Source organism: Numenius arquata, chromosome 13, assembly GCF_964106895.1.
Source record: "Numenius arquata chromosome 13, bNumArq3.hap1.1, whole genome shotgun sequence".
NCBI lineage: Eukaryota > Metazoa > Chordata > Aves > Charadriiformes > Scolopacidae > Numenius > Numenius arquata.
The window spans coordinates 11,117,450-11,178,658 of NC_133588.1; the positions used below are offsets into that span (position 1 = coordinate 11,117,450).

General features: G+C 60.7%; 2 protein-coding genes across 5 annotated transcripts in view; one reads left to right on the forward strand and one right to left on the reverse strand.

The window, feature by feature from the left end:
- ACSF3 (acyl-CoA synthetase family member 3) overlaps positions 1-4,602 on the reverse strand; it is a 66,243-nt gene extending 61,641 nt beyond the window's left edge. The window contains exons 1-2 of one of the 2 annotated variants that reach the window (XM_074157955.1): positions 4,558-4,602; positions 502-1,232 (exon numbers count right to left, since the gene is read on the reverse strand). In XM_074157955.1, the coding sequence (XP_074014056.1) occupies positions 502-1,203 (702 nt within the window). In that variant the 5' untranslated portion in view covers positions 1,204-1,232; positions 4,558-4,602. The remainder of the gene's footprint in view (positions 1-501; positions 1,233-4,557) is intronic. The other variant, XM_074157956.1, reaches the window with a different exon arrangement.
- A 33,493-nt stretch (positions 4,603-38,095) lies between these two features.
- On the forward strand, positions 38,096-60,343 carry CBFA2T3 (CBFA2/RUNX1 partner transcriptional co-repressor 3). 3 transcript variants are annotated; one of them, XM_074157827.1, is made up of 13 exons: positions 38,096-38,208; positions 38,357-38,379; positions 51,900-52,046; positions 53,464-53,541; positions 54,608-54,849; positions 55,255-55,344; positions 56,960-57,141; positions 57,271-57,527; positions 57,652-57,737; positions 57,999-58,194; positions 58,358-58,426; positions 58,619-58,809; positions 59,471-60,343. In XM_074157827.1, the coding sequence occupies exons 1-13, from the start codon at positions 38,096-38,098 to the stop codon at positions 59,768-59,770; spliced, it is 1,974 nt and encodes a 657-aa protein (XP_074013928.1). In that variant the 3' UTR covers positions 59,771-60,343. The 3 variants fall into 3 exon arrangements, with proteins under 3 accessions (XP_074013928.1, XP_074013930.1, XP_074013929.1); XM_074157829.1 differs by lacking the exons at positions 38,096-38,208; positions 38,357-38,379; positions 53,464-53,541 and having other exon boundaries at positions 51,926-52,046; XM_074157828.1 differs by lacking the exons at positions 38,096-38,208; positions 38,357-38,379; positions 53,464-53,541 and having other exon boundaries at positions 51,926-52,046; positions 57,999-58,189; positions 58,338-58,426.
- The last annotated feature ends 866 nt before the right edge of the window (positions 60,344-61,209 follow it).

Genomic DNA, 61,209 nt, shown 5'->3' on the forward strand with positions numbered 1-61,209 from the left:
GTGAGGGAGTCAGCAGGCTCGTTCAAACTTTTAATTCCTTTTGGCTCCGAGAGCTAATGGATTTTTTGCCTTGGGGATATATAGCTGAATAATGCACAGACTTCACACAGTACTGTACTGGGCTGGGCTAAGTTATGTTCCAATTAAGGGTAAGGATTCTTTCCTAGTCACAGTGAAGAAAAGCAAACGGCAAAGAAAATCTTTTTACAACAGGTCTCATCCCTTCTGCTTTCCAGGAAAGCAAGAAGAAGAGTCTATCAGCCCCTGGCTGCAGTTGCAGCACAGTAACACCAAAAGGACAAGGTTTAGAGTTTCAATCACTCTTCTGTGGGGTCACCTTAACAGCGTTGAGGACTTTCAAGATACAGCCCCACAGCTCTGTGCAGGAATTTAGTTCTGGTAAGGTATGTTGTGCTTTGGGGTTTGCAACCCCAAGTCACTTCTGAAGGCCAAGACCTCTGTAACTTGGGACAAGCTTTGCAGAGGGAAATCAGCACTCACCACAGCTTGCACGTTCTCATGGGTGCTGAGGACACCTTTCGGTCTTCCTGTTGTCCCACTAGTATAGATTATCATGGCTCCTCTGTCTTTCCATGAGGAACAGGTGGTCAAGGGACCCTCTTCCACTGCTGCATGACTTGCAGATCCATCAGTACGAGACCTAAGAAGCGGCAGAACCGGGACTCCCAGCTTCTCAGCACTAGGGGCTATTTTCCCCACGTATTCCTCTGCTGCGATGACCAGAGCGCTCTGCGAATCCTGAATCACATACTCCAGTTCCTGTACAGGGTGTTTCTTGTAAAGGGGCACTGCTATGCCCCCGCTCATCCAGGAAGCCCACTGGGCTACCACATATGAGGCATCATTGGGACACAAAAATGAGATCCTCTCTTCCTTCAAGTCCCTGCTGGAGCACTCCAAAGCTCTACAGATCTCCTGGGACAAGCGTAGACTCTGGCTGAGAAGGTCCCTGTAAGTGTGCTCACCGTTTTGGTCAATGATGGCGATTTTATCGCCGAAAGCCAAAGCCCTAGTGAAGACAGGGGTAACGTCACTGCTGAAGGCTGCCCGTGCGGTTTGCAGACCCCTGTGGGGACAGCCAGCCCTCTTCTGTCTGTGCCACCCCCATCTGCAACGGTGCAGGTCCCGGACGAGGCATCGAAGGGACCGGCTCGCTTGGGGGAAGAGCAGGGAGACCAGCATCCTGCCAGCACTGCCTGTTTTGAAGTGATCTGCAGAAAGCAATTATAGGAACAGATAAGTACGTGCAGTGATTACCCAAGGGTTTATTCCCACAAAGGAAAAGTGGTAGCCTTCATTTGAATAATACCCACTGTATTATTAATGTTTATGCTTCAGACTGCTGCATCCCCAGTGCACTAGGCCCTGCCCGGATGGAACAGGAGACAGAGACCCTTCCCTGCACAGCCTCCGCGTCCCTAAAAAACCAGTCGAATTTAAATTATGAAATAGTTTTCATCAATCAGTAACATTAGGACACTAAGTAGCGGCTACTTGAGGTGCCGTTCTAACTCAGTGGGACCAGCATTTAAAGTAATTAAAGACAACAGTACCTAGCTCTCAATTTGCAGTTTCCACCACTTTGGTAAACCACTGCCTCGCTCTGTGTTTCGAGTTAGGCAGCACAGAGCCAGACACGAAATCCAAGCCTCCTAAGGCTTAGCCCAGTGAGGGGCTGCTTCCTGCATGAGCTTTCATCCGAGCAATAGCACATCTAAGTACAGGAAAGTGCCCAAACCCTCCCACCTGACGGGTCATCCATCACCAACACTGCTTCAGCTCAAAAGCTTTCTTACGTGACAGACCAAGTGGTTAACAGCCCTCAAACAGCCACAGGCAGCAGGAGTCCTGCCTGTGCTGAGCAGCTGGTTTTCCCGGCAAACAGCAGCAGGGGAGCGCAGTCCTGTACACACTGACCTGTGGGATCGTTCATTCTGGAATTACCAACCTGGCAGCACCCAGAGACGGGCAGAGCATCAGGACAAGCTCAGATGCAGCACCAGGCTCCACCTGGGCAGCCAGAGCTTGATCTGAGCCCAGCTCAACCATCACCCCAGCCCAGCTGCTCCACCACAGTGGTGACATGATGCACAGAGGCATTTCAACAGAGCAAATCTCCAAAAGAGAATGGGGAGGCGTAGTAGCACCATTAAAGGCTTTACAGGAAGATCACAGGCTGGCACAAACGTCACAGATTCTGCCTTTGTGCTTAGACAGCACGATGACATCAACCTATCCGCTCATGGGAGACATTAGCAAAAAAGCTTTTGTGGTAACTGGTAAGAAGTCCCTGAAGTTTACTCTTTATCCCTCTTTTCATCCTTCCTTTGAAAAGGAAAAGTCTGTGTAATAGTACTGGACGCTGCTTGGACCACCTCACAGAAGCATTAGGGAAACAGTTAAGGCACAGTGCAAAATCCCATAAGAATATAATGAGGAGAGGGGACTAGGGGAACACTTTGCAGGGGAGACCACTGGTGCACCAGAGACTAGAAGAAGCAGCAATAAATTGAGAGGACTGAGGAGATGCCTCAGAAGAATCCTGACGCCCACCCTGCACAGAGCCTGGAGCTCTGGCTGGAAGCTCAGCAAGAACAAGCACCTTCTTCATACGGAGATCGTCACCAACACCAACAGCAGAGCAGAGAGGAAAGAACAGGGTTGTGGCAGAAGTAAAAGGGCTTTACTGCATGGTCTAATTGCTGCTATTAAACACCACCACTGAACTATCCCCAGAGAAACACTATGACAAGAGAAGATAACTAAAGGATGACAACTTCTCGCTCTGTAAGTGTACGTGATGTTTCCTTGATGCTGGCAATAATGACTTCTTTTTTTTTTTTTTTTTTTTTTTTTTTTTACAATTTTTTTTATAAATACCTATCAGTGGAGCACCTTAACTCAAATAGCCTTCCAGCTCAGCTTCCCACCATGGGGAGGAGCTGAAACTAAAAGGATGCAGAGAACTGGCAGCTACTCAGGAACAAGCTGAACACAGCTTAACCCAGCTCAGGCTGCTCAGAGACATCCACAGGCAGCACCTGCTGACAGGGGCAAGTGTTTATTTTTGCATAGACATAGCTGTGAGCCCCATGAGTCTCTCCCATCCACCTTCAGAGCATTTCTCCAGCCAGACATTGGCTTCGCGCGTATTTTCTTTTGCATATTGACCTCAATTTCTGCTTCTGCAGAAGAAACTTGTGATTTAGTGCGGAAACATCTGGAAGGGGAGAGGCTTTAAACCCAGAGCGTGGTAACTGTGTGCGCTCAGGACATATACCATCAGGATGGAAATAAACAAAACAGGTCATGATGAAACTCACATGACATCTTTCCATTTCTCTGTAGAGACTAAAATATAAAATAAAGAAGAGAACACCACCCGTAACTTAAACCAAATCACGTCCTCCCCCTAACCTGTGCCCAAGGCCAGCTCACTGGCGAGACATTAATGCCCCAGACGTTAAGAGGAGCATTAATTGGAAGCAACCATTTGCCAGGATCACGCCGTGCTCCAGCCCAGCACGGCTAAGTGCACTTGGCATACTCGCTGTTCCTCGTACGGCTGCGGAGCAGGTGTTAGCTGCTGCTTTGGAACAGCCGCTTCCAAAAATCGCATTATCCCCTTTTCACCACAGCACCAGTCCAGATTTAATGGCGCAATAAACAGCAGCACCTTTAGCCAGGCCTGTGCATTTATGGACTTCAGACAACTAGTGTTGATCGACTGGGTGTGCGCAGACTTACAGGCACTAGGGACAGGAAGAAGTAACACCGGGGGCTGTTTTCCTTACCCGTCTGTTGCTCGGGGATAACCAGTAACACAAACCCTCCCTGGCAGAGGGGAAGCTTGTCGCAGGGGACCTTGGGCTGAAGATGGTGATGGCACAGCAGGCCAGTGTTTGAAAGAGAAGGTGCAATCCCCACCCTCCCACGGCTACAGGAAGAAACAACAGCGGCTGAGGAAGCCCATGTCAGCTCCCAGCACCACGAAACCACCGCAAAGCACAACGGAGCGGGAAGCTACCAGGCTGAACTGCTACAGCCACCTCTCCCGAGAAAGAAGGATTTTATTCCTCTTTCCCCCCTGCCCTCTCCACACACACTCTCTGCCCTCACCCTGCTCACACCAGGTCTCAGAGCAGCAGGAAAACCCCTCACCCTGTGGCTCCCAGGTGACAGATGGCCAGGCCTGGCCCAGCCGAGGCCCAGCGCGGCCACAGCCGACAGCACCAGTGTCCCCTCGTGTCCCGGGGGCCAGGGGCCGGTGCGAACGCCGGCAGAGGCAGGACGGGCCCGGACCCACAGCCCACCCTCGCCGCTCCTGCTCAGCCCGACGGGAAGGGATGATTATTACATGTTAATTAAAGCCACCGATAATCGCGACACCCGCCCTTCCCAACAGCGTCCCGCAGGGGAGGAGAGCCGGGCCCAAGGGCACCGGCCCACGACTCGCCCCGCCTTACGGGACAGGCCGGACCCGCTCCGGGCCCCCGCGCCCCGCTGCCGCCTCCCGCAGCCCCGGCGGGGCCTCACCTGGCGGCGGTGGCGCCGCGCACCGGGGGACCGGTCCGCCCGCGAACGGGCTCCGGCGGAAACGTGGCACCGCGGCCGAACGTTCCGCGGCCGAACGTTCCCCCGCCCCCGCACCCGTTTTATGGGGAATTGGCCCCAAACCGCCTACTTGGGGGCGGGGCTCGTCGCGCCGCGGGGCCGAGGTCGCCCGCTGGCATCGCAGCGTGCCTCTGATGTCACTGCATCCCCCTGCGGCATCACCACGGTGGCCTCTGTTGTCACAGCAGGTGTCCATGATGTCATGGAGCCGGGAGGGTGCTGGGGGCTGCGTGACAATCAGCTGGATTTTGGCAGGGCTGAGGAATGGCCTGGGCCCCTGCTCAGAGCCTGGAACCATGGGGGCTTCTGGGGGGGACAGACATCCCGGGGACACACAGACATCCATGGGACATGCAGACATCCTGGGGACACACAGACATCCCAGGGGGACACAGACATCCCAGGGGAACACAGACATCCATGGGACATGCAGCTATCCCCAGGGACACACAGACATCCGTGGGACACACAGGCATCCCACAGACACACAAACATCCCGGGGACACACAGACATCCCGGGGACACACAGACATCCATGGGACATGCAGCTATCCCCAGGGACACACAGACATCCGTGGGACACACAGGCATCCCACAGACATGCAGACATCCCAGGGACACACAGACATCTGTGGGAAACACAGGCATGCCACAGGGACACACAGACATTCCACGGACACCCAGAACATCCCTGGGACACGCAGACACCCCCAGGGACACACAGACATCCATGGGACATGCAGCTATCCCCAGGGTCACACAGACATCGCAGGGACACGCAGACATCCTGGGGACACACACACATCCATGGGACATGCAGCTATCCCCACAGACATTCAGACATCCCGGGGACACACAGACATCCGTGGGACACACAGGCATCCCACAGACACACAAACATCCCAGGGACACACAAACATCCCAGGGACACACAGACATCCCACAGACACCCAGACATCCCTGGGACATGCAGACACCCCCAGGGACACACAGACATCCATGAGACATGCAGCTATCCCCACGGACATGCAGACATCCCGCGGACACACAGACATTTGTGGGACACACAAGTATCCCACAGACACACAAAGATCACAGGGACACACAGACATCCCATGGACACACAGAGGTGGCCGTGATGGCACATGGCGGCTGAGCTGAAGCTCCCCAGCTGCGGCAACACCGCGTTCCCCTCCATCCCTGTGTCCGTACCCAGCACCCCTGGCCAGTCTGGGGTGAAGCCCCACACGTGTCTCTGGCATGGAACTGGGAAGAGGCCATGGCACGGCACAGCTGGGCAGCACTGACCCCCACCGCGGCTCCGCGGTGCCAGGTGGAAACCCAGCCCGGTTTATTATGTTTAGCCAGTCCCACTGCAGATTTGGTTTCGCTGCTGCAGTGACAGGGGATGTGTGGGATATTGCCCGGGGCGCGGGGGCAGCCGGACCCTCTCCTGGCTTGCTGGCAAGGCCTGGCACGTGGCATGGGGCACCCATGGGTGATGGGCACAAGGGTGGGATGAGGCAGTGCTGGGATGCTGCTGGTTCAGCCATGGCGCGGACAGCGGGGCAACCCCTTGCCGAGAGGCACGTGGCCCTTGTGCCATGCAAGCCGCCATGTGCCAGCCCTTCTCTGGAGCCTTGTTCTCTGGACCCTTCTCCGGAATCTTGTTTTTCCGGCTGAGTGCGGCGGTGCATGAAGCGGGGAGGCCGGGGTGACCCCCACCCACCTCCCTCAGGTGTGTTTCCACCCGGGGCCGGCGGCCGGCAGCCCAGCGAGGCGCAGCGGGGCTGGGAGCGGAAGCGGGGACAGGAGCCTAGCCTTGGGCAGAGTCCACCAGCCCTGCACCGGCCATGCTGCACGGCGCTCCGTTGCACGCCTCCGCGTTGCACCATCACCCGTTGCACGACTCCCTCCCATTGCACGCCTTCCCGATGCACAGCTCCCCGTTTTACGCCTCCTCATTGCACGTCTCCTCACGGCGCAGCTCCCCATCGTATGGTTCCCTCCCCACTGCACGGCTCCTCATGGCAGAGCTCCCCGTTGCACGGCTCCCTCCCCGTTGCACGACTTCCCAATGCACTGCTCCCCATTGCATGGCTCCCTCCCCGTTGCACGCCACCCCATTGCACAGTTCCCTGTTGGGGGGCTCCCTCCCCACTGCAGGGCTGTTGCTCCCCGGCACAGAGCTGTGGCAGGAGGGACCCCTGACACCCAGCAGCCCCCAGGTGCCCATCTCCCCCTCGGTGGGCTCAGCACACCCCATGCCCCCATGCTGTCCTGCAGATGTGCTTGGATCCCACCAACCGCCGCCCCAGCCCTGCCACCACCGCTTTCATTCTCCTTTTTGCACTTGCCATCTGTCACCAGCCTCCCCCAGTCCACGCAGGCTTTAGGGATTAACCCCCAACCCCGGGGGGGGGGGGGAGCAGGGGCGCATGCCTGCAGGGAGGGTCCAGAAGGTGCCCAGGGCTGGTGGGGACAGGGTGTGCAGGGTGGGGACAGGGCTGTGACAGCCATGGATGCATGCACAGGCAGGATGCTCCTCTGCGACTGCGCAGCCTCTCCGGGTTGTGTAGGGACCACCACCTGGGGTGTGTGGGGAGGTGGGGTGTGACAGTGCCATGCTCCCCTCGGCCGTGGCGTGCTGCAGGGCCAGCTGGCCGTGTGTGCAGCAGATGTCCACCCCGAGCCACCCTCTGCCACTCCGACCCCCAGCACCTGGTGCCCACCGGCCATCTGGAGTCTGCCACATCCCCAGGGATGATGCTCAGCCCTGGCCACCAGCAGCACCCGGCCACCCTCATCCATCCTGGGGGCTGCGGGCGCCACACTCTGATCCCTGGAGCTGGCGGGGAGGGACCTGCTCTCCGGCGGTGCCGAGCCAGCCCCAGCCATTGCCTGTGGGTTGTGGTGTACTCAGCAGCAGCAGCGCCAGCTCACCCCATGCTGGTGTCTGGCTGCACAGGGAGGGACACGTGGTGCCCAGCCCCATTCTCCATGGAGGCAGGGACACTGCATCAGGAAAGGGGTCAGTCCAGATGTGCCATCACAGCTGAGAGTGCATGCAGGCACCCCAAAAGCTGAGACTCAGGTGCACCACAGCACTGCTCGCCCAGGGGCCCCCCTGACCTCAGGCTTGCAGGGCTGCTGCAATGGTCCCCAGGGCACTGGGATGTCCCCAGGCTGCCACCACCATTTCTCACCTCCCTCCCAACCGGGTGTGAGCCCCGCAGCCTGTGCCAGCAGGAGGGTTTTCCACTTGCTACCCCCCTGTCTTATGCACTGAGCTGATTAATTATGGATCCAGCAGAAAGCTTTTATTACATTACAGTTTACTTGTGGCAACATCCGTATTTATTAAAAAAAAAAAAAAGAAAGGAAAGTAATTACTACAGCGGTGTAAACACCGCAAACACCGCTGGGTTACAGGGAGCTTGATGCTCAGGGCGAGCACTGTGGCTGCTGGTGGCTCCAGCGTGGAGCCCTGTGGTGCGATGGGGCAGGGACACCAGGGGCTGCTGTTGCGGTGCTGCTTGGGGTGAGGACAGAGCACGGTAAGGGGGGAGCTGGGACACCCCGAGGCCATCAGCACTGTGTCCCCAGCCCCATCCTGCCCCAGCCCAATGGGCAACAGAGCCAGAACCTGTGCTGGGGTCCCTGACTGCCACCAAGGAGGGAGTTGTAAACAAGGTGGGGTGAAACAATTGATCTCCATCCATCTGCCGGCCACCTAATCTCCCACCCGTGGTCCTCATGTCTCATCACCTCCCAGCCCCCCTAATCTGCTCCCTGCTGGCTGGTGGAGGGTCAGAGCCAGGGCTGCCAGTCGTACTCCCCGCCACACACCACATGGCACTGGTGCAACCAGGAGGCTGCTGCGGTGCAGGGAGCTGGGCTGGCGCAGCCATATGGTGGGAGAAACCTGGTTGTGTCCCCATTTTGGGTTTAAACCCCTCTGCTGCTGCAGCAGCGGGAGGGCACAAGATAGGGATAGGTCCTGCTACCATCCCCCCATGCCTGCGTCCGCACGAGCATCTGCTGCTGGAGCCACTGCCCATGGCAGGGTGGCAGGTCTGTCCCCAGGGGCTCGCGGGAGACGCGATTGCCATCGGGACTCCCCGGGGATGGGAACAGCTCGGAGATGCTCGGCATGAAGTGGAGCCGTAAGTGCCTCCCGTGTCACGTGGCGAGGATAAGTGCAAAATGGCCCTATTATGATAATTGTGCGAAATTATGATTGATGGAGATTAGCTGCTTATTTGAGGAAATGGCAGGCGCACGTGTGACACAGGCAGGCCGGGGGACAACCGCCGGGGGACGGGGGCACGGGCAGAGGGGCACACCAGCACGTCTTCTGAGGCTCTTCCTATGGTGTGGACCCTCACCACCACCGCAGGAGCTGCTGCATCCCCAGCTGATGGCTCTCAGGCTGGGACATGCCACCACATGGGGACACTGAGTGCTGCATGGCAGGAGTCCAGGATGGGGCTGGTGTGACTCATGTACAGCCCTATCCTGCCCCATAGAAGGCTCCTGGTGTCTCCTGACAACTCCACTAAACGCATCCCCGATTAGGGGGTAAACCTGTTAAATGCTGATGGCAGGAGTGTCCCTGTGTGCTGGCACCTCGGCTGGCACCTGGTGCTCTGTCCCACCGGGCTGTGCTGTGGGGCTGTGCCAGGGGGCTGGAGAGAGGATAGCGGGGCAGCCCTGACACCCCTGCGGCTCCCAGTAACTATGGCTCTCAGTAAATGACTTATTTTGGGTGAAGCCGAGAAGGGCACTGTCAGTCTGTCCCATACCTCCTTCCCAGCTGTCCCCACCAGTGTCCCTCGGCCTCAGGGACCCTCCTGGGGCATCAGCACTGGGACCACCTGGGCTACAGTGGATGCTCAAGCCATGTTCCCGCTTCTCCCTTCAAAAAGATATTGAGACCAGGAATTTTGGGAAGAAAAGCCTGAGAGGCAGGGTGGCTGCAATGCCGATGGCTTGCCAGGACGGAGCCATGGCACGACTGCACCGCCGGGGCCAGGTTTTCTGCACAGCGTGGGGATGCCGTGTTGCATGAGGCCGAGGCGGCCGTGCAGAGCAGCACACGGCCAGAGGGCACCCCAAAACTACCCACCCATCGCCACAAGTCCCTCCTCCGCTCTCCCCTTCCCAATTTCCCGGACCCCCCTACTCGGCAGACGGATGCTGGGTAAGAGGTGTGTCTGTGGGAGCAGTGCTCGCCATGCAGCATCGCCGAGCCGGGCTGTATCAGCGCTTGCCAACCCCAGGATGGGCTTTCCTGGCTGGGCTGGGGGCATGAGTGGAGACAGATGGGTCTGAGCCTCCCCGCGTGATGCCAACACCATGGCCAGGCTCCCACACCCTTCGCCAAGGGACAAGGACATCACCCAGGTCCCCCACCGACGGGCACGGCGAAGCCAGCTCCTCTGTCTGCCGTTTTCCCCTTTTCCTCCCCCTTATTTGGCTTTTGGCAGCGGAGCCGTAGTGGCGGCTGGGGCGCATGGTGCCGGGGAAGGGCTGCCAAGCGTCGGCAGCCCCCCGCGGCCCCCCGGCCCCCTGTGCCAAGGCTGGTGGCTGGCAGAAGGGCTGCCTGCGCCTGGCGGGGCTCCGTCAGCTGCGGGAGGATCCCTGCACCACACTCGCTGCCAATTTCCCTGCGAGCTGGCACCACAGGCGGCTCCGGAGGCATCGGCGGAGAAGGCTGGGGAGGACGGATTGTGAAAGGGAGAGAGGAGAAAAAAAAAAAAAAATGGACACATGCCATCGCTGGAGCGGCGAGGATGCCGCTGCCAAAACGCCAGCAGGCAGCGCGGGGCCAAAACCCACCGGCGGCAGAGAGGATGGTCTGGCAGCCCGTCCCGGCACGGGGTGCATGGAGGACGGGCAGCGCGGCAGAGGCACGGCGTGGCCGAGGCAGGACGGGTGGCGGATGGTGGAGCCGGAGAGGAGAGAGGTATTTGCCTTCGTTTTAAAGGCTCTCTGTGTGTGCATGTGTCTGCTGCCGGGGCTGCGCACCCTGGCCGGCTCAGCCCCGTGAAGGCTGCCTGCGGCCTCCCTGGCTGTCCCACCGCTCTCCTGCCCGTGGCCTGCCCCATGGTGCTGCCAGCCCTTTGCTGCCCGCAGCCGCTGCCTGGCACGGGCAGGCAAGGGTTTGGGGTGCCCTCTGGGCTCAGCCGGTGGCTGCAAAGGGGGATTTGCTGTCCCCTGGCCAGGCACGCTGGGGCCGGCAAGGGAGGCTGCGGCTTTGTCTGGTTGGGCTTTGTCTGCTGGTGGCGGTGGTGACGGATCCGGGAGCTGCGCGGGGCTGTGAGCAGGAGCAGGGAGAGTGTGAGCCGAAGTCCCGCCGGCAGCAGGGCTGGCACGTGGGAACCATCCCCTGCTCCCAAACCGGGGCTACCACAAAGCCAAGCCTGGGAACAAGGGAGAAGGAGAGGGTGGGGAGAGAGCCCTCTGCACGCTGGGGAGGAGGAGGAAGGAAGGGGAGGAATGAAGGGCACCGGGGAGAGGTGCCGGGAAGCTTGTGGTGCTGCAGCCACGAGCCATGCGATGCAGGGGTCAGGGCCACAGGGTGCTGGCTGCAAGGGCTGGGGGTGCAGGTGGGTGTCGCATGGGGCTGGGGGTGCAGGTGGGTGCTGGGAGCCTTGGGGAAGGGGCTGAGGGGTGCAGGGCAGAGCCTCGATCCGGCAGCACCGATGCTGCCGCGTTCGGGTCTGGGTCGGTGAGCGTGCTGCCTGCCCCGTGGTGCAGGAGCAACATCGGAGCCAGCAGCAGATGCCGGTGTGCCAGGAGCGCCGTGGTTTCACAGCTCCACCAGCACCCACGCGAAGGCAAAGGGTTACGGCTGGGCCCCCAGGCACCAAACTTGGCTGGCACTGGAAGAAGGAGCCGGCACTGGAGAGAAAGAGACGTTGGCAATGCCAAGACCCTGAACCACCCGTACTCCTGCCTGCTGCGCTGCACCCCTGAAGGACCCAGGCTGTGCCCAGCAGCACCTCTGTGCTCAGGGATGTCATCTCTGCACCAACACCACTGGGACAAACCTCCCTCAGGGTCCTCAGACCCCAGCACCCATTGCCTGCAGGGCGATGCCCCTGAGCCAGGGCAGGGGCTCAGCCCTGGGGATGCCGCAGCATCCATCTTTGAGGGCATCAGCGTCTCCCTGGGAGGGATGTGGATCGAGGCAAGAGGAGCCGTCCCATCCCATACCATTCCATCCCATCCCACGCTCAAGCTTCGCTGGCCAGGCTGGTCTGCACCTGACTGCCCCTCAGCCGGCCCCTGCATCACGACTCCAAGCTGGAGGAGCAACTCTCTTGATTCCTGCATTGGATATTGGGATTAAAAGCAGTGTCCTGCTTGTGAAGGACAGACCGTGCTGCAGCTGGGTCCCCAGAACATCCCATGGAGGACCAGAAAATGTCCATCAGGCAATGGGATGGCACCGCCACAGCCCCTCCGCCTTATGTAAACCTCCTGGGGCCACCATTCATGGGAGGATGAGGCCCTGTGCCTGCTCCATGCTGCCTGTCACAGGGTTGGGGGAGGAGGAGGAATGCTCCCCGTGCCACGGGACGCTCCCCCCGTTTCCCCCTCTCCCTCGTTTTCCTCCATATTTCACAGTTCCTGCTTCCTGCACAAGGCAGGGGTCTCCAGGGACTCCAGCCAGATGTTCTCTGCAGCACACCACATTGCTTTCCTAATGAAATATTCATGGAGCCTCTCCGCCTTTTGCCATGAAAGCCTTCTGCAGCTCCCAGCCATGGAAACGCCGTGCAGGCAGCATTCCTGCAAAGCCGCCTGCCCGGGGCTCCCGGCCTCCCGCTTCCCCTCAGCACCTTCGCACTGCTTCTCCTCCCTCTTCTTCCTCCCGCAGGCAGTGCTGGAGCGGGAGCTTCATCCCCTCTCGCCTTGCAGGCAAGGCATCCCCAGAGGCACAGCCACAGGGCCACGTGCTGGGGACACCGCTGTTCCTGTGTGGCTGTCACCCACCCCGAGGCCGGGTCCATCTGTGGCTCAGAGGGGTGGTGGGGTGGGTGCACACCCTAGCATGGGGGTGTTTCACCCACCCCCTGCCAAAACCATGCCAAGGGTGGCAGAACTGGCGGTCCCGTCTGCCGGCGCAGCCCCGGTGCTGCCACCGGCTCCCAGCCAGCCCGCAGCATTAGCGATGCTGTGCACTATAATCCAATTAGCTTGTTTATGCAAACAATCAGGTTTTATGTTTCGGTAAAAAGCTTAAATAACCTTAATCAAAGCGAAAGACCTGATATTATCACCAGTGGGGGCTGTGGTTCATTGGCTGGCAGACAGGACACCCTGCCCAGCTTATGACACCCTGCCCGGCTCCTGCCCATCACCAGCAGCCCTGGGATCTCCTGGGGGGCTCAGCACGGAGGGCCACGTGGGAGATGCTTTGCTCCAGCTCAGCTTTGCTGCCAGAGGGTCTGAGCTGTCCCGCTGGCATTGCTGGTGTAGGTGGTCCCAGTGCCCTTTGGCATCACATCCTGCAAGTCCCAGCCTGGCCCTGCTGCTGGGGACTGGTGTCCCTCTGCCTGCAGCTGCCCACTCAGCGAGCCCACGGGGGGCCCAGCGTGCCTGCCCCTTCCTCCCTGTCAAGCAGAGATCGTTAACTAAAACTCCAGAGGCGTTAATCAGCCAGAGCGATAACCTGAGGAGGGAAAGGCAGGCGCAGGGTGGCTGTGGGGGCCAGTGGGAGGGTGCCAGGGTGCAGGTTTGCAATGCTGGCTGGGGATAACGGGACATATCTCTGCCACAGCCACCTCTGGGACTTCCTGCTCCAGGTGCAGAGTGCCCAGCCCTCTGTTTCTGCCCCCCCAGGACCCCTTGTCACCACCATTCTGTATGTGTCAATAAACGCGGGACCATCCCTCTGCACCGAGGGGGGATGCAGGAGGCACCAGCCAGTAGCTCATCCAACATGCTGCCACCATCCCACCTCGCATCACCAGCCCAGGCTGCGCTGACAGCATCGGAGCATCCCAGTGCTGGGAGAAAATCCATGCAGCTTCAGCTCAGGTTAGGCATGGCAGCATGAGGTGCCACAGGGGACTGTGCTACCATGTCCCTGCGCCCGCCTGGGGACAGGCACGGCAAGACAGGGAGCGGGGTTTGCTCTGGAGGGCTGTACCCGCCGGCGCTGCCTCCCCGCACACCCCGAGTTTCTGGCAGAGTAATAAGCTATGCATGTAGTGTAGAAATAAAACATGTTCTGCAGAACAAATGATGTTAATTTGCTGAGAGGCTCTGAAGCTGAGTATTAGCGAAATGCCTTGAGGGAGAGAGCGGCAGCTGTGCTGGAATTAATGGCAACGTGCCGAATTAGCACCGCTATGCATCATAGTCAGAGGGAAAAATTACCGGAGAGAGGGGGAAAACAACCTCCTCCGCGCGCCAGCCCCGACCCTGGGGCACGCTGTGGAGCAGAGCCGGCCACCACGTGTCCCGGTGCCCATGGGCTGCCCTCATCCCAGCTTTGCCCGGGCACACAACAGGGGAGGCTCCTGCTCTGAGCCAGACTGTCTCCTCAGTGAAGGTGTGTCCTCTGGAGTGCTCACCTTCCCTCTGAGATGCTCGACATCCATCCAGGATGCTCAGCCTCCCTCTGGGATGCTCAACATCCTCCCAGGGTCTTCAGCATCCCTCTGGACCAACCCATGCCATTGCATCCGACCCCGCTCCAAGAGACCATCTTCTCCAGGGCCTGCATCCCTGCTGCTCCCCCATTCCTTCCCCTCCTTTTGGGGTGGGGGGCTATTTATCTCCTTGTCTATTTATTTCTTCTATTTATTCCTGGCAGTTGAGTACCTGAAGTCTGTAGATCCTCCTTGATTACTAACAGTGCATCTGGCTTATGGCTCTGCAGCCTCCTCCGGAGCATCCGTCTTCCTTCCCTGCTGCCTTCCGCCCACCTGCCCACCACGGTGTGCCCCGGCTACTGGGAGCACGCTGCAGATTGTGCATTACCTCTTAATGGATGGTTCCAGTAAAATCCACGCCTCTGATGAACATTTAACACCAACATCCGTCTCTGCTGCCTGGTGGGGGGTTTCAGTTCAGCTGGTCCCGCTGTGGCTGCTGGGTCAGGGCTGCAGAGCTGCCAGGTCTCATGAGAAACCAGGCTTAGCCCTTGCGTGGCTGAACCCAAGCCCAAGCAGCTGGTTAGCCCAGTGGAGATTGGGACTAGTGACATCCCAAGCCAGTTCCCCCATAAGTCCTTCAACATCCCATGTGTCCATCGCCATTTCAGCCGCTCATCCCCAGCAGTTCATTCCCAGCATAAAACATCTCTCTATTTGTCCTGTCAACTTCAGCCTTTTCTCCTGCTTTTGCCTCTGCAGATCCTCAGCCCCATGGGTGCCGTCTTCCCCAGGGGACAAGGCCACATTGGATGGAGCAGCCCTCAGCCCGGCCCCAGATGCCACCGTGCCACCCAGCCCTGCGGCGGGACACTCCTGGGGCTGGGGCTTCATGCCTGGCCGTGCTGTGGGTCACGCAATGTGATGGATGTGGATGTGCCACTGGTCTGGTCCTTGCTGGGATGTGCCAACGACTGCCAGGCACTGAAACATGGTGACGGGGATGGGACTTCCCCTGTGACCCCTCTGTGGCCATTGGATTTCAGCATCCCCGGGAGTGTGTCCAGGTGAAGGAGAAGTTTTGTCCATCTGGAGGTTTATCCATCCAAACACCGGTACACGTGGAGCTTTACCAAACAAGCTCAGGCCCTGCTGGCTGCCTTGGGGGCTGGGATTTGTCCTGGGGAGGAGAAACATGCTCCCAGCCACGCTCCGGACCATGGGAGCATGGGAAGCTGACAGTGGCATCACCCACCAGGACCCACATGGACCCACCGAGGGCTGCGCCGGGAGCTGCTCTGCTCGCCTGGGGCACCGTCAGTCCTAATCCCATGTCCTGGGGATGCTCTGGGGTGGCTGCCCCCTCCCACCCCAAGCCAGGAGCTCTGGGTGCACAGGGCTCGGCTCCGCAGTATGGGGCCATCCCAACCCTCCATCCCCGGGCTGGGAAATCTTGTAATCTGTTTTTTTGTGGAGCGGGAAGGGAGAAGCGGATGGGGGATGCTCTGGGGGGCTGCGGGTGCCTGGATGGAGGCAGGGCGGCGGGGGCTGCCGGTCACTGCCAGGTTACATCTGCCGGGGCACGCAAGAGTGACTCCAGATGCATTAGAAGTGCCGTGCTCCAATTTCAATTTCATCGTCTCACAATCATTTTCAGGCTCCTCTTAGTGCCACATTAACGAAGCCTGCTCGTTTGAATGCATAATTAGCCCAAGCATTCTACCTCGCTAATTTCGAAGCAAGAGCGGGGGGTGGGGGGGGGGGAATTTGCATATTAATTTAGCAGAGGGAGAGAAAAATTGTTTACCACTTGCTTCTTGCTGTTGATCACAGCGGACTTAACTCTTTCCCGGGTGCCATCTGGAGCTGCAGAGCCGGGTGCTCGGCCAGCACGTGGGACAGGATGCAAAGGTTACGTGGCAGCAATTAAATCCTCCCTGCGGCGCCACGGCCATCCAGACCACCCTGGCTGCCTGTGCTACTGGGAGCCAACTGGGAGTACTGGGGCTGCAGCTCCTGGGAGCACAGGGCAGACGAAGGGCAGCTGGGGTGGAGGAGCAAGCTCCAAGATGCACCCCAGCCCTCTTCTCCATGTGGCCCTGGGGTGAAAAGTGTCATCATCACCCCACCCCAGGGTGTCACGGTCCCATCCTGAGTCTGTCCCTGACATTCTTGTAGCCCAGGCAGGCACAGGAATGCCCAACAGCATCACCTCTCCTGGGTCCATGCAAAGTCCACCCTGTCACCCTCTGTGTGTCCCCTGCAAGGGGACAGCTCTGTCCCCACATCCCCCTTTGCTTTTTAGCGTCACCCACCCATAACATGATGTCTGATGTTCACCTCCACCATCCCCAGGGTGCACAGGATGGCTCATGGCATTGGTGTGCATGGAATGCCTGCAGACATGGTGTACCCACAGAGCACCCACGGACCTGTGTGGGCAGCCTCCCTGAGTACCAACAATTCGCTACACCCTCTGCCGCCATCTCCCTTTGTTCGGGAGTCTGTGGGCGTCTTGAGCCGAGGTTGGGAAGTAATTTGTCTGTCTCCTGCAGAGGGCTGTCATCTCGCATCTGCGAACCAGTTCCATTTGCACTGCCAGTAAAAAAATCTCAGGTCTGACAGGTAGTGAAAAAAAAAAAGTCTAAAAAGAAAAGGAGAAAAGCCTTAAAAAACTCCAAACTCAGCTGAGGAACTCCTGGGCAACAGGATGCTGTGTATATCATGGGCTCGTCGCATCTGCGACCACCCTCAAATCCAGCAGCCGCTGGATTTGAGAGTGGTAGCAGATGTGACAAGCCACATTTTGGCCTTTGGACCTTCATCCCCATCTCATCCAGGCTTTGTGCCTCCATCCTCCTCCCATCCGGGCTCACCAGAAGGGCTGAATCACCCCCAGAGAGCCCCTGCCCCAACCACGAACCCCATCTCACTGGCTTGGAGCCATCCCAGCATGTGACAGTGATTTGGGTGACAGCCTCCATCGCTGGCATCCCTGTCTAGCTCCTACGTCCGAGCCAACGTGGTGCGGAGAGTTGCCCGAGGGGTTCATCCGGCACTCGTGCATACTGCCAGGTCACGGAGCCACATGGCTAGGGGACACCCAGCATTCAGGTATGGGGTCTCCAGCATGGCCAGAGCGATGCCGGAGCTGCCGTGGTGCGTGGGGCCGGTTCGCAGAGGGTTAACAGCTGATTACAGCCTTTGTCTCTGCATCAGTGTACATAATGCGCCCCGCATTTGCATACTGCAGTGTGCGCTCAATTAAAATGAACTTTTAATTTCTTCTAAGTAAATTACTTCTTCCCGGTACGTGACGCGCACAAATGTCAGAATAATGGGAGAGCCTTAATGAGCTGGGAATGAGGGGCGGGGAGGGGAGCGCCGGGGTCCCGGTCCCCCCGGGGCCACTCTGCAGCCTGCGGCCTCCCCGTGGGGGGAAAGGATGGATCCTGCCTTCTTCCGACTTCTCCGCTGAGGTCTGGGACATCCCTGCTGCCACCATGTCCCCCGGGCAGGGTAGAGGTCCCCTCCTTCTCCTGCCCATGTCCCTGCAAGGGTCTGAGCTCTCCACGTCCTGCCCACATCCTGACATCCACAGATGTGTGGGGACACAGGGACATTGGAGCATCCCTAAAAGGGGCTGAGGTCTCAGGTCCAGCCCGCATCCTGACATCCATGGATGTGTGGGGACACAGGGACATTGGAGCATCCCTGAAAGGGGCTGAGGTCTCTGGGTCCTGCCTGCATCCTGGCACATGGGCACCCCTCACCATCCCAAAAAGGCTCCACTGGGCATCGCCAGGGACATCCTGGCAGTCCACTCCACCCTCCCCACGGCAGCTTGAGGACGATGCTCAGGGAGGGACGTGGAGCCCCACACCCTGACCCTTCCAGCTGCCTTCTGCCTGGGGCCAGGGCCGGCTGCGTGTCCATGGGGGCCAGATGGCAGGAGAGATTACTGGAATTTGATTTTCAGATAAATCACAAACCTGGATGAGCGAGTGCTGCTCCAGATGCATTATCCGTAATCCCCTGGAAGGGAACCTTTCGGAGGAGACGGTCCCTGTGCCAGCTTGGCAGCAGCTGGGTAATCCCGGCCGGCGGCATGGACCCGCACAGCCCAGGGGGATCAGCTGCTCCCTGGCCGCACCGCGGTGTGTCACCCGCGCTCGCCACGACCCACATTTGGTCCCGCCGAGCCTGGGTGGGAGCAGATGGGGCCAGATGGAGTCACACCAGGAGTACACGGGCACCAGGATGAGCCCGTGCCCGCGGTGCCTGTGCCTGACTGTTGTGCCCGCTCGGCTCAGCGCTGCAGGGGGAGGCCAAGGGGATGCAGGGGGTCACTGCCAGGCTCCCCCCAGCCCACTTCTGCCCACCAGTGGTGCCTGGAGCATCCCCACGCTGCCCAGCACTCCCATGCAGGGGATATGGAGATCCCCTCTTCGCCCACCCCCACTGTGCCCAGCCTGTCAACACCAACGACGTTGCTCCGTTAACTCATAACAATGCATCTCCACTCATTGCACTGATTAATTGCGACATGGGAACAACTCCCAGCTCTGAGGAAGAGGAGGGAAGGGACAGGGTGGCCCTTGGGGTCCTATTGCTTTGGGCTGTGGAGGGAAGCCAGCATCACAGAGCCAGGGAGGGCAGAGGGTGTGCAGGCACTGGGATCCCCAGTGGTGCTCGAGGCCATTTGGAGGGCTGCGGCTTGCCCTCCACTCCAGCTTGGGGCCATGCTTTTGGGGCACATTGAGCTTTTGGGGGTTCTCAGTTGGGCAGCAGCTTTCCTGAGCCCCAGAGCCAGCTCATCCCCACCTTTGGGAGCAGCTTCTTGCAGCTTCCCCTCTCCTTCAGAAGCACAAATTTGGGGACCCCCAAACTTTTGCAAATAAATGCAAACTGTAAGCAGTGGGGATGCAAGGTCCAGCGCAGAGCCCCCCATCTCCCTGTGCCAGATGAGCGCAGCCACAGCCCTGGGGCTGACCCTGATTTCCCGGGTGGCAGTGGTGGGGTCACGCTCACCCTGAGACAGGCCATCCATCACTTGCCAGGAACGGCAAAATAGGCAACGGTGCATCACGGCACAGAGCAGCTGTAACCAGAGGATGCTGCCGATCAATAGACGCATTAACCTGAACCTGTGCACCCCCTCCCCAGGGGCTGGGGGTGGGCGGGGGGAGGCAGCAGATACTAATTCCTCTTCAGCTCCCAAAGGAAGAGGAGATAGGAAAAGCGAAGCTCTGTCTGGCTGCTCCTGCTCTAGCACAGCTCTCGGAATGCCACCAGCATGTGTTTGGGGATGGTCCTCACATGGCTCAACCCTGTCCCCACTAAGGGGAAGGGGTCCCCAAACCAATCGCGCCACCAAGCATATTAGTGAATACATATCTGTGGGAGCCAACAGAGATACCAACCATGGCCATTGCTGGACTCTGCTTTTTACTTTCTCTCCCCAAATCTCCTCTTTTTGCATCTTCGTATTTTCATTTACAGGGATTGGTAGCCCATCTCCCTTGGCTGGTGGCCCATCTCCCCAGGCTAGTGGCCCACTTCTCTGCACCCCTGATGTGAAGGAGCCTGGAGGCAGCAATGCCAAACACTCGCACCTCTAAGGCCAGGCATTACCCATCACCTTGTCCCCCTCGCCAGGCTCGGTGCTCCCCCAGACCCTCACGGCATGGTCCCAGCAGCAGTTGGTGTGTGCTGGTGTGCGAGCAAGGGAGCGTGCACCGGCGGCAGTGCACGGCAGGCGAGCAGGACTGCACTTTCCCCCCAACGCCAAAATTTACATTGAACCACAAATTAATTTCATAATTTTTTCCTCTCTAATTATGCCAACATCTGCTGCAAGGCCCAAGCTGTGCACATGCATTTTAATACATCCCTCCCCCCCCGTCTCTCTCGGCACTGAACTTTTCAGTAATTATCGCCAGGAGAAGGGCTCCTTTCCACGGGAGGGAGAGGCGGAGGCTGGCAGCGGGCAGGAGCAGGCAGAGCGAGGTGCAGGCAGCGTGTGGCAGGCAGGGGCTGTGCCTGTTTTTGGGGGTGTTCTCGGGGCTCTGGCTGGTCCTGGCCTCTGCTGAGCTGTGGTGCAGGGAGCTGCAGGCAGCAGTGGTGGATTCACCTTATTAAAACACTGGTTTTGTTTCTAGGAGAAAAGGGAAGGAGGGATGAGGCTCCTCCAGAGGCAGCTTGGTTGTGCAGAGAGGCAGCAGGGATCCTACAGCTCCTCCCTGGGCTGGAGCCTGGGGTTTTGGCTCTGCCCTGGGGACGCTGCACCGTGCTGGGACCCCAGGGACCGGCTCCTACCTGGGGATGCTCCATGCCAGGGGAAGCCCAGCACATGGCTAGAGGTACCTGGCTCACCTCAGGGCCAGGGAAGGGCCCCTGTCCCAGGACACCCTGGTCTTGTTTTCACTCAGCCATCTCCAGCCGCACTTGCCTTTCCCCATGCTGCACGAAAGGCCCTTTGCTCCTCAGTGTCCTGTCTGCAACAGGAGGGGAGCTCTGGGGATGTGTGAGGTCTGGGGGTCCCTGTGCTCAGACTCCACCGCGCTGTCCTCTGACCTTGTCCCCATCACACGTGGGTCCAGGTGAAACCAGTGGCTGTGGCAGCCCCCTACCGTCCCCCGCTGCATGTCTGCTCCCACTCAGGGAGATGTTTCATAGCCTCGCTGGCAGATGCAAAAGGTCATTTGGCTGCCGAGTAATTAAAACCTGGCAATTTTCAATTTAGAGCAGCAAGCTCCTGGCCTGCTGAGCACTCAAGTCCTCCCACGTGAGCTGCGGGACACAGCCAAGGTACAGAAACGGGGCAGGCACCCAGGAGGGGACATGATGCATGTCCCGCATGCTGGGACCTCACCTTCAGCCCAGGCAGCTCTCTGGAGAGCCCGCAGGGATGCTGAGCTCTCATTACATAGTTCATCAAGTGTTTTAATTAAAAGGCGAGGGGATGAAGGTGCTGCTCAGAGTGCAGGGTGAGCTTCACTGCTGCACTTTGAGGAGGAAAAGCCTCCATCCTGCTCCGGCCACGGATGCACGGCCCAACCCTGGGTTTGGGTGGCAGCTCAGAGCGGTCTCTATGATGGGAAGGGGCCCGATCCTGGCCAGGGCTGAGCACCAAGCATGCTACGGGCCATGGCACTGATGGGATGGTGCGACTGAGTGGGTACAAATCATCTCCCCTCTTCCCCCCTCCCCACAGCCAGCGGCGCTGCCGCCGGTGAAGCTGCCCAGTGGGTGGGAAGACCGTTCCCCATCCCAGGGAGGGTCAGAGCTGAGCACCTCCCAGCCACACGCTCCTGCAATTAATTACAGCTATAAAAATCAAGGCAGACAGCGGTGCCGGCGCCCTGCTCTGACTCAGCCTGCAGCAAGGTAGAGAGCAGGATCAAACCCTGAGGCTGCCAGGGAGGGAGTTGTCCTTTGGGGACGTGTATGAACTCTGGGGGGTGGCAGGTGCCTAATCCTGCTCCAGCACTGAGAACAGGCAGGAAACCAGCTTCCGATGAGGGAGGCTGTGGTAGAGCAGAGCCAGCAGAAACAGGGGGCTGGCCACCGCAGTGGGACCCCTTCCCACAGGATGCTCCATGGCATGAGGCACCCACCCACCCCACGGAGCATCATCCCGGGGGGCAGTGGGGACATCGTGCACCCTTCCCAGCCACCAGGAGGGTGCTGGCCCGGCACGGTGCCGGCTCTCGCGGCAGCCCAGGTGTGACAGCAGGAGTGGGGCCGCGTCAGCCCCGTTAGGCTGCTGCCGCCCGCCCGACTCGCAGCCGGGAACAGATGGCAGGCGACAGAAGCTGCCGATGAATAATACACGTCTAATGAGCGCCGCTCCCAGCCGCCCGCTCGCGCCGCGCTGCCCCGCACACACGCCCGCTTGCTCCATCTGTGCCCGCCACCTCGCACGGGGACCCATGCCAGGGTGCCCCTGCCATGCACCTGGCACCCATGGGTCCTTCCCCATACCAGGGTGCCCCTGACATGTACCTGGCACCCATGGGTCCTGCCCTATACTAGGGTGCCTCCACCACACCCATGGCACCCATGGGTTCCACCACATATCAGGATGCTCCTGCCATGCACCTGGCACCCATGGGTCCTGCCCTATACTAGGGTGCCTCCACCATACCCATGGCACCCATGGGTTCCACCACATACCAGTATGCCCCATTATGTGCATGGTACCCATGGTTCCTGCCCTGTGCTGGACTGTTCCTGTGGGTGCTGGGGCTCTGCTGCAGCAGGGTGGTGTGGGAAAGGGTGCCAGGGACACACCAAGCATTCCAGATAACTTGCCTGAAAATGCTGCAGTGCCACGAAGTAGTGTCTCCATCACGGAGCTGGCAGGGCAGGAGTACGTGGGTGCAATGGCACCCACGCTGTGGGCCCGGGAGCAGAGAAGAGGAGGCAGCATGGGGATCAGCTGCCAGAGTCCCTGCCTGCAGTGCTGTTGAAGGAGCCGTAGCCAATGTGCAGCCAAACAGCGCAGTGAGGGGGCTCAGCACAACCACTGGCAGAGGGGCAGAAGAGTGAGGTTCCCTCCCCGTCTCACTGATGAGCCCCTGGCTAATTAGGGCTCTGGGGAGGGGTGCTCCTCTGCTTTGGGGCTTTGGCTGCTGCCTCTGGGAAACCAGCATCACCTGGGGTGCGGGAGCCCTGAGTTTCTCCTATTGAGGAGCATGCGGGCAAATTTCCATCATCTGGGTGCATGGGTCCCGGCTCTCCAGGGCTGGGATGCTCCACTCGCCAGCTCCATGTGCCTCCATGCCCTGATAGCACCAGCCAATCTCCCAGCTGTTGCCATCATCTTGCAGCCAAGCTCCTGCCTTGTTGCTCCCTGCCGGGGTTCTGGTTCCTACCCGGAGTGGTGCGGGACGGTGGGCGCCCCCAGACAACGCCTTGGGAAGGGGAGGAGGAGGGTGGAAAACAAAACATTGATGGATTGTAAAGCTATTGAAGTGCTGGCGAGTAAACTCCATATTTTAAACGGCATTTAAATGCCTCCAAGCAGATTAATAAGGTCTAGGTAATAGCAGAACCAGTCTATATTTATTCTATCTTAAACACCAGTTTGTCAGGCTGTATTAATATTGATGGTAAGGCTTGGATTGAGGACAGTAAACGCTGGGACTTCACTTTATCTCTCCCAAACAGGCTGCCTCAGCCCCTTTATCAGGGCTGCGGCTGCGGCAGCAGCTGCCTCTTCAAGGGCTCAGCGCATCCCCTCTCCCCCCCCCACTCCCTCTTTTTAATCAGAGGAGGAGAAGTTGCTGGCTTGATCGTTCCATTTTTATCTCTTTTATTTACTCCATTTTCATGTCTTTCAGTGCATATTTTATTTCCATCAAGGCAGGACCATTGATAGCTTAAGCTGTCCCCCCTCAGCTCCCCCCACGCAGCGTGACGGGGAAGGACAAGGGGTAATTACCAGGGAAGTGCCACCCCTACCCATCCCTCCTGCCCTGTGGCGGCATGGGCCCCAGGAGGGGACGAGCTGCGATGTTAGAGGCCGGGGGGGGGCAACCATTGCTGCCCCATGTTCTCTGCCCCCTCGGACCCCAGCCCTGGGGAGGTGGCTCAGCAGACAGCCATCCTACCCAGCTGCCCACCGCCCCCCGTCCCCATGAACATCCCTCACTGCTGTCCCAGTGGTGCTGCAGAGGGTCCCATCCCCGCTGTCACTGATGTCCCAGAGCACCCAGGGTCAAGCCTCCCACCCCATCCTGTCCCATTGGCACAGCCCCAGCCACGCTGCAGGGCAGCACTGGGCACGCCGCCATCCCAAAAAGCGCTTAAATAGGTGCTGAGTTTCCTGGGGCTGTGCCACGGGGGGACAATCTACTCGAGCACCACGGGGCAGAGGGGTCTCAGGCTGGCACCGCACGCGGGATGGCTCGGGCTGCGGTGGAACCTGAGGACAAACCCATTTTCTTTCTGAATATTCCCCAAAGCCCAGATTCCTGCCTGGCGCTTCCCTACCAGCATTTGAAATTCAAAGTATGCTCTGCCTTGATTAGTGCTACAAATCATCCAGCTGGGGAGCAGCCGCGTGGCCACGTGGCTGGAGCGCGGGACCGGCACGGATGGCATCGCCTCCCCGATCCCGGGCTCTGAATATTCACGCCAAACTGTTTGTACAGCCCTTCCCCTCCAAGAGTGGGAAAAATGATGCAAAGAAATTTGCAAATGATTTCAGATGGGGTATAGCACTGGCGCTTGGCTCTGCTGGTAATGTATGCGAAATAATCATAATAAATGCTAATTGCAGGAAGAGGGTTGCAGCCTGCCACAGGTTTTAAAGATAGTCTGTAAAAATCCATGCTGGGAGCAGGAAAAGCTTTGGGTCCTGCCGTGTGCATCCTTGTCCTCTGGCCACAGTGGCCTGTGGCTCCTGGTTGGCCCTGGGCACTGTTCCTGGCCACTGCGGGCACCGTGGCCGGAGCAGCTCCTGCTTCCCCTCACCCTTCTCCACCGGCAAAGCAAACAAGTTGAATTTAACAGCCATTAGTCCTGGAAACATCAAAGGGCCCCTCTGCTGGAAAATGAAAATCCTCATTAACTAATAAAAAGCCCATCGCTCACTCTGCCTTTAATATAATTAACAGCAGCCAAGACTTCAATTAAGGTTTTATACAAACTTCAAAATGCCACTCTCTCTCTCCGTAATTATGGTGATCGCAGCGGTTCCAACCTTCAGCAGGGCTCCTCCAGTCGTGCACACACGTGTGTGTTCAGCCACGCTGCCGGCCGTGCACACGCGTGTGCGCTCAGCCCGTGCTGCCCTGGGGACAGCATCGCGGCCGAGGATGCAGCGCGGCGGGCGCGTACATCCCAAATAGGAAATGTTTGTGCAATTGGTGCTTGGCAGGAGCCGGGTGTTTTGCCGGGTGGCTCTGACTTCAGCAGGGAAATATGCTGCCGGCGGGGAGCAGCGGTGCCGGGCGATGGGAACGGGCCAGTTCTCAGCGCTCTCTCCCTGGCGGCAGCCGGGACGGCAGCGCTTGTCTCGCTCCAGGGATGGGAAAGGCTAGGGGCCGGCAAGGCTCGCGCCACGCTGTCGCGGGATTGTGTCACCCTGTCCCCCAGCCAACATCCTGGGTGCGTGGAGGTGGCCCAGAACCAGGAGACGGTCCCAATATCACCCTGAGGGAGGGTGGCAGAGTTGGCTGAGCGCCCCGAGCCTGCCTCGGTGCCTGAAAGAAGATGCTGCGGGCAGTAAATCCCTGCCATCCTGCCCAGCACTGTGCCACTGGCACTGGCACGGCCATGGGAATGGCATCCCCAAGCACAGCCCCAGCCAGGCGCCGCTCTGCGGGCAGGGGATGGCTCCAGCCCCCATCCAGAACAGCCTGTCCTCACGCCTCTGAGCAGAAACAAGAGAGCCATGTTCATTTTATAAGGAAAAATAGTGACTGTGTGACTTAGTCCTTAAATAAAAATAAACCACAACTTTCACAGGCCTTTTTTTTCTCTTTTTATTGCCCCAAAAAAACATTGACTGTGTTTTCGCCCTGTCTGCCTCCTGGTTTGCAGCTTGGCTTTCCCATGTGCCACCCTTTGCAGCCCCTAGGCTGCGAGACACTGTTCCCCCAGCTCCATATCAGTGCCACCAGCTTTAAGCTGCAGCGCTCAGGATCCTGGGCTGTCTTTAGGGCAAGGACTTGCTCCTGCCCTCTCCCTGTTCCTCCAGGAGGCAGTGGCCACAGCGCAGCTCCAGAGGTGGCCCTGATGGCAGGGGGATGCTGAGAGGGACAGGCAGGAATGCTGCATGACCTGGAGATATGGGGGGATGCTTGAGTACCCCAGGGATGTGCAGGGATGCTGGGTGCCTCGGGGATATGGGGATGCTGGATAACCTGGGGGTGCAGGGATTCTGGGTGCCCCCAGGGGTGCAGGGGGATGCCTGAGCATCCCAGGGATGCAGGGATGCTGGGTTCCCTGGGGATGCAGGGATGCTCAGTGCCCCAGGTATGCAGGAGAACACCTGAGCACCCCAGGAATGTGCAGGGATGCTGGCTACTGTGCTCATGTGCAGGACAGCTCATCTCCCACCCCAGATGGCCATGAGCCCTTGCTCCCACCTGACCCTCACAGGGACAGGGTGCAAGGTCCAGCCCCACTGGGTGCAGCAGGTCAGAGCTGCTACCCTGGGACCTGACACAGACAAGGGAGCATCCGACTGGGCACATCAGGGGAGCAGACACGTCAGGAGACGGATACGCAGATGGCAGCTCTCTTGGAGAGACAGGGACCATAATCCTCCCCATGGGTCCCATTATCATCTCTATCTGGTGAAAAAACTCTCATCCTGGATGTGTCTAATCCTAATCACTCCCTATCGCACAGGACCACTTCAGATGGGCCAGACGGACAGACGAGGTCTCCTCCTGCCCTGCATATCTGCACAGGCAGCCCCCAGCCGGGGGGGGAAGAGGCCACCCCTTTGCTCCTAATCCCTCTGCGAGGCCTTCATTTAAAAGGGGATTTGCTGTTTATTCCCTCCACAGGCTGCGTGATCATTACAGGGGTCAACATCTGATCTGGGAGAGCCTTGTTAAAAAATAATAACAGCACGTTAATTTGGGGGGGGGGGGAAGTGTGAGGGGGGTGAGGGGAGATTGGGGGCGGGGCTGGGTAATGCACTGGCAAGTTTCCAAACCTGAGAGCACTGCTTGGGTTTCTTGCCTGCAACGAAAGTCTCAGGTCTCTGCAGCAGTGGCCAGCCAGAGCTGCTCACTGAGATGTCCCCTTCGACCCTCCCAAATGACCTCAGAGGTGGTGAAATCCATCCTGGGGGAGGGCAGCTGTGAGACTCATCCCCCCCAGGCATTTCCTTGTGGGGGGCTGAGATTTGGGTACTGCACGGCCCCTCTCCCCTCTGCCAGCTTCCCCGCTTGTGTGCTTAATTCAGCCTTCTCCTGCTTCCACATCCATATTTATGGTAGGGAAGGGCATAGGGCAGGAGGGTCATCACTTGGGGGAGTCTCCTGCTGCCTGCCCAGCCGGGGAGGGGGGGGTGCCTGGGGCTGCTGGGGAGGGATTAAATCCAGAAGGGAAAATATCCTGCAGCAGGTGCAGCTTGCGACAGGTCTGAACGGCTGCCAGCCGGCTTGGAAATCCCAAACACATCTGTGCTCATCAGTTGGACACCAGATGGGCCCTGGGTTAGTATTTTGGGCTGGGGTTAGCTTGGGGGGCTGGGGTGAAGGTGAAGGGGGCTGGCTGCCCTGACCCATGCCGCCTGCATTCCCCCATATACTTAGCCTGGTATTTTTAGCGTGTTTTGCCAGCTGGAGGCCAGATCCCTCTTGGGGTGCGGGGGGGGCCAGGGCTACACCAGAGACACCATCAGTCCCTGCCAGGCACTGTGGTTCCCTGAACCCCAGCTCTGCCTCCTACTTCTCACGCCAAATCCCCCAGTCAAACCCCTCCTAACCTCTCCAGGGTCCAGCATGCATCCATCAGGTGAGAGCTGCAAAGCCCTGCACTCACAAAAACCCTGCCTAATTGCTAAATATTACTAACCCCCAATATTCTCAGTTGCAGCCACCCATCTAATTCTCCAGTGGATTAGGACCTTCCCAACCCTGAGAGCACCTCATGTCCATCTCGGTGCCCTCCTGCCCCTGGCATCAGGCTGGCACAGGGATGGCCACATCCTCCTGCACCAGTGGGTCCAAGCGCTGCCGCAGCTGAACCACGCTGGGGCCAGCCCCATGCACCCCATCCCCTGCACCCCATCCCCGTGAGCTCCCTGCCTGCTCCCCGTCACAGCAGATGCTGCTCACCAGCCTCCCGGCTCCTGATTATTTTTAGGAGCATGTCGGAGGCTAAATCTGGCGCCGTGTGGGCTCGAGTCTTCCTGGCAGCGTGGTGGCTGCCACCCCGTGCCATGCTCTTGGGTGCCGCATCTCTGCGTGCGAGCTGGGAGCATCATGGACACACACGGGGCCGTGCTCCCTGGCTGGGGTGTGCTCAGTGTGGGACTGGGGTGTCCCACAGTGTGGGACCAAGCTGCAGGATGGGAAAACCATCCTGGTGCAGGGATGGCTGTGGTGGGAGAGGAGTTTCCCAGCCCCATAACCCCAAGAGCGGGCATAAGGTGGCCCCATTGAACAACCTGCTCCCGAGTGGCAGGAGCAAGTTGCAAGCCCCAACCCCAAGCAGAGGGATTAAGAGCCTGTGGGGATCCCTGATGGCTTCACCCAGTCTAACCTACAAGCAGGGGGATGCCACTTTCCCTTCTTGCAGGGCTGGGATGATTGGGGCATCTCTTCCCTCCCCATCTCTCCCCGAGCCCCATGGCCTGGCCAAGCTGGGAGCCCGTGGCCACTCCAATACAAGAAGGAAAGCGCTAAATGCAGAAACGCAGCTGTGGGGAGAGGAGCCGGGAGGGATTTGCATGCCCAGGAGGATGTGCCTTCTTCCTCCAACCCTGCCCAGCCAGGTCTGAGCCAGGGGCCTGTGAGGGGCCCTTTCACCCTACATCTCTCCCCAGTCCCACTTACCTTGTGCACACACAGACCCATCCCATCCTTTGTCCCCCGCCCCGGAGGTGCTGGCACAGCCCCAGGGATGCTCGGGGATGTTGCACCCGGGGCGCAGAGCCCAGCACCCCAGCTGGGGACGGCTGCGCGTCCCCGTGGCTGGCGACGGCCGTTCTGCTCCTCTCTCCCCCTCCCCTCTCTCTCCCTTTCTGAAAATTGATAATTAACCTTTTGTCCATGGGGCTGTTGTGTTTATTTGGTGCAGGCGGCTGCAGGGCGCTGATATGGAAATCGCAGCCGGCAGGCAGCTCCCCGTCCTCCCCGCAATCTGCAGCCGCGCACAGCCGTTGGGCAGAGATAAGCAGGTGCTTATTCACAGCCCTGCAGCTGCCTGCGAGGGCAGCCCTACCTGATCACTCCAATCTCAGTGAAAAACTACTTGAGGTTAGGCTACCGTGATGGAGAGAGCCGATAGGGACCGCGCCAGACAGCTCCCCCGGCTCCCGGCTTCGCCTCCGCCCGCGCCTCCTGCCTCCCTCTGCCCGCGTCCTCCCCGCTCCCTCCGTCTCCTGCTCTGTCTTCCCTCTTATCTCCCTCTCCACATCCCTTTGATTTCTTCTTTTTTTTTTCTCTCTTTTTTCTTTTTTTTTTTCTTAAAGAATTTGTCTTTGTGCTTCATGTGAACTCTCGGCGGCTCCCATCTCCCCGTCTCGGCCGCCACTCTCCTTCCCATCCCCGGCTCCTGCCTTTGCTCCCACATCCACGTTTCTCTGGGGTGGAGAAGGCAGATTTGGGCATCGGTGTATAACCCCCCAATCCCAGCTGCATGCAGGCAGGCAGCCAGGGCTGTGCTCCCGCCCCCAGCCCAAAAGGCAGTGCCCGCTTTGGGAGGTGAAGGTCTCTTTTTGGTTCCAGCAGCTGCTGGTGGTGTTTTGCTCACGGGTTATTGCTGTGGCTTCCTTTCACCTCGGGTTTCCCCCCCCTGGGGTGGCCGCATTGCTCTCAAATGGAAAGGGGAAGGCCAGCGGGGTGCCGCAGTTAGTGGGGTGCCGCAGGCAGTGGGGTGCCGCAGGCAGTGGGGTGCGTGGGCACGGGCAACACACGAGGCCAAGCAAGCGCTCACTGGGGCATTCCCAGGCGCCGGGGAATCGTGCCGTGCCCAGCGCGGGGCTGCTGCAGCCCCGGTAAGGGCGAAGGCAGGTGCCACGGCAGGGTCCCAGCTGGCCCCCAGGGGTTTCTGCCTTCCTGCCGCCCTCTCGCTCTGAGTGTGGGGGCGGTGGGAGCCCGTCCCGCTTCTCATTTGTCTCGGGGGGGGGGGAAGTTTCTGCTCGGCAGCAAGTGTGTGGCTCTGACTCAGAGAGAAACCGGCTGGGAGCGCCAGCAGGCTCCCCGGAGGGTGGGCAGGGAGGGCTCACCTGTGCCGGGGCAGACCTCACGGGTCCCCAGGGGTTCTCCCTATGCTGGGGCAGACCCCGGATCCCCAGGGGTACCCCCCCACACCGAGGCAGACTCCAGGACCCCAAGGGTTCCCCACACACTGGGGCATTCCCTGACCCCTGGCAGCCCAGTGTCACTGGTGCACGGTCACTGCAGCTGCCCAGGCAGGTGCTCGCCTGTTTTTGCCTGCAGAGAAAACCCTCTCACCGCAGGTGACATGGGGGACACGGGGCCCCGGATGGGTGGGATTTTCCTGGCCAGCCCTGAAACCCTCTGGTTTTGACTTGCTGCCCCAGGACACTCCCCAGGAGCGGCCGCTGCCATTTAACCCCCCATGCATTTTCCATCTCTTGTTGCAGGCAAGCCTGGCCCTCACCGCAGGGCAGCTTGGCAAAACCCTGAGCCGATGATGCTGAGCCCACCTGGGCCGGTGGCTGCCTGTCCAGCCAAAAATAAAATAAGAAGCAAGAGAATGAAACATGGGTGTAAACCCTCCTGCCTGGGGGAACAAGCAGCTGGGAGCCCATGGCCCCATGCAGCCAAAACCTCTGCCAGCCCTCAGTCCCTGTGGCCAGGATGCTTTGCCCTCGCTAGTGTGGCACAGGCATCTCCTGGGCAGGTAGGATGGAGCTGGGACCCCCCCAGAGGCATGTCCCCTTGAGCGCACAGCCCTGGCTGGGTGAACGCCATCCTGGCTGGGTTGCGGCTGTGGTTTGTAGCTGTGTGGCCCTTTCCCCTGGCGCATCAGCCCCGTGCCGGGGTTTCCCCTCTTTTTCCTTCAGCACCCAGACCGCACTCACCACCCCTGGGGTCCTCGGGCTGCACCCAAAGGGCAGAAGTGCTGCAAATCCTGCTGGTGACACCCCATTTCTGCCCGCTCTGTCCTACAACCTGTGTCCCCACAGCACAGCAACCCTGCACCCCCATGCTCTGGGACCCTCCTTCCCATTACACCCCACTGTCCCTTCCCCATCCACCCTTCCGGGAGCCCCAGGCTGGGGGTATGAAGCGGGGAGCCCCGGGTACCATCTGCGGGAGCCCAGGTGGCCGCCGAGACACGCCATCTGCTCAACCACCTTCGGGGACCGTGCAGGCGCTGCTGTATTTTTAGGACACGTTTCCTCCCTCCCACCTGCAGCCCGGAGCCGCCTTTCAGTTTTCTAATAAGTTGTTTCTCTCGCTGGTGGCTGTCGGGGAGCCCGGGCGGGGAGGGCTGGTCTGGGGGTGCAGGGATGGACAGCAAAGGGGGGCTCCGTCCCCACCGGGGGCGTTATCCCAAGTGCCGAGCAGGCCAGGGCAACGCCTGGAGCCAGGCTGGTGCAGGGAGCCTGGCTGGTTGCTGCACGGCACCGATGCTGCAGCTGGAGTTCAAGGGGGTAGCAGCAGCCAGGGGACATCCTCCTCCCCACGGCTGTCCCCAGGCAAAGGGACCAGCAGGTTGCAGGGCTGCAGCAAGGGGGGCGATCCCTCGGTGCTGCGGCGTGCTGGTTGTGCCAGGCTGTACCATGCTGTGCCGGGCTGCACCATGTTGTGCCAGGCTGTACTACGTTGTGCCGGTGTTGCACCGTGTTGTGCCAGGCTGTACCACACTGTGTTGGTGTTGCACTGGCTATTCTGTGCCCATTGCTCCATGCTGGTTCTGCCATGCCATGCTGCACCATACTGCCCGTGCCGAGCTGCACCGCGCCAGCCCCTCGCGGTGAGGAAGTGAAGCCGGCGCGAAGGGGAAGTTGTTGGAAAGTCAGACCGGAATGGCTGATAGGGAAGGCAGAGCTGGGCTTGGTCGCAGATGGTTCCTGTTGGGGAAGGACACGGGCGCAGCTGCCCGGCCTCCCCCCCACCCGCAGCATTATCACTGCCCAGCAGCTGTTCACCTTCCCCCTCGCCATGGGACACGGCTCTGCTGCCACCCCGGCCCCGGCCATCACATGAACGGCCCTCACGGCAGGGCAGGCACCGAGTGGGCAGGACACCCCCCCACCCCGCTGCGCCCCACCGGTGCTCAGCATCTCCCTCCCCGGCACGGCTCCTGCACCGACACGTGGGAGAAAGCTGGCTGTGCCGGTCCCTGCGAGGCTCGTGGGACTGGGGCGCTGATACCCATCCCCTGGATTGCCTGGGGGACCCCCGAAGCCGGACAGCCACCCCTCCTGGGCCAGGGCGGCAGGCAGGACCGGCCAAGGTAAGGCTGAGGCAGTGGCGGGAGGAAGGCTGTGGGTGGCTGTGGCCGTGCCATGTGCTATGCCATGGCGCAGGTGAATCACCCTGATGTCAAACTCAGCCTCTGGTGGGCAAGCGCTCCCCGAGGGTGGCACGCAGCCGGTCCCCATCAGTACATGCCCGTGGGGACTGGCTGGCGGGAGCAGGGAGCCAGGGCATGGCCAGTCCATAGCACCAGCACCATGGGGCACAGTGGGCTCGCCAGCACAAGGACGCATGTGGAGCCCACTCTGCAATTAACCTTTCCATATTAAGTAATCAGCCACGATTAGGTTTTATTTACAGAGTTTAAATCCTCTGTTTGCTGGCTGTTTTTGTTCATTCTCAGGTCAGCATCTAGCATGCGTCTTGGGAGCTTGTTCCCACGCTTGTCCTCTGGCAGTGGCCGGATCCTGCGTGCCACAGGTTTGTGCCACCAGGATCAGGATCCGACCCCATGGGCTCTCCATGTCCTGCTGTTCTCCTGCAGCATGGCAGCGGTGAGGCTCCATGGACCAGGGGCATCCCATGATCCTGTGCCAGAGCATCCCCCTGGCACTGGCACAGCCACGCACAGGGCGAGGGGCACCCCACAGCCCAGCCTCAGCTGTGGGGCTGGGGCAGCTCTGGGGGGAGCCAGGGGGCTCCTGCTGGGCCCGTTCCCAGCATGGGCAGGAAAGCGGCTGCCGGCTGAGTCACCAGCATTTGTCTGCCCTGACCAAACAATACTGGCCCTCTGCCTTGCTTCCCCTCACACAACCCTCTCCCCGCCAGCAGCCCCCTGCCCCATCGCCTGATCCTGGCACCCACCCCATCGGTCGGGGACGTGGTGAGGATGGGCTCAAGAGCTCGGGGTACACCCTGGGTGCTGCACCCATCGTGCCGTGTCGGTTCGCTGCGGGTGGGAGCTGCGCCGGGGTCCCTGTCCCCAGTCCTGCAGAAACATTCGGTGCATCCTGGGCGATGGGCACCCACCGATAAAGGGCTGGTGGCCGAGCGGGTGCTGCACTGCTGCGGTGGCTCGGCGGGCACCGTTGACCGGATGGCTGCAGCAAGGGGAGCCGTGCAGATTGCTGCGGGCTGGCTGAGCTGCCGGTTAGGCTCTTGGCAGGAGAAATGTTTGTTTTGTTGGCCGAATATCTCTGCAAACTTCCTGATTTCCTTGCGGCCGGCGAAGCAGCGATAGGGCTGGCGAGGCCGTTGCCTACCCCGCGCTCTGGCTTCGGCGCAGAGAGCTGTTATCTCCGATGCGCAGCGGGCAGGGAAGAGGTGGAGAAAGGGAAATGAAATACAACAGAGGTGGCACATTTTTTGCTCTTGATAACAAGCCCTGCTTTTAGCCTGGGAACTTGGAAACGATGCAGGTGGCCAGAGACAGCCGCAACGTCCCCCGCTGCCACGGCGCATCTGGACCTCGTAACGAATCCCAGACCTCCCCGCCGCAAGGCTGCGGCTCCCCAAGGCACGGCACGGCACAGATCGGCGCCAACCTCGACATGGCCAGAGTCTGGTGCCGGGGAATTTTGGTCATGGGGGGGTTCTGAAAGCAGCCCCCAGGCTTTGCTCTGAGGCCGAGCTGCATGCTGGAGCGAAGGCAGGCTGCGCCACACCACCTCCCGCTACCTCCGATTGATTTTTGCAGGGATGCGAGGTGTTGGAAGTGCAATGCAAGCTAATTAAATTCCCATCATTAAAGAGCCCTGTGCAGGCAGTTGCAGCCTGTGGGATGAGGAGGGCTGGCAAACAGATGGGTACCCCTGGTTTGGAGGGGAGAAGGGGTGTGTGAACCCACTGTTAACCCCAGCAGGGCTGCCCACCGGGTGAAGGGTGGGGAGGGTGGCCATGGTGCCATGGCAGGGCTGAGAGATGCTCTCCTCTCCTCAAACCTCTCCTCATTGCATGGACATCTTGTATAGCTCAGGAGATTTTAGGGGCCAGGCCTTGAGGTGAGGATGTGGCTCTCGTGGAGGCTCAGCACCTCCATTCCCCTTACCCAGCCCTTCAAAGGGAAGCAGTGCCATGGAGACAGGAGCTCCCCTGGTGGGTGACTGGAAGAGCTGGAGGGACCCTTTGCACCGTGGATACTCCCAGCGTGCTGTCCTTGCCGGGGCAGCTCAGGGAATTTTGCTCAGCATCTCCCAGCAGATTCCTGCTGGCCAAGGATGATATTGGCAGGACTTTCCGATGGTGCTGCCACCGGGTGCTGCTCCCATGGGGGGGTCAGCAGCGTCTCCGTGCACTCCAAAGCACCATCTCCCAGAGGCAGGGCAGCACGTGGCAGTCTCTGCTTCGAAATTAAAATACTTTCCAGACTCCCCCATGGCAACGAATAGGTGGAAACTTGGCCCCCAGTAGCCCAGAAACTGTAAAGTACCCAGAGGAATAGTGCCGCATCCTGAAGTCTCCTGGTGTTTAAACCAAGCCAGTAATTTTTTGGAGCCTGCGGCACAGGGCGAGTGGAGATGATAAGCAGTAGGGGCCGGTTTCCCTTTGAATGCCACGAAGCAGGAACGAATCTGTCAGCCAGGAAAACAGGATTTTTTTTTTCTTTTAATGTTATGGAAGTTGTGTGAAAGCCGTAAAGCCCTCGGGTCTGCTTCCTGGTGGTGTTGGCCGGGGGAGGAGGGGGCTGCTCCTTCCAGCCTTTGCCTGAGAAAGCGAGGCGCTGGGGCAGCTGAAGGGCGGGTGGCCCTGAGGTCAGGGACCCCCATGAGTGGGTGAGGAGGGAAACCAGGCGCAAATGAACCCCCTTTCTTCAGAAAGGCTGGCGAGCGGCACTTCCTGCCGAGCAGATGTCACCACGGCGGATGCAGCTGCGGCGGGCGATAGCTGGCCAGCGGGCGAGCCGTCTTCCCCGGCCGCTGGCTCCCCACCAGCCCCTTATCTCCCCCGCGCATTCCCCGATGAATTAACGCGCAGGGAAATGCAGTGCCAGCCGGGGCTCCTGCTGCAAGAAAAACGCCAAGGGAAGAGCGCTGGAGGCTGCAGCCTGGCTCCCAGTGCTTGCTCCGAGATGGATTTAGGTGCTGAGATTCAGGCCACCACATCCGTGTGCGCAGCCAGGGCAATGGGACCATCCCTGGTCGCACTGACCCTTCCCAGTCCGGCAGCTCCCTGTCCCAAGCACGGCATCCCCGTGGGGGTGCTCTGAGAAAATAGGTCCCTGTGCAAAATGGGGACCCCACCAGCGGTATGGGGCTTGGTATTGCTGCAGCTGCTTGCAGGCTGGGCAGGCACTGCTGGTGCATCCACATCTAGCAAGGACCAAAGAAAGGCAGCCAGGGATGCTCTGTTCCCCAGGAGGGAGATTGAGAAACCCAGACGGACAGACAGACTCTCTAGGGCTGACACAGGAAACCTGTGGCACGCCAGGGGCCGAGCACTGGCACAGCTCAGTGCCTTCACCTCCAGATGAGCCTCCTGTGACAGCTGGGCCACAGCAGGACCCTTGGTATGGCATGGCAGAGGGGCTGTGGATGCCCATGGCTGCTGCCCGCAGCGCGGCAGGTCTGCTGTGGCTCTCGGCTGCACAGCGTGGTGGCAAGGGGATGAGTCACCAGCGCGGCGAGGGGGAAGGTGTGATAAACCAACACCGTGGGCTTTTTTGAAAAGCCTGAGGCTTGTGAAGGGGGGACGCAGCCTGAATAGCAATCAGCTCTTACAGGCATGCTGGGAAGTGGTGGGGCTGAGCAAGAGCCCTGGCTGCGGAAGCCTGGGAGAGTCGAGGAGAAGAGGGACAACATGGTGCTGGTGGGATGCAGGGTGAGAGGCTGAGCAAGAGCTACAAGGAGACAGGTGGTGGGTCAGGATGGATGGTTGGGCACCCATGGGGTGTGAAAAGGGACCCCAACACTGTGGTGGCTGCAAAGACATGCATAGAGCACAGGGCTGGGGCTACCCTGGTGGCCATGTGAGCCAGTGGCACCCACCACATTGCCCCCAGCCCGCGTGCACAGCCCCGATAGTGGTGGGGGTCATGTGCATGGGCAGATATGGGGCCCAGATGGCGCATGGTGGTGACCATTTCCTGCAAGCGTTGGTGCCAGTTGCCCTCATCTGCCCTCAGTGAGCACCTTATCTGCTGGCACGCACCATACCAGGCCCTGGTGGCCCCCCCTCATACCCAAGCTGTGCCTTAGGGACCCACTTTTCCTGGGGCAGGTCCTTGGCAGCTCGTCAAGCTGTCCCGCTGCAGCCTCTCCCAGCGCAGACACAGCAGTGATGGAGGACATCCCTCCTCCCCGCAACTCCCATGACAGGAATAATGGGTGACAGTACCGACATCCTCCCATGCGACCACGACACCCATGGGGACAGCGTTGGTGGGAACCGGGAGGACAGGCAGCAGTGGGCGTAGGGCAGGATGCGCGGCGGCAGGAGATGCCAGCTCCTCAAAACAAAGGGAGCGTGAATTGCCATAACATGTGCAGTTAATCCCCACGCCGGGCTGTTGCACACTGCGCCATCAATCACGCGCCGGCGTGACCGACACCGAGTTTCCACCCTCTCTGCCGGGTGGGAACCCAGCGGGGCCCCATCCTGCCCCGGCTCCAGATTTGCCAGGGGAAGGATTGCCAGGCCCTGGGCTGGGACGGATCTAGGCTATCGGGCTCTGGCAGGCACTTATCTCCCAGCCCGGACGTTGCTTTCCCACCACAGTGGAGCGGGGCTGCTGGCCCTGCCGAAATGGGGATGGTCCCATCATCTGCCCCATGGTGCCACATCCATTCCATGCACCCAGGGAGCTGAGGGATGGGGGATGTTTCCGCACCAGCACTCGCCCCAGGGATGCCAGACCCCCCTCCATCCCCATCCCTGGGACCCACACTTGCTGCAGATGGGTGGCCATGGGGCACATGGAGGCACCAAGACAGCAGCCACCAACCCCGGGCTGGGCAGGGAGCGGGCTGGGGGGCACGAAGGAGTTAAGCCGGGGAAGTTTGCTCACTCTCGGCAATGATTTAAACCAGACAGAAAGGTTCTGTCATCCATCACGCTAACAGCCAGATCATTGTGTTTTAAAGTGTCTGTAATTGCAGCAATACAGAGACTGGGAGAAAGATAAAGGCTGGGAAGATGCAAATGTGGAGGGGAAGCACCAGCCCCCTGCACCCAGCAGGAAGAAACCCAGGGAGCCCTGAGGCCAGCCCTGACACGGCTGGTGGCTGAGTGGGGACAGCCCTGGGGACAGCCAGAGGGTGGCCCGGGCATCCTCCTGCCTGCCTCAGCTCGGCTACGGCACAGGGTGGGTGCTGCTGCAGGTGGGAGCACCCACAAAACAGTGCAAGCGAACAAAACCAGGGATAGGAGTGGGCACGGAAGGGTCCAGAGCAGATGCTGGACTCAATCTGCTTTATTGAAAATATTCCCTTTATATTACCATTATCTTATGGCAGCCAGCTCCCTCGTTACCCCCAGCTTAGCTCTAAGTGGCTCTTCTGTCCCCATCTCCTCCCTGTTGGGATCCAGGGGTCCATGGGGACAGTGTGTGAAGCTTGGTGAGATCCTACCCCAGGCACGCAAGGAGGCAGCCGTGGGCACGGGCACGGCCACAGCCACGGGCATGGTCACAGCCACGGGTGCCCAGGCTTTGTCCCCATGGCCAAGGCCACGTGCAAGGATGTAGGCAGGGAATTATTAACATTCAGGCGAGGCCCGCTGAATAAAGCGAGCTAACACAAATGTTTATTTTCACAGTAGTGAATTATGACTTCAATAGACCAAAATTACAGGCTGCGCGAGCGGAATAGAAACGAAGCAGACCCTGCCACCCAAACGCCGCCGGGGGGGACGTGGGGTGGCTCCCTCTTGCCCACGCTGTCCCAGGCACGCTGCAGTGCCACTGCCTGCCTGTCCCACCGGTGGATGGGCAGCTCTTGCCTGCGTGGTGGCCCTGGCTGGTGGCTGTGCCCGGCTCCATCCGCCTTGGCTGCAAAGGCTCTGTGGGCTCCCAGCTGCCTGGATCAGCCTCAGCTCGACTACCTTGGCTGGTGCCAGGTATTTGATAGCATCCTTCAGCTACACCCCAAAGTAACCAGGAGCTAGAGAGGTTGTGGCTTTTCCTAGCAGTTCCCTGCCCATGGGCATGTCCATGGGGATGGGTTTGCACGGTGTGGGGATGGATGTGTGGGACAGCCCATCCGGCCGAGAGCGTGGTCACCCCCGTGGTCTCCCGGTGAGCAGCCAGACACAGCGGCAGAGCCCAAAGGAGCCCCAGAAAACGGGGGCTCTGCCTTGAGAGTGCTGTCGGGCTGCCTCGGTGATGGCTTGGTGCTCTGCGATGCCTCGACGTGTGTGCCAGCGGGGGACTGCGCCGTGCCTGGCATGTCCAAATGCACACGCGGTGCCGGCGTTTGCATGTGCCAGCCGGTGGGGACATGCTGGTGGGGACATGACACTCAAGAGGATCCTTGAGAAAGGCCCCGTGGGAAATGAGGGCAGGAACGGGGACAACCCCAGCGCTTCGGGCTGGGAAATGCAGGCAGGTCAGGCAGGCGGCGTACACAGAGGGCACAGCAGCAGGCTGTCGGTGCTGCCCCAACGCTGAGCAGCGTGCGCACACCGTGACGACTGGTGTAGGTACAGAAACTTCTAGGGTGGGCACAAACCTGCTCATCCCACCGAGGTAGGGAAATGCTCTGACACACACACCCGCCTCCCCCCGCTGTCAGTGCCAGGCCACCGTGACAGTGGCAGGGCAGGATGTGTCACCTCTTGGGGAGAACAAGGTGGGTAAAACTGGAGCTGGAGGTTGGGATGGCCACGAGCAGGGTAAAGGGGGCTGTGTCGGGGTGCTGCAGCACCGTCTCGCTGCAACCCCGTCAGTGGGGTGACACGGGGGGGAATTTGGCTGTACAGTGACCATGCAGTGGTCATTTAATGGCCATGCAGTGGTCACACAGAGGCCATGCGATGGTCATTTACTGGCCATGCGATGGTCACACAGTGGCCGCGCAACGGTCACTTACTGGCCATGCAATGGTCACACAGTGGCCATGCAGCAGTTGTGTAGCAGCCGTGCAGTGCCTATGCAGTGACCATACACTCGCAGTGCATTGGTCATGCTAGGGCCATGCACTGGCTGTAGTGTGGCCGTGCAGCGGCGGTGCCACCCAACACCCCGGCAGCGGCTGTGCAACAGCCGTGCGGCAGCCTGGCAAGGCTGCTGTGGTGCCCAGCGCCGGAGCCCTGGGAAGCGGGCGAGGATGAGTAATACAACAACCGTACGGGCGGCAAAGGCTCTGCACAGCAACTCGCAGAGGGAAGGCAGCTGCCAAGCAGAGTAATTACGCAAAGAGGCAGGGCTTCGGCTCGCAGGGAAATTAGCAGGGCTTGCGTTACTGGGCGCACAAGCAAGCAACAACATCGTAGTAGGACTTGGGGAGGGGGAGGAGGGAAATTTTTAATGCTTCCCCCCAGCTGGCACAGGGCACGCAGGAAGGGCATGCCGGGGAGCCACCGTGGTCAGGCACCACCACGAATGCGTGCACCGCTGCCACGCACCGCTGCCATGCACCGCTTTTGAGGAAGAGCCCCACTGGCATTCCCATGGTGCTGGGGCACAGTGTGGCCACCCAAGGGAGCCTTGCTGAGGCCAAGCCGGGTGGGGGGCACCCCGAGGCTGGGCTGGGATGGGCACGTAGACTGTGGGATGCCAATGGGAGCTGTGCCCATGGGGCTTGTGGCTGCTTCTATTGCAACCCCGGTCGCCGGGCCTCCAGAGAGGAAGCAGAGCAACCACAACTCCAGCCCCCTGCAGCCCCCCAGCCCCTTGCAAACACCCCCACCCTGCTCCAGCCCTTGCAAGTCCCAGCCCTAGCCCCTTGGCTGTTCCCACGACCCAGACAAGCCCTGGCCCCATTCCCTTTCAGTCCCCTGACCCCACGCAAACAACTCCCAGCCCCTTGCAGCCCCTCAGAACATATGCAGCTCCCCCCAGCTTTGCAAACCCTCAGTCTTCAGCACCCCCCCCCCCGCCTTTGCAAACACGGAACCTTTTGCAGACCCCAGCCCCCTGCAGCCCCCAAACCCCGGGCACCCCCTGCGTGGTCCTCCCACCCCCCAATCCCCGTGTAGCCCCCAGTCCCTGTGCACCCCCCGAAGCCCCTTGCAGCCCTCAGTGCCGTGCAGTCCCACGATCCCGTGCAGCCCCCCGGTGCCGTGCTGTCCCCCCCGCCTCCGGCCATGCAGCCGCCCCCCGTGCCACGCAGACCCCCGGTGCCGTGCATCCCCGTGCCCCCGTACATCCCGGTCCCCCCCTTCCCCCGGCCGCGCACCCCGGGGGCCCCGCTCCGGTGGCGGCGGCGGCGGGGCGCCCCCTGCCGGTGGCGGTGGAGGCGCCGTCTAAGGCAGCGGCGCGGGCGGGCGGCGCTCACTCCGGGGCGGGCGGGCGGCGCGGCGGCAGCGGGCGCTGCGGGCGGCCCGGCCCGGCACGGAGCGCGGCCGCGGGCGCCCCATGGCCGCGACGCGGCGCCGGAGGATGCGCCGCCGGGCAGCGCGTAGGGGGTGAACCGGCCCCGCGGATTTACCGGCTTCTCCGTCCCCGCCCTCCCCCGCTTCTCCGGTGCCCCCCCTCCGGGGGGGGTGTGTGCGGGAAGCGCCCCGACCCCCGGGCTGGCGGCCCCCGGCGGCCCCGGGCGCGGCGAGCGGCGGCGGGCAGGTGCTGGGGGCAGCCGCCGCCGCGGGGCCGCGCTCCGCCCGCGCCGGCCTTAACGGGGCCGGGGCCGCCGCCGCCGGGGGCCGCTGCCGGCTCTGCCCGCTCCCGCCGGCCCCTGCCTTGGGACTTACCTCACGCCTCCGCCACACCTCAGGACGGTAAGTGCCGTCCGCGCCCGGGAACGGAGACAGGGAGGCTCCCGGTACCCGGGGAGGCCCCCGGGGAAGAGGGGCTGGGGATGCTACCGGTGCCCGGGGGATGCTACCGGTGCCTGGGGGATGCTGCCGGTGCGCAGGGGAGCTGGAGGCTCCCGGTGGCCGGGGGATGCTCCTGGTGCGTAGGGGAGTCGGAGGCTACCGGTGGCCGGGGAATGCTCCCGGTGCGCAGGAGTCAGGGAGGCTGCCGTTGCCTGGAGGAGGCTCCCGGTGTCGGGGAAGCTGCCGGTGCGCAGGGGACGGAGACGCTCCCGCTGCCCGAGCCAGCGCGGTCCCCGCCGCCGCGGTCTTTCCAGCCCTGTGCTCGGCCGCCCCCGGGACACGCCGCGGCGGCGGAGCGGGGCAGGGCGAGCGGGGGCGCAGCAGGGGCGAGTGGGCACCGGAGCCGCCGTCCGTGCAGGGCAGGAGGAGCAGTCTGCGGCGACCGTGGGCCCCGCTCCCACGCACGGCGCTCACGCAGGGGCGACGGGATGTGGACCCTTCTCCCCCGCCGCGGCGGGGCCGGGGCTTTGCCTGCGCTCCCCTCCCCGTACCCGGCAGCTGCTTTCCGAGAGCCGGGGCAGCGTGGGGCCGCCCAGCATCCCCGGGAACCCACGCGAGATTGTGTCCCCCCCACCGCAGCAAACCCTCCCGGGTCGTGGCTCCCGACTTCTGCCCGGCGGGAGAAGTCGTTTTCATCCCTGCATCCCTCCTCTTCGGAGAGCTGGCTCCACGTCCTGCTCTGGCCACCGCCGATTTAGAGATGGAGCCGTGTTTTGTGGCGAGGAGGAACTGATCCACTCGGGAGAGTTTGTGGGAGCGAACCCAGGGCTGGTTTGGGAAGTTCCAGCAAACCCAGGGCTAGTTTGGGAAGTTCCAGCTACACCAGCATAATTCTGTGTTTACGTATGAGGACATGGGTCCGTGCCGGGGACACGCACCGTGTCCTCCCGTGTGCCGGGGACAGTGGTATTGGATGCAGATTTGGGAAGGAAGGCTGGCTCGGGGAGACTCCAGCTCTCTGTCTCAGCGCTGCCCTGCTTCTGAACCTCACAGCCATTAATCACCGTCCAGCTCCTTCGGCGGTGGCCTGGCTTTGCTGAGGGGATGCTGTCGGCGTAGCGATGGAGCAGGCTCAGCACCACGCTCCTCCGTGGCTGACGTGGGCCGGGGCCCGGCTGGCTCTCCCCGTCACTCCCCCTCGCCACTGGATGGTGCCTTCGGATACTGCAGAGCGTTTCTCTGGTTAAACGCACCTTTTGTTGGATTTTTTTTTTTTTTTCCCCTATTAGCCAAGAAAAACTTTGCAACTTTTCTTCGCTTTTGGAGAGGAGCTGCTGCTGCCGCTGCTGGGTTTCATTTTGTTTTTTTAATTCGAGGTCACGTGCACGTTGACAGTGTCTTTGAATCTAAGCGATGGTCTCGTCTCTAGCTTAGAAAGAGCTTTTGAGCTCTTCCCTCTGTTGTTTTCTCTCTGTTCAGGAACAAAGAGATTTTTCTGCCTTTAATTAAAAGGAATATTAATTCTCCGCTCCTTTGTCAAGCGACTTGAAGACACCCTGCAAACGTCCGTCTGCTCGGCAGCGCGGTGGGGTGAGCTGTGCTATGGTACGGGGCACGGAAATGTGGGGGAACCATCCCAAAACCCCAAGGCAAAGGTGGAGCAGCGGCCGGGGAGGATGCTGACAGCCCCGGCGCCCACGGTCCTCGGGCGAGGAGCCCCGTGGGGCTGAGCTGCCACCCAGGGCGGGCGCTTGGGTCCCTGGAGGAGGATAAGGCAGGTCCCCGCGCAGAGCATTTCCATGCAGGGAGAAGTTTTAAGCGTTGCTTTTGCTGTGGTTGGGGAGGAAAGCGGAGATGAACTTGGCTGTGCAAAGGGATTTTTCGCTGCCGGCTGCCTCCCGGCAGGCCCGGCCAGTGTCCGCGCTGGCAGGTAAGGTTTTACCCGGGGACGGACAGTTGTCGGGCGTGTTTTGTTTGAAAAACGTGTGGCTGCAGATGTCGGCTTGCAGGGAGGAAAAGCCAAGAAGCCTGGGAGGGGAGAGGCTGTTCTCCCGTGGCGCTGGGTGCTGGCACGGGGTGGGTGCCGGCTTCGGGCAGGGAAGCAGCGAGGCCTCGTGTGGGTGCAGGATTTGCCCCTTACACTGGGGGCTTTCAGGGTGCAGGGTGGAAAAACACTCTGGTGCTCGGCTGTGCTTTGGGTTGGGAGGGTCGAGCAGCTCCCCAGCCTCTGCCCATCGCTGTGGCATGCTTGGCACTGCCAGCCTTGGGGGCAGCCCCGTCGGCACGGCAGGGGTGAGCTACCCGCCGCCAGCGTGCTGGGGAGGGGTCTCTGGCAGGTCCTGCAGGGGACCCGGGGCTAGGGGCTGGCGGGTCTCTGTCGACGTCCCCTGTGTCCCTTCCCCTGATTTCTGCTTTTGAGCCACCGTTGTTTTCAGGCGTGGAAAACCCCAGGCAGGATCTGGGCTGCGGAGTGTCTGGCTTTGCCATGGAAATGGGGTCCCGGCTCCGCTCACTGCTGGCAGCCGGCTTAAATCCCCGGTGCAGTCTAGAGACAGCTCAGCTCCCTGCCCACAACTACCCGGGGAAGGGGTGCAGGGTGCCATGGGATGCTTGGGGAGGAGATGCACCCCATAAATGTCCGTTATTACGTCTGTTAATGGAGGTCAGTGGATTGCCGGCGAGCCAACCAAGGAGTGCAGGGCTGCCTGTGAGGTGTGCACGAGTGCTGGCAGTGGGGCAGGGAGCTGACCCCCCCACCCTGGGGGGACACACCAGCCCCCACCACTGGCACTGATGATGCCTCTGCCCCTGGCCAGACCAGCACAGTCACAGCTTTGGGTAGATCAGGACCTGATCCTTCAAACAGGGGCTGTCTGGGACCTGGGAGGGAGCGGGGGCATCCAAGAGTTGCACTGCTGAGCTCAGTACGAAGCTGGGCTTAAACGCTGCTGCTGGGCTGGAGGCGATGCGGGTCAGATGCTGCAGCCCTGGCCTGTGCTTTCCGAGCTGGACCATGGGCGAGAGCTGGATGTAGCTGCCCCACCAGGCTGCAGAGAGAGGGGGGGTCCCCAAGCTGGGACCTGTCCTTGTGAGCTTCGTGATGGCCGGCGCAGAGCGAGACCAGGCTGGTGGCACAGAGGAGAAACACCCTGCCTGGGTGCCGCTGGTGTTAGTGCCATTGTCCGGTTTGGGGTTTATTTTTAGATTTCCTGAAGCTTGTTTTCGGCCGTCCCTCCCAGCATGCTCAGGCTCCCCAGGGGCAACCCCACCTTGACAAGCAGCTTTCCTTCGGAAGATGCTGACCAATGTTTCCAGAAAGCATCCAAGGGATTTCCTGTTTATTTTGAAAAATTCTCATTAATATTTTTTCCTGTGTTGTTTGATTCAATCTCACATGGGCAAAATCGCCTTGAAATGGAGCCTGCGGTTAAAAAATAGACAAAGAGTCAGTAATGCAGTGGCTGCGGGGATGCACGGCTGGATTCGGCACCCCCTTGGAGCCGTTACCGTCCTGGCATCTGCAGGGCATGATCCAGCCCGGGGTCCCTGGGGAGCCGGCGGCGCCTCGGCGTTCCCACGCTGCAGGGACCTCGTATGGAGCTCCCCACTGGTGCTGGCGTGTGGAAGGGGATGTTTTCCCTTCCCCAGCCACTCTCTGCCTCCAAAATGCCCCAAGTCCCCTAGCTGCTTGTACCACTTGTTTCCGCTTCAGCCATCAAGGCCACCACTGGGCATGAGCATCCCTCTGCATGTGACTGGGTGGCTGCAAAAATTGCAAATAGGGGTGTTTTAGCCTGAACCTCGCCCTGCCCTTGAAGAGCATCTGGCTCTTCAGCTGGGGCATCTGGCTGGTTTTGGGGTGCCCCTTCAGCAACATGTTGGTGGCTCGGTTGCCCTTCCAGCGTGGCCACTGTGGTGATGCACCCGCAGCCCTCGCACTGGGGAGGTGGTTTGCAGTCGAGATGTGGGTATTTCCTGGGCAGGGGGCAGCTCCGGCTGCTGCTGCTGGTGGGGTCAGCCCCAGCCCCATGCCACCGTGTGCCTCCAGGTGTCCTGGGCTGGCCACGGCACTCTGTTTACTCACCGTGTTTAGCCAGTATATTTAATTTCCAGGAGCATAAGGCAGCTGGGGAGCAGTGAGGGCGTGTGTGTGCCTTCCTCCCCACGCCGCCCCAGAGCTGCTGGCAGGATGGGTCAGATGGCAGCACCGGGGTGCAGTGCTGTAGGCAGCGTCTGCTGCAGATGCTGTGCCCCAGCTGGGGGGCTTGAAGGGGGTCATTGGCCGTCCTGCCCCTCCTACAGCACTAGTGGGTTAGGGGGACACCCCAGACTGACCCTCTACAGGGGGAGACCCCGCTGCCCGGCCCCTCTGTGCGCCGGCTGTTGACTCACAGGCTCCGACGTTGAGTCCCAAGGCTGAGCCCCGAGCTGCTTTTACAGACAAGGCTGAAATGCACAAAATGTTCAACTTGTAAAATATGTAGCGTGAGAAAATAGCCTTTTCTGCTCTCCTCCTTGCTGCTGCTGCTCCCCTGCCCCATCTGCTCGCTTGGAAAGCTTCCCACAGCCGGGGAGGGGGGGAGGCGAGGGGCTGCAAGCCTCAGGCGGCTGACGGCGCTTGGGGTCCCTCGGCAATTGCCACTGGCCCAACTTGAGGATGGCATCCACCCTGTGCCGCTGTGCCCACGCAGAGGTGTAGCCCCTCAGTGGCAGGAGGGCTCCCACGGGCCTCGAGGATGTGCTTGGTCTATGAGGATGCTGCCCGCGTGAAGTCTCCTCCATCCTCCCGCCCTTCCCGCTTGCTTCGGCATCCCGAGGTTTCTCTCCCCCGGGACACATTTTGAGAGCAAACGTGGGGCTGGCGCTGGGAAAGCCAGCCAGGCTGTGCTGTGGCCACCACCAGCACAGGGGATGACGCAGGCAGCGTTGGCGCGTCCCACGGAGACCGGGGTTTCCGAAACAGGGCGGCGCAGTGTCTCTTGGGAGGGTGGTGGGAAATACCCCCGCAAGGCACCCCGGCAGCACCCGACCGGGCCGGGAGGGAGCCGCCACGCCAGAGCTGGCCACGAGCCACGGTTTTCACCAGCCACCTTAATCCATCATTATCTGGGCACACTTCGGATCCTTGCCAAGAGCAAGGTGGGAAGGAGGGGGGGTTGTAAGCATGCTTTCCCTATTCCCCTGCCATCCTTTTTGCTGCCTGTGTGTAATTAACAGAGTAATTAAAAACAGGATGAGTTAATTGGTATTCATTTATGTGGCAGATGTTTTTAATTGAGATACGAAACAATTTACCTGTTTACATAAACAATAGCAAATGAAGGCTTGTAAAACAGAGAGGGCGCCTTTTTTTTTGTTTTTTGGCTTTTTTTTGTTGTTGTTTTGAGGAAAATCAAACCCATCTCCCTCCTCCCTGGCCACACCAGCTCGGGGAGAGCAGGATCTGGCTGGCACTGCCTGTGCAGAGCCGAGGTAGTGGATTTGGGGGTCCCTGGGTGGTTCCTTGTGGCTTGAGAAACTGGGTTTACTGGGTTCAGGGCATGTGAGGGAGCTTGGTCCCGGGTGCGGATGTCCCACATGGAGCCCTGCTGTCACTGTGTGGGGGAGGTGGAAGGGGACCAGGCGTCAGGGTCCCTGCTGGCAGCCGCTGCCCTGGGTCCGAATGAGGAGCGTTTCCCGTAGTGCATCCCCCAGCAGTGCCAGGCATCCCTGGGATGCTGGCACCGCTGTTGCAGGCAGTGTGGCCGGGGCTGCTCGCACAATGGGTCTGTGGGGAAGGCAAAGCAAATTGGGATGCACCTGAGCATGGTGAAACCTGCTTTACTCCCAGCATTGTGTGGGTGGAGAGCGTCCCAGACCCGGCCAGCAGTGTGGGACCTGTCCCAGGACACCCATGGGAAAGTTGAAGATGGCAAGGACAGAGGCTGGCTTGCCAACGGGTGGAAAGGGCTGCTGCGGTGGTGCAAGGATGGCAGGTCCCACTCAGCTGAGCAGCCAAACTAAACCACAGGGGCAATGCCCAAATTCGTGGGCTGGTTGGCATGGCATGGTCACCCACGCTGGGCCAGGCTGCCACCATCCTCCCGGCTGCAGGAGCAGGGCGGAGCGAGACTTGTGCCACTCGGGGCATGAGCATCCTTGAGAGGATCTCTGCCTGCAGGCAGGAGGGCAGGCAGGGCCCAAAGTGCCTGGCCGGGCTGGGACCTGCTGCCAGTGCTCCCTTGGCAGCACCAGGCACATCTGTGTCCTCTTGTCCTCATGGTGGCCGTTACCTGCAGTGAGAGCCTCTGGCACCAGCGCCCCTGCCATTGCCTCCCCAGGCACAGAGCTGGCCGAAGCCCAGTTCACTTACATCTTGTACAGGGGGTTTAATTAATTGCCTTTCTCTTTCAAAGGCTTAATTTTTGCTCATTTTGGATTGGCCCCTGCTAGCCTGGCCCCCCAAAACGTGCCCACAGAACACGTTGGCAATGGGATAACTGCTGGGAGTGGGCAACATCCTTCCAGCATCCCACAGCCTCTGTCCTGCTCTCTCCCCTCTGCATTCAATTGGGAATGAGCCACCTCCAAGCTGCCTGCTGTCACCTACCCCCATCATCACTGGGTCCCTGTGGGGGGGATCAGGATGGGCGGAGGGGAGGAGGGAGATGATGGTGGCCTGCAGCTCCCACCAGCTCTGCTGGGCTCATGCACAGGGCCAGCGCTGCTGCCTGGCCGCCGGCACTGCTAACTTCCCTAACATGTTCCAGCTGGGACAGCTCGGTCCCTCGCCATCTTATCGGGGAGTTGTTCTTGGCCCCCGTGGCAGCGGCAGCTGAGGAGCAGGAATGCTCGCCTTTGTTTCAGAGGCAGCCTGGCTTCGGGAGACGTCGCCTCCAGCATCTGGATTTCATTTGTGGCCATTTGGAGAGCATGAAGGATGCTGGTCTTTTAATTCCCTTTTAACCCCTTCCTCTCTCGGGAAGCTTTGCCCAGCCTGGGAGGGGAGGGCTGTGGGAAGCTGGAGCTTTCCAGTGACTGCAGCCAGGGCATCTCCCTGTGCTCTCTCCATCCCTGTCCCTGGGGAGGTGGAGAGGATGGCAGCCAGCCTGGGTGCTCCCAAGGCTGCGGAGAGCAGGGACTGCTCACTGCCTGGGGAGGATGGCAGTGGGGCAGAGCCTGCAGCGGCAGAACGGGCTCCCCGGGACCGTGGGAAACAACAGATCCTGGACTGGGCTGGCCCCCTGGCTCCGTCTGTCAGGCACCAGGCTGCAGGATGCCATGCGTAGGTGTCTGGTGGCATGTGTGGATGCAGGATGCCATGTGTTGGTGCCCGCTGGTGTGCATGGCTGTGTGAGTCTGTGTGTTGGTGCCTACCGGCATGCACAGCCGCATGGTGCCATGCATTGGTGCTTTCCAGCACCCCACACTGCCCCATGGGGAACACCCAGCCGAGCAGAAGCCCTGACCCAGCTCCGGTGGGAGGCTGGAGACCAACTAACAGCTTCTCCAACATCTTCCACCCAGGAAGAGCAATGCACAAGCCAGGGTGAGCAATTCAGGGGTTGCCATTGCCCAGCGGGGTCACAAACCCCAACCCCTGTGGTATTGCTGGGGTGGCCATGGTGCCAGGTGCCACGGGCAAGCCAGGGCAGCCGGTAGCAGCCATACTGGTGTGTCACCCCAGCAGGGACTGTGCCTGGGCCAGCGTGCTGTAGGTTAAACCCTTCGGTGTGACAAATGGGGGGCTCGGGGTCGCGCAGGGGTGTGCAGGGTCCGGCATCCGCTGGCCCCAGGAGGCAGGGTGGGGGACGCCCGCTCCCGCCAGCCAAGGAGAAAATACTAATCCTTTTATTTTTATATTATTACTTATTCATCTGGGCTGCACAGCCCTAATGGAAACCAGATGGAGGAAAACAGACACAGCCCCGAGCGGCTGGGACAAATTAACCCAAAGAAAGAAAAAAGAAAAAGAAAGAAAAAAAAAAAAAAATTCCAGCGGAGTTTGAGTCCTGTTGCGGAGTTATTTTTTGGAGATGCTGCCGGGAGGCTGCACTGTGCCCCCCCCCCCCCCCCCCCAAAACCTCCTTTGCCCACCATAGAGCTTGCCCCATCCTGCACCAGGCCTGGGTTGGTGCCACAGTCGTGGCTGGCTCCTGCGGGCATCCCGAGCTCAGTTTGTTTTGGGCTTTTCTGGGCTTGGGCACTGAGAAATCCCATCAGGCTCAGGGCCGTCCCTTGTCCTTGTGCCTGTGTGGTGGTGTTTGGGTTGCAAACACCTCGGAGAAAATTTATGACTTAGAGGAAAAAAAAAAAGAAAAGACAAGAAAAAACACAGCCAGGCCCCATTTCCCTGGGTGTTTGCTCAGCTTCGTGGAAACTTTCCTCCTGATGGGAAGTTGTGGAAAAGCCGTGTCAGTGCCAGAAGGAGTGTATCCATGTTTTCCCCTCAGCATGGGCATGCGTGTGGAGTCAGGACAGCAAGGAGGACAGGGATGGGGATGCAGAAAGGGATGGGGATGCAGAAAGGAATGGCGTGTGCCAGGGATGCAGGCAGGGATGGGGATGCAAGAAGGGACAGTGCCAGGAGTGCAGGCAGGGATGGTGCTGGGGATGCAGGCAGGAAGAGGGATGCAGGCAGGGATGGGGACACAGGCAGGGGTGAATATCTCGCAGCCTCCTCTCTCCCTGCAAGCAACGGCAGAGCCAAACCCGCCGGCGCAGCCCCTCTGTGCTGGGACCCGCGCAGGCAGCTGGTGCAGGTGCTCTTACCCGGGCAAGCTGCCATGCTCCCCAAGCTGTTGTGGCTTGTCCCCACACCCAGTGGCTGCTGCATGGAAAGCCGGAGCCTTGGGCTGAGTATGTGGGCGGTTGCAGCGTTGCAGACATGAAGAGCACGTTGCAACGCCTTGTTACGCTGCTCTCGGTGTGCAGTGCCAGCCAGCGTCCCGCACTGCAAACCCCGGGCTCAGAGGGGGCGAGAAGGGCGAGGGGGTGGCCCATGCAGAGCCCTGTGTCACGGGGAGGTGCTGGCCCTGCCTGCTGTGGGCAGGAGCCAGCAGGCAGATGCAGGTCATGCTTTGCTGAGCTGGGCAGCGGGCGATGCCCAGGGGATGCCAAGCTCAAGTCTGGGTCATGCTCTGTGCACGCTCGCTGATCGTCCTCTGCCATCAGGGCTGGATCCTGCTCTGCTGACTGATGGCGAAAGCCTGGAGGGCTGGAGAAGCCTTGCCCAGAGATGGGCAAGTCCATGAGAAGAAAAGGTTTTTTCCAGAATGTCCCATGTATTTTGTCAGGCCCTGTAAGCAAACTGTTATTTTATGGGGAGGGATACTGCCTGGTCTTGGCGTTTCTCCTGAGGCTGGAGTGGGAGAAGGGGATGAGGAAAGGGAAACCGGAGCGTGGACATCCGGAGCATGCTGGAGCCATTCGGGAGGATGCTGTGGGACCACAGTGATGACCGCCTGGGAGTGATTCTCCCATCTCCCGGTCCTCCGTGCACAGCATCGGCTGCGGCACAAGTGCCGATAGCATCTTGCTCGGGATGAGGCCCCGGTTTTATTTAGCCCGGACAATGTGCTCTTGCAGGGTTCAATTAATCTCACAACAGTTGCAGCGGATTAAGCATGCATATTAGATTAGTGTTTATCAGCCGTGCCTGGCGGGGAGCGTGCCGGGGCACAGCAGGGACCCCGGGGCTGGGGGGTGGCCGTGGCGGCCACTTCCTTCTTTGGCTGGGGCTGGCGGCGGCGGAGGCGCGGGCTCGGGCGCACTGATGGACCACCGCAGCTGCCCACACTTGCGGCCACCCGTCACCGCCCGGCAGGGCAGCCACGGGGCCGAAACCTTGCACCGGGGCCCTGCCACCACCATCCGGAGGGGACGGTGCTGGCATGCTTCCCCCGGGGATGCCGCTGCTGGGAGTTATTTGGGGTTGCAAGCACGGGACGATGGGAGGGAGGCAGCGATGCCGGGGGGGAGCCCAGTGTGGCGATGGCAGGGAGCCCCACTCTCTCCAGTTTGCAGTATCCAGCACCTCACAGGGCTCCCCAAAGCCGTGGGAAGACAGTCACCGGTGGGTGCACAGGTCCTGCCATCACTGTGGCCACTGAGGAACAGCCATAACGAGCCCACAATTTACTGCCTGTGCATAACCCCTGTCTGGGATTACAGTGTCCCTGCTCATAGCTGCCGGGGACAGCCAGGGGTTAGTGGGCAGCCGGGGATTCCCGAGACATGGACAGATAACCGCTGGCAGGAGGGTGTCAGGACGTGTCAGCGATGGCTTTGCAGGGACAGATGCTGTTCGTGTGCTGGGTTGGGCTGTGCCCCGTGTATGGGGCAGACCTGGTGCTGCAGAGGCCATTTGTGCCCTGCCCTGTCCCTACCACCCTGCATCCACGCCAGGCACAGGGCACCATCCCCACTGCTGTGTAGGTGCACAGGTCGGTCACCATCCCCACCGTCCTGCGGGCACACAGGACACCGAGCACTGTGCCTGCTGCCCGAGCTCTGCCTGGGGCGAGGGTTGCTGCTGTCCTGAACCAGGGAGCGGAGATGTCAACCCAGCCCAAGGTCCCCAAGGGTCCTCTCTGCCCCTGACCTGATGCCCATTAGCAGGGGAAGCGCGGTGCCGCCTGGCACACCCCACTCACCGCCCCATGCCCTTTCCCTGCAGATAACGCGGAGACGCAGGCTGCCACCATGCCCGACTCGCCGGCCGACGTGAAGACGCAGTCCAGGTCCACGCCGCCCAGCATGCCTCCGCCGCCGCCGGCCGTCACGCAGGGAGCCACACGCCATCCCTCCTTCACACCAAACACCAGTGAGTACCGGGATGCTGGCGGGGACAGGGACGGGATGCCAGGCAGGGAGGCTGCCCGGCTCCCTTTGCCTCCGGGTCACAAGCTGCATCCGGGATCGGCAGTGTCCTCAGAGCCCTGCGTATTGCTGGCCACACTGTAGGGTGGCATTGCCCATCCTTGCACTGGAGAAGGGCTTTGGGCTGCACGCCCCGAGCCCCAGGACATGCATGTGCCTGCGGGGAGCACTGTGGCACTGCCCATTGCCAGCAGTGCCCTGCGAGGTACTTGGGGATGGGGACATCCTGGTCTCCTGCCACAAGGTCACCAAATGGTGGCACGGATTAGTGCATGGCCCTGGGCGCTCTCTCCTGCAGGGCGCTGGCTGGAGGATGCCGTGGGCTGGGGGAGTCCCCACGGTCGTAGCTGGCTCCATCGGGTGTCCCAGGCGTGTGGGGACCTGCCCGCCCATCTGTGTGCGGCAGTGGCAGGGCAGGGTCACAGCCAGCCATGGTGGCAGGGATGTCCTTGCCCAGGCCATGGCGTGCTGGCATCAGGGGACTCAGCAGGGACTTGAGGTCTGAGTCCCAAGTCTCTGTAGCATCGTTGAATTGGGGGAGCTCTGACACACTGGTTGCACCAGCGGCATGTGGGCTTGTTGCATGCCTGCGGAGCTTGCACCAGAGATTGGTCCCTGTGTCGGTGTCACCGTCCCGGCACAGAGCTGGACAAGGCACAAGCAGGGCAGGATCCGGGCAGGCAGGGTCTGAGGCTGGTCCCCCTGGCAGGAGCGGTGGTGGCCATAGTGGGCGGTTGCTCCAGCTCCGCGAAGGCGTGTGTGCACAGGGGCTTTCCTCGTAGCTGCTTCTTGCTTAGAAACCCCAGCAGAGAAGAAAACAACCCCAAAACAACCCCCCCGAGCAGCAGCACCCCAAGAGCCGCTGCTCGCTGCCATGGCCCTGCTGCCCTCCTGGCCAGATGCTCTCTAATTAGAAATCGGCTTGTGCTCGACAGTGCTCTGAGGGGTTTTGCTTTTTAATCCAAGCCCTGCAGCAGATGTGGCATCCAGAGCTCGGCTCGGTGCAGGATGCAGGGCCGGGGGTGCAGGCAGCCTCTCTGCTGTGGCTCGTCCCACGGTGTGACAGTGTTTTGGTTGTTCTTGGTCTTGGGGAAATGTGGCAAACCACCCCCTGCACTGGGGCTGTGGAGGAGTGGTCCCAAAAGGTGGGGACCATGTTAGGCAGCCGAGCATCCCTTGAACCCTCCCTCCGGCTGCGTCGGGATGCAGGGACCCGGCTCCATCCCTGGGTCTGGGCGGCTTCGCCCACGGCACGCGTGCCCCTGCCGTGCCTGCTGTCGAGGAGCGCTGCCTGCAGGGACCCCCGGCCGAGAGCTGCCCCCTCTGCTCTCTCATCATAGCGTGTTTTATTTTGCTTGCAGATCGAGACGCTGGCCCTCCGACGTTTCTGCCTCGCGGCCGTTTTCATGGTTGCTTGAAATGGTCGATGGTCTGTCTTTGTAAGTAAAATGAAGCATCCGCTCTCATGAGAGACCCGAGCCGCAGCCGCAGGCCCCCAAGGAGGTGCAGGGTCCCATGGGGGGCACGGTGCCATGGGCGGGGGGGGGGGGAGGGGGCTCGGGCAGGGTGCGCTCCCCCTCGCCAGCCCCTCTCCCTGCCCTGGCGGGTCACGGGGACGCGAACCCCGTCCCCAGCCCGGCCGAGGGACATGTGCGGCGTCTAACTTAGTAACGCACCTGTCACGGGAATAAAAGCAGTTGTGGCCGCTGGGTTATTTTCGGCACCTCTTTAGCGGGCGGCTGATACCGGCCGGCCGTAGAGCGAGCGGGAGCCCGCCGCAGCAGGCAGGGCAGGCAGGGCGGCGCAGGCAGCGCAAGGTTAGTGCGATCCCAGGAGCCGGGTGCCCGGCACCCCTTGGGGAGAGGCGCGGTGCATGCCCGGGTGCCGCGGAGCGGAGCGCGGTCAGGAGGTGGGGTGACGTGTGCCGTCGCCCATGCTGGCTGCGGAAAGGTCCCTGTGCTGGCGCGGTCTGTGCAGAGGGCTGGCACAGGAGCGAAGGGCTGGCCCCACCGCAGGGTGGCACCCCCAGGTGTGCCCCCCCGCCCCCCCTGTCCTCTGGCATGAGGCGCTCTGGGCAGCTCCAGTCCTTCCTGCCTGGGCAGCAGGGCCAGAGACACTGGTGTGCTGCAAGCCAGGCTGGGCTCTGTGGGAAATGGCTCATGGCTTCTCCTGGGCGGCTGCTGAGCAGCTTCCAGAGAGGCAGGATGGAGCCCCTTCTCTTGGCTGCCTTGAACATCGAGGAGCAGGATCAGGCCCTCCTGTGCTGGGGCATGCACTGCATCCCATCCCTCCCCATAGCCCGCGTCTGCCCCCTGCAGTGCCAGGGACTGGTCCAGGATGCAACCACAGGGATGCAGCAGCATCCTGAAGCCTCCCAGGGCGAATGCCAGCCCCACGATGCCCAGCAGGATGCTCCCATCCCCCCAACCCCCCCGCCCAGCCTTGTCCCCGTGGTGCCAGGGCACAGCCACCCACTCTGACCTTCCATTCCCTCTCTCCTTGCAGTGATGAACGGGAGCAGCCACTCACCCACCGCCATCAATGGGGCTCCATCCACCCCCAACGGGTTCAGCAACGGGCCGGCCACCTCCTCCACCGCCTCCCTCTCCACCCACCAGCTCCCACCGGCCTGCGGTGCTCGCCAGCTCTCCAAGCTCAAGCGCTTCCTCACCACGCTGCAGCAGTTTGGCAATGACATCTCCCCCGAGATCGGGGAGCGGGTGCGCACCCTCGTCCTGGGGCTCGTGGTACGTCTGCCGGGTGCAGGGTCAGCCCTGGGGCTGGTGGGGTGATGTCCTGTCCAGGGATCCTGTGTTTTCCTTTTGGGATGGAGATGCTGCTATATGGGGTAAAAAAGAGGGTCCTGTTGGTGCTGGATTGACCTAAATCGTCGAAAAATGGGGGCTGTTTTTCCAGCATCTGCCAGGATCTGCTCAGCACCTGGGTGGGCAAGGTACAGAGTTGGGTCCCCGCTGCTGGCATCACCAGCGAAGCCTTGGGCATGTTTTCCCCTCAAGCATGGTTTTCCCTTGGGTGTGACCGAGCTGGCAGAGGAGCAGAAATGGTGAAGAAACAGCAAAGCATCCCCTGGGGGGTGCAGGGGAGGGTGGGGGGCCACGGCCAGAGGTACTGAGCCCAGGCTGTCCCCGCAGAATTCCACGCTCACCATCGAGGAGTTTCACGCCAAGCTCCAGGAGGCCACCAACTTCCCACTGCGACCCTTCGTCATCCCCTTCCTCAAGGTGGGTTCCCCAGCCTGGGCACCATGGGGACATCAGGGTTAGTGTTGGCATCGCTGGAAAAGGGGGATTGGGGATTGGCTTTGGTGTCTGGGCTGGCAGCTGCCTGTGGGGCTGCCCGCATCCCCCTGGGCACACGTCCCCCCTGCACACCCAGCTCCTTGCACGTGTGGAGTCACACGAGGCCGGGGCTGTTTGCAATAAAGCAAGGGGTTTGGCCCAGCTGGTAACCATTTGCAATTCATTAAAAATCCCCCTTTTTTTTTTTTATTTGCCTTTTAATTTTGCGCTGACTCTGCACTGTCACCCGGCTCCGGAGGGATTCGCCGACCGCTGGCATGCCTGGCAGCACTGGCGCTGCCGGCAGATGTTCAAGCCCGGCGTCGCCTGCCCCTCGTTAGCAGAGGAATAACAAAAAATGTGCAAATAAAAAGCCCCTTTTCCACCTCTGCCTCCCCAGCCCCCAAGAGCAGAGCTCCGCGCTCACCGCAGGAATCTGCCTGCAAAGCTGCCGGAGCGGTTTGCTCCTGGCAGGGGACGGCAGGAGCCGAAATGCTGCAGGGCTGAGCCAGGGGGGACGGCAGAGCCCCCTCATCCTCCCGCCAGGGCTTGGAGGGGACCAAAGGGGCCGTGGGATCCAGGGGATGGTGCATCCCCAGCTGCCCAGCTCAGGGTGTCCTGTTGGGCGCTGGTGGCCCCGTGGCTCGGTGAGGGCTGGGAGCCACCCCTGCTGTCCCGCTGCCAAGCGCGCAGCAGCCCCGCCGGCCGCCCTGGCACCCCGCTCCCAGCTGTTCCCACCGTGGGCTCCAGATGTTTCTCATTATCCTAACTGCAACCAGCCGGGCTCGGCGTGCTTCCCAGACTCGGGGGCTTGCTTGTTTTTGTGGGGTTGTTCCCCCCTCAGGCTGGGGAAGGGGAGGGTCTGTCCCTGCTCGCCGCAGCGTGCATCTCCGGCTCGGGCGCTAACGTGTCCGACAGATGGGAATTTGGCTGCGGATCAGCTGCCTAAAGAGAAAACCAGAGCTGGCAGCCAGAGCGCCTGGGCAGAAAGGGGTCTTTGCTGCTTAATTCTTGCTGCTCCGTGCACTCCTCAGAGCCACGGCACCCAGGGGGGACATGGTGGGTGGGAGGAGTTCACAGCCAGTCCTGGTGCCCCACGGGTACCAGATGAGCTGGAGGCTCCCCAGCCCGGGGGCTCAGGTCCCCAAGGGTGAGAGCTGCAGGGACAACGTGGCAGAGGTAGCCAACCTGGCCAGGGGATGATGCTCTGCATCCCCTGCCAGGATGCAGAGGGCTCAGTTGAAGCTGTGCATGTGCCAGCATGTGGCCAAACCCTGGGGGGCTTGCCAAATATGCCCCCCACCAGCAGCCCAGCTGGCCCAGGCATGCTGCAGCGAGTCGGGTCGTAGGGATGTTCCCCTGAGGAAGGTGAGCAGGACCCCAAAGTGAAGGCTGCTGCCTGTCCCACATCTCCTGCCAATGGCGGGCTGGGGGCAAAGCCAGGCTGCGGCAGGGGGGGCTGGGCTTGGGTGGCTGGGCTCTGCAGGTGGGTGCCAGGTTGGGGGTGGGGGGGGGGTGTCTGTGGGGCTGTGGACTGGACTGTCACCCCCCCTCGCAGGCCAACCTGCCGCTGCTGCAGCGGGAGCTGCTGCACTGCGCCCGCATGGCCAAGCAGACCCCGGCCCAGTACCTGGCCCAGCACGAGCAGCTGCTGCTGGACGCCAACGCCTCCTCTCCCATCGACTCCTCCGAGCTGCTCCTGGAGGTGGGCGAGAGCGGCAAGAGGAGGACACCAGACAGGTGAGAGCCAGTTGGGGGGGGGGGGGGGGGCACATGGGGTGTTTTTTTTGGGGACACATCCCTGCCATCCCTCCCTGTGGCAGTGGACAGCAGTGTCCGGCAGGGACCAACCTCCTCTCCTCCACCCAGGACCAAAGAGAACGGTTTGGACCGAGACCCTCTGCACCCCGAGCACCTCAGCAAGCGGCCGTGCACCATGAGCCCAGCACAGCGCTACAGCCCCAGCAACGGGCTCAGCCACCCCCCCAACGGGCTGGGGCACCCCTCCGCCGCCCCCCCCCTGCCCCAGCACTACCGCCTGGAGGACATGGCCATGGCGCACCACTACCGCGATGCCTACCGCCACCCTGACCCCCGGGAGCTCCGCGAGCGCCAGCGGCCCGCCAGTGAGTGGTGGCATCCATGTGTGCCATGGCTGGGGGGGGAGATGGGATAGAGGGCTGGGGACCCCCCCTCGTAGAGAGAGGGGTGCTGCAGGGAGCTGACCCCTGCCCTGCGCTTGCCTTGCAGCGGTGCATGGGGCACGGCAGGAGGAGGTGATCGACCACCGGCTCACCGACCGGGAGTGGGCAGAGGAGTGGAAACACCTCAACAACGTATGTAGTGCCCCCCCCAACCCAGGGGTCCCATGGGACTGGCATGCATGCTTTGCTCCCCCCACATTTTCCCCTCTATCCCCACTGTGTCCCCCCCCAGGGCTTTTCTCCCGAGCATCCTCTGTTCCCTAGAGCCAGAGTGGCACACAAGCCCCAACACAGCCCAAATCCCCCCCTGCAGTGCCGGGGACCACAATCCCCCAACTGCTTGTGGCAGAGCCCCCCCCCACACACCGTGATATTACCCCCACACACACACAGCTGCTGAACTGCATCATGGACATGGTGGAGAAGACACGCCGGTCGCTGACGGTGCTGCGGCGGTGCCAGGAGGCCGACCGCGAGGAGCTCAACCACTGGATCCGGCGCTACAGCGACGCCGAGGACATGAAGAAAGGCAGCCCCCCCTCTGCCCGCCCCCACAACAGCTCCTCTGCCTCTGAGGCACCCCAGTTAGGTATTGACCCCCGGGGCTGCGGGGTGCATATGGGGGAGGAAGAGGGGGGCGCTGCACCCTTCTCCAGGGTGCCTGTGCTGATCCCCCGGGGGTCCAGCGCTGCCAGGGGGTGGGTTCAAAGGGGACGGCATCTCCTAATGGAGTCACCCCGTCTCCTTCACAGACGCTCACCGGGAGTTCGCACCGCGGCCCCTCTCCGGGTACATGCCGGAGGAGATCTGGAGGAAGGCTGGTGAGTGTGGGGTGGGCCCCAGTGCCCATTGGTGTGCTGAGCTGGAGGGTCTCTGCCCCATCCCCTCCCTGCGCTATGTTGGGTGCCTGTGGGACTGTAGGAGGTCAGGGTGGGTTTGCAGCGCGGGGTGGATGCTCGCAGCCATCCTGGGGAGCTGCTGTAGAGGGGGATGCTCAGCCGCCTTCCTTCCAGAAGAAGCTGTGAACGAGGTGAAGCGTCAGGCCATGTCCGAGCTGCAGAAGGCCGTGTCAGACGCTGAGCGGAAAGCCCACGAGCTGATCACGACGGAGCGAGCCAAGATGGAGCGAGCCCTGGCCGAGGCCAAGCGCCAGGCTTCGGAGGATGCCCTGACCGTCATCAATCAGCAGGAGGACTCAAGCGAGGTGGGGACCGGTGGGGGCGAGCCAAGGAGGATGGGGTTGGTGGCAGCCACGGGCATTTGGGATCAAGTTTGCAGCATCTGTGCATGCAAGCGTGGGTATGGGGGGGCTGCAGCAACACCATGGGGTGGGAAGAAGAGGGGATTTCTTGCACCGAGCTGGGGATGGGGGTGCATGATCCAGGATGGCATGCACAGTCCAGGATGGGGGAGTACAGTCTTGGATGGAGGTGCATGGTCCGGGATGATGTGCATGGTCCAGGATGAGGTTATATGGTCCAGGATAGGGATGCCTGGTCCAGGATGATGTGCAAGTTCTGGGATTGGGTGTCCATTGATAGGGTGCATGGTCCGGGATGGGAATACATGGTCCGGGATGGGAATGCATCGTCGGGGATGATGTTCATGGTCTGGGATGCAGGTGCATGGTCCAGGATGGGAATCCATGGTCTGGGATGATGTTCATGGTCTGGGATGCAGGTGCATGGTCCAGGATGATGTGCATGGTCCAGGATGAGGATGTATGATCCAGGATGGGGGTTCCTGATTCAGGATAGGGGAGTACGGTCTGGGATGATGGAGTGCCTGGTCCAGGATGGGGGTGCATGGTCTGGGATGGGGGGGTGAATGATGGAGGGCTGAGGTTTGGCTTTGCATCCCTGCAGAGCTGCTGGAACTGCGGGCGCAAAGCGAGCGAGACCTGCAGCGGCTGCAACACCGCCCGCTACTGCGGCTCCTTCTGCCAGCACAAGGATTGGGAGAAGCACCACCATGTCTGCGGGCAGACTCTGCAAGGGCTACCAGCCCCTGCCGCCCCCACCGCCGGCGTGGGGCTTCCGCCGGGCCCATGCCAACCCGATGGGGTGGCCACCATCGCCAGCAGCCCCAGCGAGACGGGCTCGGCGGCCGTTTCCCGCGCCGGCACGCCGGCCACCCCGGCCCCGCTGGAGAGCGCGTCCCGCTGAGCCCTCGGACTGCTGCTGCCGCCGCCGCCGCTGCTGCTGCTACCACCGCTCTCCAAAAGACATGGACTGCACTCGATGCAATTTCCTCAGCTACCTGACTCGTGTGACCTCCGAAACGACCTCTCTAGCTCTCACAAATAATCCTCACGGATCCTCAAACTGGGCTTTAAGTGGAGTTAAGGCAAATACCGGTCTTCTCTGTTCTCTCTTCGGTCTTTGTTTTGGCATTTTTTGATTGGTTTTTCTATCGGTTGGGGGATTATGGTTCCTTTTTTTGTTGTTATTTTTTGTTTTGTTGGTTTTTTTTTTTTCCTTTTCTTCGTTCCGGATGAGGGATTTGGCTGCAGCCTCACCACACAGCGATGTGAGGAGAGGCCGGCTCGCCCCCGGCCCTGGCCCGCATCAGCGCTGCCAAGGGGCTCACTTGCAGGAGGAAAGAAACTTCTTTTCTTCGTCTCTCTCTTCCTTTTTTTTTTTCCTCCTTTTTTTTCTTTTTTTTTTTTGTAAAAAAAAAAAAAATAAAGAAAATAAAAAAGAAAACGTCGGACTCTTTGGCTTTAAGTAAGAAATTGTAAAAAAGAAAAAAAAAAAAAAAGAAAAAAAAAAAGAAGTATCCAAAAACCAGACGACGCCAAGTCAAGCCGTGTGACGGACGCTCACCTGTAACTACCTTGCTAGCTAGCCAAGAACAGACCAGACTCACCTCTGCTCCAAAGGAAATCCAAAACCAAGGAAGATCCAAACGTCTCTCCACTGCCAAAGTTCGTTTCGTTCTGTTGTCGCTTCCTTCCCCTCCCCGCAAGGATGGACGGACACGCCCCCGGGGCTTTGAAGAGTTTCTATTAAAATAAAACAAAACAAAAAAAAAAGGTGTTTTTTTTTTTAAAAAAAAGAAGCTCCCAAGGCATGGGAGGGGGAGATGGTGGCTGAGAACCCCCGGGTGGGCACAGCCAGAGCCGGCACATCTCTACCTCTGCCCACCACCAACCTGGAAAAAGAGAATTAAAAAAAAGAGATTAAAAGACAGATTTTGTCTTTCTCCCTTCCTGAAGCCGTCGGGGGCCACCTGCGGCCGGACCCCCCCCCAGGCCCCTCGCTGCCGGGCTGCTCCCACACCCCACGTCGGATTTATTTTGCAAGGATTTTTTAGAGGAAAAAGGAAAGGAAAGCGAGCGCCACCTCCTTCCTGGCCGAGGAGGCAGCCAAGGACAATGTTGATTATTTTGTATTTCTCGCATCGTTGTACAAAGCGCAGAGGACGGGAGTGCAATACGGAAAGTCCCCCGGCTCCGAGGAGGGAAGCCCCGCGCGGGGCAAGAGTGCTGTACGCTAATGTGAATGTAAATAGTGTTTGCAGAGGTCCAAAAAATAATAATAATAATAATTAATAATAATGACGATAGTGATAAATAATAAGAGACATTTGCCAAATAAAAGAT

Excerpts from the sequence above, each read along its gene's own strand:
- CBFA2T3 (XM_074157827.1), top strand. The coding sequence starts at position 38,096 with ATGACTTCAATAGACCAAAATTACAGGCTGCGCGAGCGGAATAGAAAC. Across the intron at positions 53,542-54,607 it reads ATGGTCGATGGTCTGTCTTT|TGATGAACGGGAGCAGCCAC; the intron begins GTAAGTAAAATG and ends CTCTCCTTGCAG. Across the intron at positions 58,810-59,470 it reads AGCAGGAGGACTCAAGCGAG|AGCTGCTGGAACTGCGGGCG; the intron begins GTGGGGACCGGT and ends GCATCCCTGCAG.